The sequence below is a fragment of the Oncorhynchus mykiss genome, chromosome 19, assembly GCF_013265735.2.
Source record: "Oncorhynchus mykiss isolate Arlee chromosome 19, USDA_OmykA_1.1, whole genome shotgun sequence".
NCBI classification, from domain to species: Eukaryota; Metazoa; Chordata; class Actinopteri; order Salmoniformes; family Salmonidae; genus Oncorhynchus; species Oncorhynchus mykiss.
This window is the reverse complement of record NC_048583.1, coordinates 36,638,645-36,710,733: the sequence shown is the minus strand read 5'-3', so window position 1 is coordinate 36,710,733 and position 72,089 is coordinate 36,638,645. Positions and strand designations below refer to the sequence as shown.

General features: G+C 42.4%; 2 protein-coding genes across 4 annotated transcripts in view; one reads left to right on the top strand and one right to left on the bottom strand.

Moving 5' to 3' along the window:
- Window positions 1-27,082, bottom strand: part of ptpn21 (protein tyrosine phosphatase non-receptor type 21) — a 29,082-nt gene extending 2,000 nt beyond the window's left edge. Inside the window, exons 1-19 of one of the 2 annotated variants that reach the window (XM_021574083.2) lie at window positions 26,628-27,082; window positions 25,098-25,401; window positions 20,556-20,725; window positions 20,031-20,128; window positions 18,655-18,722; window positions 18,466-18,536; window positions 13,779-13,866; window positions 13,366-13,454; window positions 12,742-12,829; window positions 12,342-12,421; window positions 12,162-12,257; window positions 11,721-11,781; window positions 11,407-11,488; window positions 9,689-11,199; window positions 8,687-8,821; window positions 5,520-5,738; window positions 1,323-1,451; window positions 913-1,147; window positions 540-700 (exon numbers count right to left, since the gene is read on the bottom strand). In XM_021574083.2, coding sequence (XP_021429758.1) covers window positions 540-700; window positions 913-1,147; window positions 1,323-1,451; window positions 5,520-5,738; window positions 8,687-8,821; window positions 9,689-11,199; window positions 11,407-11,488; window positions 11,721-11,781; window positions 12,162-12,257; window positions 12,342-12,421; window positions 12,742-12,829; window positions 13,366-13,454; window positions 13,779-13,866; window positions 18,466-18,536; window positions 18,655-18,722; window positions 20,031-20,128; window positions 20,556-20,725; window positions 25,098-25,277 — 3,561 coding nt within the window. In that variant the 5' untranslated portion in view covers window positions 25,278-25,401; window positions 26,628-27,082. The remainder of the gene's footprint in view (window positions 1-539; window positions 701-912; window positions 1,148-1,322; window positions 1,452-5,519; window positions 5,739-8,686; window positions 8,822-9,688; window positions 11,200-11,406; window positions 11,489-11,720; window positions 11,782-12,161; window positions 12,258-12,341; window positions 12,422-12,741; window positions 12,830-13,365; window positions 13,455-13,778; window positions 13,867-18,465; window positions 18,537-18,654; window positions 18,723-20,030; window positions 20,129-20,555; window positions 20,726-25,097; window positions 25,402-26,627) is intronic. The other variant, XM_021574084.2, reaches the window with a different exon arrangement.
- Window positions 27,083-36,201: 9,119 nt separating this feature from the next.
- LOC110497749 (potassium channel subfamily K member 10) lies at window positions 36,202-69,147 on the top strand. Of its 2 annotated transcripts, none has more exons than XM_021574082.2 (7): window positions 36,202-36,508; window positions 44,880-45,292; window positions 64,059-64,176; window positions 64,762-64,922; window positions 65,911-66,103; window positions 66,594-66,736; window positions 67,147-69,147. In XM_021574082.2, coding segments are annotated over exons 1-7 (1,623 nt in total). In that variant the 5' UTR covers window positions 36,202-36,507; the 3' UTR covers window positions 67,741-69,147. The 2 variants fall into 2 exon arrangements, with proteins under 2 accessions (XP_021429757.1, XP_021429756.1); XM_021574081.2 differs by lacking the exon at window positions 36,202-36,508 and adding an exon at window positions 36,778-37,126.
- Window positions 69,148-72,089: the final 2,942 nt, after the last annotated feature.

Here is a 72,089-nt window from a genome sequence, read left to right as displayed (position 1 = left end):
AGACTAACAAAATCAATGGGGGCCCCCCGGCCGGTAATTTGACCGTGATAAAACGTTTAGATAGCTGGCCCTAAACTAACTTAGCAATAAAAAATTCTTAGCCGACATGGGCTAATTGACTATCACAGACTGCTGACATGAGAGAAAAACTGCTGATGCACAACCAAATTTTGAAATTGCACTCTGTGTATTTTACTAGTCTAACTTGCAAGTTAATGAAATCAAATTATTATTTTTTTTTGGGGGGGGGAAATTGATCCAAGGGCCTTAAAAAGGGGGTCCCTTGAGCCGGCAGTTGCCCATCCCTGATCTAAACTGACCAATGCCTGCATTACTGATGGAATAGACTAGGGTTCAAGCCTGGCGACATGATTCACACTGTCCTAACATAAAACAAAGAGAAGCATTAACCCTTACAGAATGTTTTTAGAAGTTCTACATAGCTCAGCAATGTAATGGCAATATGCAGATCCCACTATATAGCCCAGTAGACCATTACTGTAATGGTAATATACATAGACGTGAGCTTGTTTTTTTACCTCGTTGTGTTCCAGACAGGCGATCATGATCTCAGTGAGTATGACCACCCCGGTGCGGCCCACTCCAGCACTACAGTGGACCAGCACGGGTAGGTTGGTGTTCTTTGGGTCGCTGGTGCTGTTGGTGTGTCTCCTCACTGACTGGATCTCCTCCAGATACGCTGGGTAAAAAAATAAATAGATACATTTTTATTATATTAACCAAACTCTTAATGAAAAAATAGGATTTTACAACAAAGTGCCAATTAATCACCCCTTCAAATTAGACTGGAACTGCCTTCTTGACCTTTCCCTTGGAATATAGATTGACAATCTTAAAGCGAATTCCTGGTTTGAATACACGTTACATCTAGATTTCAACCGATCCACTCACAGAGGAAGCCTTTGAAGTCCTCGGGGCAGCCGTGGTCGGGCCAGTCTGTGTACTGCAGGTGCCATACGGTGCGCTCATGGCCCGTCAGCAGGTGTTTGATCTTCAGGCCCGTGGTGGCATAGCAGCCAGAGTCCGTCCTGAAGCGCGTAGTGATTTTAAAGCGTCCGTATGTCACCGTGTTGTGGCGAGAGCCCAGCCGTGGCCAGTAGCGGAAACTCTTTTCCCTGCCACCCTCCTGCAAAGGGGGTTAGAGGAAAAGGTTAAAGGTTAGCCAGAAGGATTGAGCTGAGAAACCTGCTACAGAAAGGTCAAAGGGTCATGTTACTGCTAGATCTGAGGACATTCAATAACAACTTACACTTCTGACAGGCACCAAGATCAGTTTAACACACACACACACACACACACACCTCTTCAGCTGTAACCATGGCGATGATGGCCACACCCTGCTCCCACACCATTTGCCAGAAGTCCAGACAGGTGTTCGAAAGAGGGCCCTGGGAGGCGATGTAGCTCCACTCGTCTCCACCCACCGTAATCTAGGAAAAGCCAGAGGAGAGATATGGTTAGTGACCCCATCTAAAGCCACAGCAGGTATGCATGCATGCTGCTCATTATATGAATGTTGTTTTTTAGGATGTGACAGTCAACAGTTGGAGGTAGTAACTTAACATCCAAGTGGGTGGGTCTCTGCCCTCCCAGGCCCACCCAAGACTGCACCCCTGCCCAGACATGTAAAATCCATAGATTAGGGCCTCATTCATTTATTTCAATTGGCTGATTTCCTTATATGAAATATACCTCAGTCTTTGAAGTTGTTGCACATTGCATTTATATTTTGGCACCTGATGTGTCAATCCTACACCACATAACCTTCTTGTTGTTCCCATGCACCATCAGTAAGTTAACATACAAGACCCTGAAAATACCTTACATTCTGACTAAGTATGATTGATTCCATCTGAAAATATTGATTTAAATTACTGGGTGCAGTAATGCTATTCAATGTAATGCACTTTTACACTGTGTTTTGTGCTGCCATAACAGAGTAAAGAAATTAGGGCAAAAGGATAAAATAGACTTTTCTTTAAAGATCAATGTTTTGGCTACAAGGTCCTTTTCAAATGAAGTGCCAATGGTACAATGCACAGTTGAAAACAGTTGATTAAGGTGCTTGATTAAGGGGCTATATCCTTGGGTTGCTCAAGTCAGCATGAAATAAAATAATATCACTTCTGGATTCATTACGTTTTTGTTGTCCAACTTTGTTTCTAAAACTACAGGGTGGGAGATGCAACATGGCCTTGAGAACAGCAGGAACTGTGTTGGTCATCTCCTCTCTTGCAGGTAACCTATGGCCTCATTCTTAACTTTGCAGTAGCCCTTGTTGAATAACAACAATTATAAACTGGGTTGTTTGAGCCCTGTATACTGATCGGCTGACATCCGTGGTATGCCCTGGATTTGACAAAACATGTCTTTTTATTGCTCTAATTACATTGGTAACCAGTTTATAATAGCAATAAGGCACCTAGGGGGTTTGTGGTATATGGCCAATATACCACAGCTAAAGGCTGTATCCAGGCACTCCGCTTTACATCGTTCCTAAGAACAGGCCTTAGCTGTGGTATAGTGGCCATTACACCACACCCCCTCATGTACTATTGCTTTAGTAGCTTGTTATTCAACCTTTTCCTCAGACATTAAAACGGCATAAAAGAAAGATTACTCTGAATCTTCTTCTGGTCTGTTGTATTCAGTGACATTGTCTGTTAAACTGCTTGGTCATTTTAGTAGTCATCTTTCACACCTCACATAGTGATGCTTATCTGTGGTTGTCATTCACACTCAGCAACTACTAATAAATGTGTGGATAAAAAAGCCAAATGTCAGTATGAGCCAATAGGTCTTACAATACTAAATTCAATGTTGTTATAATCTGTGTGAGTGTGTTGCAGTGATATACAAGGTCAGAGCGACTGGAGTGTGATAATCATGAGAGCATACGGTATGCGCCTTGAAGGGCTCAACAGGGGACCTGTCTTGCACGTACACATACAGTGCATTCGTAAAGTATTCAGACCCCTTGACTTTTTCCACTTTGTTACATTACAGCCTTATTCTAAAATGGATCAAATAAAAACGTTTCCTCCACACAACAGGTTTTAGATTTTTTTGCAAATTTATAAAAAATAAAAACAGAAATACCTTTTTACATAAGTAATCAGACCCTTTGCTATGAGACTCGAAATTGAGCTCAGGTAAATCATGTTTCCATTGATCATCCTTGAGATGTTTCTACAACTTGATTGGAGTCCACCTGAGGTAAATGTAATTAATTGGACATGATTTGTAAAAGGCACACACCTGTCTATATAAGGTCCCACAGATGACAGTGCATGTCAGAACAAAAACCAAGCCATGAGATTGAAGGAATTGTCCGTAGAGCTCCGACACAGGATTGTGTCGAGGCACAGATCTGGGGAAGGGTACCAACACATTTCAGCAGCATTGAAGGTCCCCAAGAACACAGTGGCCTCCATCATTCTTAAATGGAATAAGGTTGGAACCACCAAGACTCTTCCTAGAGCTGGCCACCCGGCCAAACTGAACAATCGGGGGAGAAGGGCCTTGGTCAGGGAGGTGACCAAGAACCCGATGGGCACTGACAGAGCTCCAGAGTTCTTCTATGGAGATGGGAGAACCTTCCAGAAGGACAACAATCTCTCCAGCACTCCACCAATCAGGCCTTTATGGTAGAGTGGCCAGACGGAAGCCACTCCTCAGTAAAAAGGCACCTAAAGGACTCTCAGACCATGAGAAAGATTCTCTGTCTGATGAAACCAAGATTGAACTCGTTGGCCTGAATGCCAAGCGTCACGTCTGGAGGAAGCGTGTTGGTGGCAGCATCATGCTGTGGGGATGTTTTTCAGTAACAGTGACTGGGAGAGTGGTCAGGATCAATGGAAAGATGAATGGCACAAAGTAGAGAGATCCTTGATGAAAACCTGCTCACTTTCCAATAGGACAACGACCTTAAGCACACAGCCAAGACAACACAGGAGTGGCTTCGGGGACAATTCTCTGAATGTCCTTGATTGGCCCAGCCAGAGCCCAGACTTGAACCCAATCTAAAATCTCTGGAAAGACCTGTAGCAATGCTCCCCATCCAACCTGAAAAAGAGAGAGAGGATCTGCAGAGAAAAATGGGAGAAACTCCCCAAATACAGGTGTGCCAAGCTTGTACAGTCACACCCAAGAGGACTCGAGGCTGTAATCGCTTCCAAAGGTGCTTCAACAAAGTACTGAGTAAAGGGTCTGAATACTTATGTAAATGTTTATTATTTACATTTGCAAAAATGTCTAACCTAAACGCGTTTTTGTGTCGTCATTAGGGGGTATTATGTGTAGATTGATGAGGGACAAAAACACAATTGAATCCATTTTAGAATAAGGCTGTAAAGTAACAAGATTTTGAAAAAGTCAAGGGGTCTGAATACTTTCCGAATGCACTTTATCCAAATGGTCTTAAGGTCACCAGAGTATTCATTCTGGTTTAATAGATTGGAGGGTTTGCGCAAGGACTCAGCATGTGCAGGTCACGTGGAGAACTGTAGGGATAACAAAAGTGACTGCACCCTGATAATCCCAGAGCTGAGAGAAAAAGTGACACTCATGAGTTCAGACTAATAACAGATCAACCAAGAGAGAAATATTCAGGTGCACCTGGATTCAGTGTGTCCATCACCGACCTGCAGGTGAAGGTGACTCCTGCCACAGAGGGAGGGAAGGTGACACTGACCTGTAGCAGCACTGACTGACATTACCACCTACACCTGGTACAAGAATGAACAACCTCTGGATCAAGCCTTTAGATCAGGCCACACTCTACAGACAGTTACTGCTGTGCTATAAAATGCCACAGAGATCTCCACTCTCCTGAAGTGGCTGCAATGCGTTTTCTTTGTCAGAGCGTTTTTCATTCATTTCTGCTGGGGAGCGGAGCTCCTGCCAAAGTGAACAAGAGTCAGATAGTGACACTGACCTGTAGCACCACCTACACTGACTGACATTACCAACGTCACCTACACCTGGTACAAGAACGGATAATAAGAAGAGAATTACCCCAGAGCCAGGACTGAAGGAGTATGGCACAAAACCAATCGTAGGCCTCACACCTCTACTTTCATATTGACCTATGTGGGATGTTTTCTACATTCAACTTTAGCCTAAGTTCATCTTTTTCTTTCTGGATGTTAATATTTTTTATTTTTTTTAAACTCTATATTGATTAATTTATTACAGTAATGGGATACTGTTTTCAAAGTTCAAGATTATGCTTCTGTTCTTTCTCCATGGGATTCACTATTTCCAGATTTATCACTGGGTAATGTACTCTACATGGAAAATATTGACGACATATTAAAAAGATATTTTTGCTTTTCGACCAAGTTGCTCTTAACTTATATGGTTTAGGTTTGTGCGTTCACATTTGTTTTTATGAGACACAATTTATATTACATTGTGATTAAGGTCAAAATCCTGATTGAAATAAACATTTTAGAAAATATATTTAAGCATATGGTGTATGTAGTCTGTAACATTACCCTGATGTGCGAGGCGTTGATGTAGCCTGTGTTGTTCTCCTTGGTGGGCACCAGCTCCACACGCGTGTCGTCGTAGGGCAGCACATCCTGGAAGCGATTCCTCTCGCCGCTCTCCGGCAGCTGGGCGATGCTGCAGTCGCCTGTCGGACGCCGCTTGGCCACCTGCTCGTACTCTGTGAACACCATGCCCTGCTCCATGCGCTGCTCCAGCACCTTACACTGAAAGAAACAGAGTAAGACACATTGGATTGATCAGCTTCTAGACATGAAACGGGTATGGAGTTGAAAAGCTATAGCTTTGTGTGTGGAAGAAGAAAGTACATTTTTCTGATGGTTAGAAACATGTAGTAGCAGTATATGTTGTGCATGAGAAGGAAACATATCAGCATATTGGTGAAATGTGATTAAGACGTAAAAAGCCCTACAGTACATATTACTTAAGATAGTGTATCAGTCTAACACGTGCAGGAATTTCTACTAAAACAGATAAACATCAGCATTTACTTGGTAGACCTGCTCTCCTATTTATTTACGTCACCAGTATCACTCAACGCCTTTGTTCTGTTTAAACTACGGTACTGTTTGGATCTCCATAAATAAAGTCTTATGTAACGCATGATGTAAAAACACAACCCTTTGTTCTGTTTAAACTACGGTACTGTTTGGATCTCCATAAATAAAGTCTTACATAACGCATGATGTAAAAACACAACCCTTTGAATACAGGTGACATGGATTTACAATAGATGTTAGAAAACTCCCAACAGCAATTCTTTTAGACAACATTTACTCTGCCTGCTTGATCACCTGGTAATCGAAACCACTTACACATCCCAAGTAAACTTATGCAAATGTAGAGCAGTGAGGAGCCATGTCTGTTTCTTTAAGGGCTGGGTTTTATTTCTAATGTTCCCACCTACAAGCATGGCATTGTTATTTAAATCAGAAACACCTGCAAAGTTCAGAGTCGCGACTGAGCCAAACAGCTTTTCGTCTAAGCCTACACTGAGCTATAGGGGGTGAAAACTTGTTATCCATTGGATAATAAGTCAATTTCACTGATTTCTGCATTAGTCTGTATTAAATATATACACACAGAGTACAAAACATTAGGAACACCGGCTCTTTCCACAACAGACTGCCCAGGTGAAAGCTATGATCCCTTATTGATGTCACCTGTTAAATGCACTTCAATCAGTGTAGATGAAAGAGAGGAGACAGGCTAAAGAACGATAAGCCTAAAGAACAATAAGCCTAGAGACAATTGAGATATGGATTGTGTATGCGAGCCATTCAGTGTATGAATGGGCAAGACAAAAGATTTAAGTGCCTTTGAACAGGGTATGGTAGTAGGTGTCAAGAACTGCAATGCTTTCGACACCATGCCCCAACAAATTAAGTCTGTTCTGAGGGCAAATGAAGGTGTTCCTAATGTTTTGTACTCATGACAGTGCGGCTTGGTTGGGTTGGCTTTCGACCTTCGTCTCTCCCGAGCCCGTATGGGAGTTGTAGCGATGAGACAAGATAGTAACTACTAACAATTGGATACCATGAAATTGGGGAGAAAAGCGGGGTAAATTGTATTTAAAAAATAAAATTGCAAGCCAGATCTACCGGTCTGATTTTTTAAAGCCTATGCAAGATTCACCTATTAAAAACAATACCGTAGCAATGAGGTTTTTGCAGTAGGCTATAGGCCCAATACATCATCAATGCATATTGGCTATGCTTGTTGTTCGGACCATTTTCGTTTTTTGTATTACTTGAGGCACAGCTGAGTGAGCATACATTTAAATAATTAGCTTTTTATTTTACTGGGCTGATGGTCTCTGCATCTGATGGTCAGTGTCAGCGGAAGGGGAGAGAGTAGCAGACTGAGGGTCCGCCTCTCACCGTCCGTCCTTTCCTCTACTGACACTGACCAAAAAAGGACACCGTCTTCCAGCTGATCGTGAAACCCGAGTCACACCGCATTATTTCTGCCTCATGCACAAATTCATGTTGCTACTCCTATGAACAGTGAAATATTTCTATATATTAAAAAGATAATAACGCAAACCTATCAATACACTTTCCTACTCATTCATTACAGCTGCAGTGCTGGTTGTAGCACCAATGGAAGTAGGAAGAACACACATTTTATGGCTTATAAAAGTGATGAATAAAGTGTTGAATAAAGTGTGTGCTGAGTAAGAACTTTAACGTGAAATCACTCATAGAAACAACAGCTCTTTTCTTTATTCGTTGACAGTTTCACTCTAGTCAACTATGCCTTAACTTTCTTTTACACCACCTATGTTACTGCAGACATTGAAATCTGAGCCATCCGATTGGCCAGTGGTAGGCCTATTGTGCACTTGATTTGCTCTTCAGGCCCTCTGGGAAGGCAGAGGTTGTACCTTCAGACACATGAAATGGGAACACTTAGCCTACCCGGCGCGTCTGGCAGCTGAATCGGGTGCACCTACCGCCAACACCGCAAAACAAATAATTAAAAACACAAACGCAAGGCTTTATCGTTGGGTGTTTACGGAAATGTTTGGCGATCGACTAGGATTGCCTAAGAGATCGACCTTTCGATCGCGATCGACCGGTTGGTGACCACTGCTGTAGCCTATCATTTCACTTCCCCTGTGAGGACCATAAGCACGGGCTGACTGGCTTTGCTGTACCGCAGCCGAAGGAAGCCTGCCAGCAGCCTACCTACCAAAAGGTTGCACTGTGCCCATTACAATGTAAAAAAAATGCATGGCTTATTGAAGATGCAAAAACTTGAGATAACAATAGACAGCAAAGTCAAAGATACTGATTTCCATCTGTGGAAAAGTTTTCCCGAAATGCTTATGACAAATCCAGCTCCATCAAAAAAACTCAACAGCAACAACAGATAACATTAGCTAGCTAGATAAGGTTAGCATACTAGCTAGCTACACTGACAGCTGTCAGTTCCCCATTTGTTGATCTTTCTCCACTCAATGTGGAATTCACCACAACGTCCTATCCTACTCCCAATTCGTAAATATGTATAAGTAGCCTGTGTCATTCTTCTGAGGTGGAAACGTAACCATTTTGCTCTAGTGCAGGAATTACGCCGAATTAGGGGACGCATTGCTCCCTGGTGGGCACCTTTAAACTAGTCTAGAGCATTGCCCACTGCCAGTGCCTACCCTCTCGTCGTTGGAGGCCTTCTCAGGTTGGTCCTTGCCTCCCTCATGCATGGGCAGCCTGGACAGGGTCAGGCCGTTGAGGGCCGCCACCTTCAGAGGACCCATCTTCTTCAGCTCAGCCCGCTTCTTCATGCCCTGTTGTGACGGAGGACAGAGAGAGAGGTAGAGGGGCGAAAGAGTGAGTATGGCTGAAGTTGACCGAATGTCTAAGGAAGTTAGGGGAGGGGCAGTTATGGCTCAGCCTGGTTTGGTGCCGTGTTTTCCCATGGAATGCGACCGAACCAGCTACTGAGGTCGCCTTGCAACATTCCTTTCAGTTACAGGTGGCCAAGGTGTCATCGTGAATCGGTCTCCCAACCACCATGAAACTACACAGAATACCCCTGCATTGGTGGTTCAGTGAGTTTAGGAGTGATTGTGATGTCACAGGTTTAGTCACCTGACCAACAGATAGAGTTTGTTTTTTAAAAAGTATTTAACTAGGCAAGTCAGTTAAGAACAAATTCTTATTTACAATGACGGTCTACCCCAGCCAAACCCTAATCTGGACGACGCTGGGCCAATTGTGCGCCGCCCTACGACAGTCCCAATCACAGCCGGTTGTCTGGAATCAAACCAAGGTCTGTAGTGACACCTCTAGCACTGAGATACAGTGCCTTAGACCACTGCGCCACTTGGGAGGTTGAAATGAACATGGCCAACTTCTGGCCTTTGGTATATTCCACTATTGTGTTGTGTGACAGTCCGTGATGGGAATGTGAGACATTTTAGCTAAGAGGAAAAATGTATCTTAACTGACAGAAATTAAAAATAGTCTCCAAGACATGAAGATTGGGTAACAGCTGTTCCTTGAACAATGAAAGACACACTGACACCTCTAGTCAAACTTAGTAGTCAAATTTGCTTTTAAAAAACAATTCTAAATACACAGGCATGTTTGGGCAGCAAGTAAGGCAGTGGAGACTGGGGCTACTATGGCAGAGGAGAGGGTGCATGACTCACGGCAGGAGGCAGGCCATCAATGGGTTTCTTCCCAGCAGGAACGTCTGACACAGGCCTCTTCTTGATGAAATCCTTCTTGGTCTTCGGTTTGGTCTGCCCACTGATGTCACTATCCGACATCGAGGGCACCATCCTGCCAGTCTGCACGCCCTCAAACAGGTACAGTGACTCTGCCTCCTGGATCAGTGGGTGCACCTGATAGGCCGGGAGACCAGACAGGACAGGGTCAAGGAAGGAGCCAATGGGATATGCGGGCGGGGGCTCCAGGGGAATCTGTCCTAGATTGGTTAGAAGCTGCTGCGGGTCAGGCCCAGACAATAGTGCATCGTGGGATTGGGGTGTATGGCGTCCGCTCTCATCCTCAAACTCCTCTTCCTCGCTGCTGTGCACCAGCATGGTGGCGTCTGACAGGGACTTCTTGTGGCCGTAGCGAACGTCCTCTTTCCCCTCCCCCCCGTCCTCTGACTTGGTCCGCTCCAGGAACACGTTGAGCTGGGAGCCTGAGGAGCCATGAGGGACCAGATGGGGGGTGTCTGCGGCTGAGGCAGATACAGTCCTTTCCTTGACCCTCATACCCTCCAGGCTGTAAGCCAGGCCGGCAATCTCGATGGAGTTGCGTTTGTGTGCGTTGTGTTGGTGGGGGTGGTGTTGTGGGGGTCCAGCCAGGAACAGGGGCTCGGATACCTCCTGCAGGGAGTGGGCTACAGGCAAACTGTCCTCCTGGAAGGTCTGGACCGAGTGGTGCACGCGCCGCGTAATGATCAGGTCCGGGTTGCTGCTGCTCACATACAGGTGGCGAGACAGGTCCGGCGTGCTGTTGGCGGGCCGTGGGTGGGCGCCGTATGGGTAGGGGGGTGGAGGGCGGTACACTTGGGTCCTCATGATATTGGCTGCAGGATATTCCTGCGCCTGCTGCAGCTGGACGTTTGTCAGCTCGGGCACACTAACCGCCCCCACCACCGGCCTCCTCTCCGTGGGGTAGGGGTACGGCGAGGGGCTGTGGAAGCTGGAGTTGAGGTGGAAAGGGTAGTGGTGGTGCGCTCCTCCGCCACCATGCTCTCCTCTGATCTCCGGCTGGCTGTAGACCAGGGGGTCCGGCCTGCTGTAGGCATACGAGTTCCCAATGTTCAGGTTCCTCATGGAGTGGCTCTGGCGGTGTTCGTGGCCATGCACCATCCCTCCTCCACCTCCCCGATTCTTCTGCCTCATGACCGTCTCGTAGTCCGGGGTGGCACGGTAAGAGGGGGGGATGAGTGCGCTGTGGCGGTGCGAGGGCACGTAGTCGGGCCGGGTGATGTCACTTCCTGTGATGGAGGGGTTGGAGGACATGGGCGAGGGCTGCATGTAGTGCTGGGGGTTAGTGAGGGAGCTGGTGCTGTGGGCGCTGTACACGCTGCCGTTACGCAGCCGCCCGTTCCCACCGCCGCTGTTGCCGTACTCGAGTGGTGAGCGGTCCAGGCTGGTCTGAGAGTGGTAGTAGTAGCCGTGCTGACTGTTCATGTACAGGTTGTCTGAGAGAAAGGACAAAGACAAGGTATTTGAGAACTACAGGCATAGGAAGAACAGACCCTTTAATCTAAGCATTGTTGCATGACTAAGCAGTGAGCAGACATTCACCTTCCTCTCTTTGTTCATTAGGGCTCAGATAGATGCATGGTGCATGATGGTGGTTTAAACACCAGTGATCCTGGTAAGGTCAGGCCTAACTCTATAAGTACCTTGTGAGGATGTGTAAGGCTCAGTGAAGTGACCATTGTAGTGCATCTGTGGCGGGGGCAACATGTAGGGCGGGGGCTTTGGCTGCACAGAGAGAGAGAGACCAACCAACAACATGATTTAGTTACTGCACACTTGATCTTCATGCAGTGCAACAGCATGGAATTCCACACAAATCTAATAGTGTGCTGAAGCACTGGCCAGTGTCTGACGTTTGTCATGTTCTGCCCTCCACCGGCCATAGCTTAGAGGGAAAGTGTGTGTGTTTGTGTGTGTGTGTGTACGTGTACGTGTGTGCAGTTCACTGGCAGCATACCAGAGACATCCTGGTGGAGGACCGGCGTCTCACTGGGTTCACAGCGGTAGGCTGGGTTTGGCTGAGAACAGGAACACAAAAACAAAACACAGGTAGTAAAAACAAAAAGGCTTTCTTTCAAGTTGAAAGGGGGGGGAGGGGGGGGAGTGGTTTTAAGGAGGCTGAATAGCTCAGATCACCTCTTCTCTGTTAAATTAAATATCCCTTTATCGCAGTGAAAGATACAAGCAATATCCAGGAGAGAACTCCTTTCCTTAAGATTGGTTTTATTTGTATACTCCTTTCTTCGCCCAAACATTGAAAACATAAAAAGGTGGTGATGAAAGGATTGGTGTCATTTGAATGTAGCTAGGGTGTTTTGTAGGGCTCTGGTTGGTTTTCAGGGGAGGCTCTCTGAAGAGACCTGTACTGTGGGCGGTGGCTGCGGACAGCGTTGCTCACCCCTTGTTAGAAGGCAGAAAAGGAAAGCGAGGAAAGGAAAGAGTGAGAATGGACTTCTGGGAGCCCTCAGAAGGCGAAGGGGGGTCAGACTCCTCTCTGGAGAGAGGAGGAGAGGGGACAGGAATGAGGAGAGAACACACACACAGGAACAGGGCTAGATTCCTTAAGAGTGACACTTACAGGCTGCTCTTGTTAATCTTATAAAACTTGTGCCTGGCCAGACACATCCGGCACACATATTTGGAGGTTTCCAGGTCTTCCTGTAGAGGGAAAAGAAAACATCCACAGCGTTAGACATTCAGTACACTGGTGGTGGTGTTCTACTCATTCACCTACTCAAATAGAACTGCATGGGGCTATAGCCAGCGGTTGTTGACTCTATACGCATGTGGCATGGTTACCGCGATACAAGCACACATACACAAGATCACATGTTTATCTAGAAAGGTCAATACACATTCACACAGCATGCACTGTGAGAGCATAGAACACCAGTGCATGTGTGGGACAATGTGTATAATGGGAAGAGGATAATTGCGGTGCGTGGTGGTGGTGGTGGTGGTGGTGGTTTGAGACTCACAGTCTGGAACTGCACGCTCTCCTCTTTGTTGGTCAGCTCCAGGGCAAAGAAGGACTTATTGTGAGTCATGTTGTTAATTTCATTCCACCTACACAGTACATTAAAACACGGGAGCATGAGGCAGTGTCAGTGGTCACAAAACCTCAGTTTCTGCTGCCTGCTGTGGGAGGGGAGTGACGTTAACACAAACCATATCTGAGTCAATAGTTAGAGAAGTGTTTACATTCAACACTCTCAGTAGCAATTGGACTGGGATATTCTACACAAAATGAGACTTCCCTCTGGGTAAAATTGAAGTCATGTGACCTGATCAGAGGCCTAGAGTTTCTCCTTGCCAGGTCACATGGTCAGAAAAAAAAATCCCCGACCCCAACTATAGAACATATCATCTGATCCAAAATAGCCAGAGACGACCATGCCATCTAAGAATAGTAGCTAGCTGTGGACTGAACCAGACTCAATATGCTGAGTCATTGGATCTAACACAATTACTGCTTCATGTACACAAATAGCAGACAGGATTTTATTCAGACAGCTCATATTTAGAAGCAGAACATATTGCAGGCCTGGGGAAATACTGTAAAAAATGCATATAAAAATAAACTAAATTCTTTCCTGTCTTACTTGAATACAAGGGGTGGCCTGCCGTTTTTGTGCTTGACAAAAATCCCGTCCAGACAGGCCCCAAGGAGGATATCAGTGCCTTGGCTGTCCTGTGGGGATGGGAAGAGAGAAGATGATTAAATGGAAGAACTATAGCTAATGAAAAATGCGGACCTCACTGGGCTTTTTTGTCCTCTGTGCTGGGGGCGGGGGTCTATATTTATACTTCTATGAATATATTCCAGAAGATCAGCACCTGCAACAGCTGCATTTTGAACTGAAAAACCATCTGTCCCTTGATTCATGTCTCCACACATACATAATGTTGAACAATAGGAGGTATTGACAGAAAGTCAATAGGACTGGATAGCAATGTAGTAGTGCAGTAAGGCTTTGGTGGAGCAGGTACTGTAGGTTGGTGTAGCTGTGTTCACCTTGGCTGGGGTACTCTCCTGGCCATAGCCCTCCATCTTCTCCACCTCCTGCATGTACAACATCTCAGCCTCTGGGGCAGGCAACCCCCTGAGAGAAACACACACAGCAATATAAGTTAACATAAACAATACACATGTCCAAAGCAGACAGACACAAATGGAGACACCAACACCCATTAACCAGCACAGACAGAGTACACAGACAAACCCACACATACTTAGGTCACATCCCGAAACAAGATTAATGACATCACACCCAGGGCTCCAGACTAACATTTTCCCCTGTTGGCACTGGTGCCACTAACTCTTTCAGTTGGTGGCACCAACCCATGATTTCGCTCCGTGACACAATAGAAGAAATAAGGAATCCTATAAGGCATTCAAAGTGCTTTATTAAAAAGGTGTACTAGACTACTGTTTGAGATTTTATTCAAGAAATAAGTTGTTTCATCTAACATGTCTATGCAGGAATAATGCATGACTCCAGCTAATTTTGGGATGATAATTAGGTTATCGTTATATTACTGTTAAAATAGGGCCACGTCATTTTGAGGGTTTCAGCATCGTAGCTGGTGAAACCCTATTGTATTTATTGCAGTTGATTATTTTCCTTCTGCAGATTGGTGATAAAAATGCATATTCTTGTGAGATGGTAAGGCCGAGGTCAGGAGGTTGCAACTTTGATGGTAAAGGAGCAAGGGCCACACTATCATGCAATGCCATATGGCCACATGGTGGCACTAACAAGTGATTGAATATGCAAACTTTTAAAATCGCACACCCCTCATCCTGTTTGAGCTAGAGTCCTGAAATTCCGTAGATAGGTCCCTCTCCACACAAGGAACAAGTGTGCCTCAAGGACCCATAAGGTCCACCATGATGGATTTTCTGCCATTTAGAATTGAGAAAAATAGTTAACTTAAAAACACTACTTATCAGGCACCAAATGACTGATCTGCACAAAACATGGCATCGATGGAGCAAGCAAGCCGTCACAAATTAGTTTTTTTCCAGGATAGCATCTCAAGCATTGGCTACTGACCAATAAAGAAATCACGTGGGCGTGGTCTGGCACAAATGCATTTAACTCCGACACAGATATTCACATTGTAACTAAATTTGGTACACATCACAAACACTGTCAAGACTCAACATATCTAAGCACATTCAGCTCAACCACACAGTAGCGCTATAATGGGCACGTTTATAATCGCTTGATCGGATTGACTCAGAGTGATGCAATTTGGCACACATGCTCAGGAATATGAGCCTGGTTAACGTGTTAATTATGGTTCAGTTTGGCTCCATGGTGGTGCTGTTGGAAAGAGAAAAAAACATTCATGCACACTCATTGGCTAATAGCAAACATATTGCTTGAGCAAAAGTCTTGAAAAATCGATCGGACCAGTGGTGCTGTAGAAGAATACATTTGAAAGTTGTAAACATCCTTCAAAATACATCAAACGGATATTACACTGCATGATCAGTTTGATTTTCAGTTCTGATATTTGGCAAGTGTGGTAAACAGTACAGAAGTAATTAATCTTAGGGCAATGTGCCCATTTACTCCTGATGGTGACACAGTGGGCCCATTGCTGAACCCTGTCTTTTGTTCAATAAAGATACATTTGTCTACATGTACTAACTATGTACTAACTCTTTGGGGGGGCTTATTGACTAACTGAATGTGTAAACTACAAACACATTAGCTAGATCGCTAACTCTAAATATAATAGCCACTGATGTAAGCCACGTATTAATCTAAAAGGTTTTTTTAATGTAAAAAAAACACACACAGAACATTGCTGTGGTAGCCTTCTACTGAATGGAGTCCCATGCGCTTGCAATGGACAATGCACGTCTTGTGCGCCATATCTCAAAGCCATATCAAATATTTTGGTTGTAAAATAGTTTCCATAGAGCTCCATTATCAGAAAAAAAAGATATGCCTACAGAAAGCTGAGAAACTCTTCTCTTCAACAGTGACGACAGTAGTTGCTTCCAAGGCTGTATTTTTCCCGCAATTGAGTTAAATGATATTGCCTACAATCTGAGCACGTGGAGAGGGAGTGAGTTGCTCGCTCTTCACAGCAGCAAGCTCCATCGGAACAGGCACAGATACTTTCATTACAGGAACCACAAAGATTGGGGCCGTCCCCGACAAAACACAATATTATTTGACCAAGAGTTGTCTGTTCTTTCAACCAATCGGTTGGTTGCTGACTTAGTTGCTGAAGTGGTAACATAAATTACTGAAAAGTTTAGGAAAAACATTCCCATTTCCCTCATCCCTTGATCCATGTGTGTGACACATGTACGCATTGCATGCACGTGACCAATACGGCCTGACCTATTGCATATCACAATCACGTCAATAAACAAACTCAACACCGTAACACATGTGACAGCAGAATTTATCCAGAAGACGTGACCAACACAAAACGGGGAAAGTTTACTGGTTAATCAGGAAGTAAAGGGGAAGTCAGATGTGTGGAATAAATTTCACTAGTTGTGGAAAATATTGGCGTTCAAGAACAAAAATGAGGTAAAGCGCAAGCATATTATGTGTGCCAAACAGGTGCTGTTAGATTAGAATATCCCTTTTCTGACCGTTTGGAACAATGTAAACACAAAATACATTGCAAGCCAACCAGAGTCCGTTTTTTTTTGTAAAGCCTTTTGTTACAGCAAAGACTAAAAACAGTCGCATTCATTGGTGAATGCAATTTGCGAAATGGAATAGTTTAGGCCTAATTATTGTTCACGCAAATTATTTAATTGTCGCTTTGTTATTTTAAAACTAAAATGCTTGATTGCATTTCAAAATCCGGAATTTCCCTTCTAGGCAGAGTTAAAGAAAAAGCCATATCTCAGACTGGCCAATAAAAATAAAATATTAAGATGGGCAAGAGAACAGACACTGGACTTTTGAACGGTAGTGTAATATGGACGATTTATAAAGCCAGGCACATTTATCAGTTAGGCTATTGATTATAGACCTAATTAGGTTGGGGTTTCCTCTCTTCTCACTTGTTTAGACAAACAGATGTCTAAAAAAAAAGTTAAGGGCTGTTTTCTTGCCTCCTAACTCCGTTGCTGCCTCTGCCGCATTGTTCAACACCAATATGCTGGTTAACTTTGCTATTATGCACATTGCAACATGGTCTAGGAAAAGGCGCTAATTCAGTGCACTAATGCGTTTCAAAACAGCGGACAATGACTACTATCCGCGGGAGAAAACGCATTGGTTAGAAAATATATTTTTTATTTGTTTTGCACAATTGTTCTTATGTAATATAACCATATACAGTTTCAGTATCACATTTCTAAGACTGATGGACTGTCATCCCCACAGCCTCCACAATGGATCAGTCCACTCAGACAGCCTCCTGTGGAGGGGGGGGGGGGGGGGGGGGGGGGGGGGGGAGCATTGCATGTGACAAATTATTCACTAAACCTCAACTAAATCTTGTAATGAATAATGTGGAAATTGAGCGAGTTAAGGGGACTAAACTACTTGGAGTAACCCTGGATTGTAAACTGTCATGGTCAAAACTTATTGATCAGGAGAGGTCTGTCCATAATAAAGCTAACATTAATATGCATGTCAATCTCTCCTGGCTCAAAGTAAAGGAGAGATCGACTTCATCACTTCTTGTACTTGTGAAAAGTATAGACATGTTGAATCAGATAAAAAGACACCTTATGGAACAGCGTGGTATGTGAAGAGACACCCACACAGACATACACCATAACATACGCACAAGACACATGTACACATGGATTTTGTGCCGGAGGGCACACACTTGTGTTGTGAAATGTATTGTAATTTGTTTTAAATTTCTTTAATTTTGCTAGACCCCAGGAAGAGAAGCTGCTGCCTTGGCAGGAAATACTGGGGACGCATAATAAATACAAATGTAGAATGTGCAGCTCGTACCCATGCAACCAATTAAAACATTTACTCACACAGCCAAGTCAAATGGTAGCAAAATGCATCGAAATGGTCACAGACTTGAGCCCTGACAACCCTTCTCAAACTGAAAGTGTCAGTCTAGTTCAACCACCAGCAAGATCAGCTGCTGCTATGTGCTATCCCCCATCATCTCCATCTTCTGTTCATCTGTGTCACTGCACTTCGTTTGACACACACAAAGCAGTGAAACCATTTCATACATACCAACATTGAGGCAAGCATCAACTCCTCACCTCAACTACAGAACACCCCCCCCCCCCCCAACCTGACACCTCCCTCCCCTGTAGCTGGGGCCCAAAACAGCTTTTTCCATCTATCTATCCAGTTCATATGGGGGGTGAGCAGAAGGCTGGAAACCTGCAGGTTGGGATGGACGGAATGAAAACCAGCTGGCCTTGGAGGTGGCTTGGTGCCAGGCCGGCCCCGGCTCGGGGCTTTTCATCCATCTGCCTGACTGTAAATTAGAGCTGAGGACCCCTGGTCAGATGGGTTTATTTTCGGCCTGCTGAGGCCAGATGAGAAAGAAGCACCATGGACTGTCCCACTGCATGGATCGAACCTGGACTCAATTAAAAGGCCCTGCGAATGCCAGCCTCAGGAGATGTGAAGGGGGGGGTTCCTGTGAAGGGGGGGTTCCTGTGGAGAATATAAGGCATGTCTTCTTTTCCACAGATGGAAAATCTGATGTGGGAACATCTGAAGATTTCTCACCTGTAGTTCTGGTAAAGCACAGCCACTTTCTGAGTGGCCTCTTCCAGTACTCTCTCATCCTGGATCCAGCCCTATGAATAGATGGGGAAATCTAGATTACATTGTGCACATTCATGAACAGATGACTATAGATCGTAAAACAAGAACTTTGAGACGTAAAGCCATAAAGAAAAGAAAGAAACGGCTTACGATAGGAAAGAGCACAAACTTCTGAAGAAACTCCTGCGAATCGTAACGATTGAAGTCTCCGAAGTCAGCTGAACCAGAAAATAATAAAATACAATCGCAATTTTAGTACACTGGGTGAATACATAACACTACAGTAATATTTTTCCTGGCAGTGAATACAAGTGAAAACCTGCCAAACATGTATTTAAATAGGTAAAAGTCTAATGTGTCTATTTCTGCAGTTAGTGCGAGGCGGACAAAGCGTCCATGGATTTTCAGAATGGTGTGATGCTTATTTTAGAAAAGCAGGGGACCCGTGTGTTATGACACGGGATTGCTTTAACGTCTGAAACTGTAGTGGTCCAACGTTAACAGCAATCTCTTTCTGCACGCCAGCTATGTTCACAGCTATGTTCAGTATCCCAGGCATTAGCCATGCTAGCTACGGCTCTACCGGCCAGGCCCCCACAAGCCCTAACCTCAGCAGCTAGGTAAAAATAGACAATGTCCAACATCTTCCAAGCAAAAACCAAAAGCAAACTTAGCAGGGCTTTTTTAAGTCAACAAATAGAGGTTTCTTAAAGCTTTTAGTATTACTGGGATACTATTTTGATCTAGCTTACTATGCAGTTTGGGCAGCAATAGTTTGGACCTGGGTTGCACCAGTAAGTGATCTCAGTTGCTGTGCAATGTTAACACCTAGGCCAGTAACTTGCACTGCCTGATATAACTTTGCCAGTAATGTTTGAGATTCTTCTGGCTGGGCAAAAGTGGGAGTCCAGAAATGTCAAGCTGGAGACTCATGCAAAGGGAGTTTACACTCCCTGAGCCTGGCCAGTTTATAGGTTAGTTTGGGCTTGATGTTGCTTGTTAAGTGTCCTACATTAACAGACTTGTGAAAAGCTCAATAAACCCAAAATAAAGTGCTCGACTCAGCTTTTATACAAACAAGGTTACTTAGGATTGTAGAAAATGGCCTTACGTTTGTACAATGAGACAATGATGTTCTCTTGAATAGCAAATTAAAATATTCAAGTTTAAAATTCAAATTTTCCCTAGGTATGCTTTGAAATCATATGACACATCTGACAAGTCCCGAGCTGAGATTCAGTAATGATCCGCGAAACCATACTCTAACAACTTCACTCCTGTTGCATTGTTGTACTGTCACCAGCTTGAGGTTCAATAAAGCATGAGCAGTGGAATTTACAACAGGTCATGACATCAGTGTGTGAGTGTGGTGCAAAACACCCGCTGTGGCCACCTATGGCAGGACCTGACCTGTCACCACAGTTTGAACAGGTGGCGATCCTCAGTCAACCCATCAGTAGATAAGTGTGTACGGAGTTTAATTTCCCGTTGTTGCATTCAGAGCCCGTGTTCAGTATTCACATTACCTTGCACTGCCAAGCCAGCCAGGCGGATGGCCTGTTCTATAGAGCAAGGGATTCGGCCTTCGAGAACATCCTTCTTCAACTGGAGATAATACTGATATCTGTAGGGAGGTAGAGGAAGTTGGTTAATCTTAAGGTGTGGACAGAAGATAAACATGACTTGGTTTGACACCTCCATTCAAAATCAGTCAGTGAGAGATGTGATGTCATACTGTAGTGGGTGCCAATACAGAAAGAACAGTGGTTACTGGACTTAATCAATGCTTAGTACTGGAGTACTGGAGTTAATCAATGCTCAGTAAGTGTTATGGCATACGGAGTATGGCAAATCCTCTAGCATGAAGGATACACATGCATTACATTCCACTACTTTTGACTGATCCAATAGGAATGGATAGATTAAATAAATTTGGTGGGAACTGTGTGGCTTAGAGTTAACCAAGAAATGCATGAAGGAGACAACAGTTTGGCATGAGAAGCAACCTGAATGAGTGTCTGGTGTCCCTCTGTGTTAAGCGGATATCTGACCTAGTGATCTCCTGCTGCAGTTGGCCTACGGTGGGCACGTAGAAGACCACGCCGAAGTAGACGGTGGGCTCCAGGCCATACTTGTCCAGCTGCTTCTTCAGGGGCTTCTCCAGATCGATCCAACGCTGCTGGTTCTGCTTGTTGAAGTACCATAGGCTGAAGTATGTTATCTGGTGGGGGGAGGAAATGAAAAGTGGGGCTTTAAATCGGGGAAACAGGAAGCAGTCTATTGAAAGATGAGGCGATTGTGAAATCGTTACTTGTTAATGAAATGACAGTAATATGGTATTTTGGTTTACAATGACAATAGCTTAGGTTAAATGACCTACGCTAAATTATAGAATACTTAACATGTTTGTGCTTCCTTCATAAACATGGCGATACTACTACACATAGCTTGTATTTATCTGAAACATGAATGTTGACCCACAAGCCCAAAGTAAAGTTAAAGGTTCCTGTGCTGCTGCCACTCCCTGTCCAGTCTTGTGACTGTCTGCTGGGGTGGAGCAGTGTGCATCACACAATGAACAGTGGTTCTGGAGTTGACCTGTATTGTTTATGATGAAGGGAGTCTGGCCACAAGGCTCACAGCGTGATTGCTCTGACTACAATTATACCATTGCTAACCCATTCACAACATCTGAATGTCTATTTGAAGCGTTGAGATTTATATCAGAAATCATTGCTAGGCAATTTAAACCCTCCCCTATTGCAAACAGTTCACACAAAGTTCATGGTAAAGATCATCAACGTCTGTGAGAGAATCAAGACTTTCCAACAAAGAGCATAGTCTAGAGATTCTCTGATGGCAAAATAGTCAGGCCAAAACATAGGCTACTAGTCTACAGATTTTGAAAGCATTTCTATCTTCCTTTTATATATTGCATGGTAACAGATCCTTCAACCATGTGACCATCAGTGTCCTTTCCTATATAGGGCCCTATAAAATCTGTAATTTTTTGGGCCTGATACCATTAAGTTTTCCCCCAATTTCAGTTCTCTGTTTTGTTTTCCAGGTTTAAGTTAAAAAAATAATAATAATTTAAAACACTTTTTGAATAGAAAAACAAAATTGTATGTTCAAAGTCCACAATATAACTTAAACCATGAGACCACTAAAGAAATGTAGACTTTTTGGTTGTAGTTACCAAGATAAGTTTCTGTAGCGCTCATATGATTGCAGTTGTCTATTTTTTATTTTAAATGTGCATTTATAGACCCACCCTATGTGTTTTAATAAAATCAACTATATGCACTGAGCAATGCTTTAAAACGTATTGTGGCTGCAGGGGCAGTATTGAGTAGCTTGGATGAAAAGGTGTCCAGAGGTGCCCAGAGTAAACTTCCTGCTCCTCAGTCCCAGTTGCTAATATATGCATTTTATTATTAGTATTGGATAGAAAACATTGACGTTTCTAAATCTGTTTGAATGATGGCTGAGTATAACAGAACTCATATGGCAGGCAAAAACCTGAGAAAAAAAATCCAACCAGGAAGTGGGAAATCTGGGGTTGGTCGATTTTCAACTCAGCCCCTATTGAAGTTAGTGTTATATTGGTCATCTTGCACTTCCTAAGGCTTTCACTAGATGTCAATCGTCTTTAGAAACTTGTTTGAGGCTTCTACTGTGAAGTGGGGCCGAATGAGAGTGGATTGAGTCAGAGGTCTGGCAGCAGTCACTCGCTGGTCACGCGCATTTCACATGAGAGGTATCTCCCATTCCTTTGCTTTTCTGAAGACAAAGGAATTATCCGGTTGGAAAATTAACAATGTGTTAAAAACATCCTAAAAATTGTTTCCATACATCGTTTGACAAGTTTCTACGGTCTGTAACGGAACTTTGACATTTCGTCTGCAACTAGTGAACGCGCTTCGTGAGTTTTGATTTGTTTACCAAACGCACTAACAAAAGTAACTATTTGGACATAAATGGACATTATCGAACAAATCAAACATTTATTGTGGACCTGGGATTCCTGGGAGTGCATTCTGATGAAGATCAAAGGTAAGTGAATATTTATAATGTTATTTCTGACTTCTGTTGACTCCAACATGGCGGATATATGCATTTGTTCTCTGAGCGCTGTTCTCAGATTATAGCATGGTTAGCTTTTTCCGTGAAGCTTTTTAAAAATCTGACACAGCGGTTGCATTAAGGAGAAGTATATCTTTAATTCCATGTGTAACACTTGTATTTATCAACATTTATGATTAGTATTTCTGTAAATTGATATGGCTCTGCAAATTCACCGGATGTTTTTGGAACTACTGAACATAACGCACCCAATGTATACTGAGATTTCTTTTATATAAATATGAACTTTACCGAACAAAACATACACAATACATGTAACATGAAGTCCTATGAGTGTCATCTGATGAAGATCATCAAAGGTTAGTGATTAATTTTTATATCTATTTGTTCTTTTTGTGACTCCTCTCTTTGGCTGGAAAAATAGCTGTGTTTTTCTGTGGCTTGGCTCTGACCTAACAATCGTTTGTGGTGCTTTCGCTGTAAAGCCTATTTGAAATGAGACACTGTGGTGGGATTAACAACAAGATTACCTTTAAAATGGTATAAGATACTTGTATGCTTGAGGAATTTTAATTATGAAATTTTTGTTGTTTTGAATTTGGCGCCCTGCACTTTCACTGGCTGTTGTCATATCGATCCCGTTAACGGGATTTCAGCCCTAAGAATTAAGGGCACTGTTTGATGAAATAATTAAGACAAATGACTCAAGGAAGGAGCCAGAGATCAAGACAACCAAAATAACAAAAACCTGTACCCGACCATCCTCCTCCCGCTCCTACTGGCCTTTGCAGATTCTGCCGTTACACTCCTGAAGTTACACTCCTGAAGTTGCCAGTAGGCTACACAAACTTTTCATGTCGAGTGCCAATTTATCTTACCATTTCTACATGCCAGTTCTGGTTTTCATATGCAGTCTCAAACAGTTACATTTAATTTTTAATAATGTCTTCGCATCTCATAACCATTGTCGTGTTGTTAATGAAAATTTGAACTAAATAAAAATGATACAAATCTAAAAGTAACTTATATTGCCAACTATGTAAAAACATCCTATATAAAGCCAACAAATAAAAACATTGCAGACTGCAGGTAGAAAATATCATATGAATCACATTGGCTACACATGGCCTGTCTGCAAGGAACTTGAAACATTGTATCAACATGGTCTGGTGCTAGCAAACTAACACTGTATACATATTCTGGGCCCTCAGTTTCCCGGGTCAGACACAGCTGTAGGCTTTTTGAGCAAGGGATAAGAAATAATCAGGTTGGCCTATTTTATGAAGTTTCCACTGGATCAGAGCATCGTTGTTTTATTTTGCAGAGTAGTTATTGAGCTGTAAAGATTTTTCAAATAGTCTACACTGAGGAACTATTGTCAATGGATGTAAAAACAGACTGTTTATTTGCTGTTTGAGATTAATAAAAAATTACTCCACAGCTCATTAGTTGTGGTGGGTTAAGACAATCAGAAATACCATCAGATACCCAAATGGGCACAGTTATAGCCCTACATTTGCGAGCAGTGCAAGTAGCCTATGCCTACTTCTATGCGTAATCAGGTGCGCGTCCTTACTCAACGTTGACAGGAGGGCTCCAAACAGAGGAGTAATAAATTAGCAAAACTCCTAAGTATAGCATAGGTTTTTGCAAACAACGTGACCACTCTGACAATGAGAACAGTAAAAGACTGTCAAAATAATAATACTATATTGAATACATTAACAGAAATGACAATAACCAAACAAACATTGTAGATTAGAAATTATGAGAATTAACGGTAAATGTACTGGTGATAGTGGTGTGCCATCCCCACGGCCTCCACAATGGATTAGTCCACTGAGCCTATCGACCAAACAATTTACCAGTCGACTAAATGGGATCAGCCATTAAAAAAAAATGGCCACTGGATTTATGTTAAATAATCATGATATAAATTCTGCTAGGTATGCTTAGGCTACTTTATAGCTAACATTTAATTGAGTTTTTTTGGAAAGCCTTTCCATTTTTACCAGAAGATGAGTATCATTAGCATCATCGTTAATGGCTACACAAAGTATAGACATACGCAAGCACCGAATTAAAAACACAATATTTTCTTTATGCGGATTCTGGAATATTCACATGAAACTATTGCCAATTAGAGGGAAACCTAGCTACCGAGTCTGATTCAGATGCATATTGAATCACAGCACAGGTGTGTCCACTGTGTCCACAGCAGAGGTGGGTCCACTTGAGCAGTGCATGCATGGCCTACGTGATTGAAGAATGACTAGGTCAATGTGGAATGCCTTTGGCTGAAACAAATTATTATTTCCATACCCTCAAGACAATAGGATAGGTTCTAGGTTTCTGATTGTTTTATAATGACAGGACTATCAGGTAGGCTGTTGGAGAACAGATCATAGACCATGATAACTTTAGCCTAAATGGCCACTCACTTGAGAAGAGCAATCACAAACAAAAACGACAACCATCAGTGTTTCAGTCATCTTGAGCATACATACCTCTCGTAACTCGAGTCTCTGTGCAACTGCCTCCAAACATTCCTGGCCGGTGCTCTCCACAGAAAGAGTAAACTCAACAAATTCACCATTGAGCAGCTGAATGCGTGTGACCAGACAGCTCTTGCTTGAGACAGTATACCTTCGAGTTCTTTTGAGTTTTAAGCCAAATGGCAAGGGCATGTTTCAAAGTCCTATGGCAAGGAGTACTTCCTTGACCCAGAAATATATGTCCCGTTGTCTCTAAACTTTGCCCATCAAAAATGTAGTGGATAAGAGGCCATCCATGAGTTGGATACATGTATCCCTGTGAAAACAGAAAGAGAAAAATTGTTATGAGACAATATAAAATTATTTCATCATTCCAGATAACATTTTCAAGACAAACATAGCGAGCAGTATTATACTATATGACATGTTATTCGGAATCACCAACTTTGGTTCTGGAGAGCAACAGTGTGTGCTGGCTTTTGTTCCAACCCAGCACTAACACACCTGATTTTAATGTTCAACATTGATAAGTTGATTCAGTTATGTAGTGTGCGTGGCTGGAACAAAAGCCTGCAATCCCTCACCACCGGCAGAGGTAACCAATCTCAGAACATAAAACAGATGCCCTTTATGAAACAACCCATCTTATTGGTAATCCACTTAGCTAACTAGACAGGGAGCATCTAATTTCTTGGTGCAAATCAGACAGTCGAGTGATTATTGAATGAGCTGCAAATAACTCTGTACCAGTAGCTTGCTAATGGTTCTCCATCCCAAAGTTATCTGTAGGACACTTCCATTACACTGGAATAACAGAGATCAATATTGAATGTTGATAGACAGTGCAGTGGGCTCCAGTCCAGATTTAACTAGTAAACTAACGTTGTTTGTTACAAAAGACATCAACGACTTTTACTAGCCAATAGCCAATATACTAGATGACAATGTACAATACATTATATATTGTAGAGACAGACAGTCTCCATCAGATATGAGCATATATTTATTTTTACGTTAGTTAGTCCAGCTAGCAAAGTCAGGTGGCTAACTAGCCGTGTTAATTTAGTTAGCAAACGTTAGCTCATTAACGCCATCAAGTTGAAGCAACAAATTACTTCGGGTTACATGAAAAATAAACAAAACACTACTTTAAACAAAGCTAGCTATACGGTTTTGAAAAAGAGATGCTCCCCAAAAAGCCTAAACATAGAACCAAAGACAGTACAGTACGTTTAAAAACTATCCAGTAAGTTACTTCATGGTTTCCCAAGCTCGGTCCTGCCACCATCCTCAGACTGCACTTTTTGTGTTTTGTCCTTGCACCACACAGTTGATCCAAATAACCAACTCATCATCAAACTTTGATTATTTCAATCAGCTGTGTAGTGGTAGGGCAAAAGTTTGGGAAAGCCTGCAGTACACTAACTTTAGCTAATTAGCTTGCAGGCTAACATAGCTAACGTCGTCAGCGTCAAAATGGGCTCTCCATCACCATAACAAAATCCCTGCAAATAGCCAGATAGTTGACATTAGCATCTTTACCTTATTGATGTCCGCCAAAAGCAAATTAGTCCATTTGTAAATTGTGCATATCCAAAGCTGCCGCCAGTCATTATAGGTGATAGTTATGTCAAATATCGAAAAGGTTTAGTTTGGAATCTGCATACAGAAAACCAACTCAGCTAACGACGTGCTTCACTTCCTGCCGAAAGAGCAACAAGTGTGTATGAAGCTCTACATCCGCGGATCTATATTATCCTCTTTTTTACACAACCGTTTTCCTATTATGCTGATTTACATAGACAAACAAAACTATGAGCATTTACATTAAATATAATATTTTCTTCAGGTCCTGTATGAGTTTCAACGGTTGTATTTCTTTTTAAAAGTTTGAGTAGTTCTTCAACAGCGGCGTGATACACGGCAGATTTAGAGGCAATGACATCAGACAGCTGGAATGCCAGGCAGGGAAAATGACAAGAATGAGACAGCTGCCACCCTGCTTACGACGTACGTTATTCAGCCCCGTACACCGAAAACCTATATTTCTGCTCATGTTATACTCATTTGTGAACTGTCCGTTTACTTTACTAATTTATGAATGTCAGCTGAGGTTGCTGTAAAATAGTGTGATACTGCTGGATGAAAATAGACGCACACACACCCCTCCCACTCGGACAAAGCTGAGACAAGTTGACTTTTGTGCAGAGTGCATGATGAAAGAGGAGGCGGGTTCATAACAACATAACAAAACATTTTATTGTAAACATGAACAACACTGTTAGGCAGTCACAGCAAAGGTCACAGTTAACTAGGCTACATGTTGCAGAGAGCACAGTGCCTCTTATTAAAGGTATTTCCTAGAATATTGACTGATACTCAGTTATTTGAAACCAATAGGCTACAAAGTGAGCAATACATTGATAAATATATAAAAATACATTTCTGGTCTAGTTAATTCTCATTATTGTGTAACAATAATCAAAATACATATTGGTCAATACTTTGTACCGTAAATCATTTACAAAAAGTATGAAATATACAGCTTCCATTTATAAAACACATTCGAGATTCAAAAACCTCAATATCGAGTTGCTCGTAGCGAAAATAGCATCCGTTGACTTCAAAGCTCATTAAACTAATCCTTAAAATACAAATAAAATCAGAACTCATCATCACTGAAAAAGGCTAGAGTGTTTATATTCTCAGTGACTCCTGGCGCTGGGAAATCAGATGCATTGGACACGTGGAAAGACTCTTCCAGCTCTTTGGACAGTCCACCATGATTGTTTTCTAGGTTGATTGTGATCCTCCTCAGGGGGCAGAGGCGTATTTTCACCAAGTGAAAGACAACAGCCTTTTTCCCTGTCATAATCCTGCTCATCAAGGCCCTCTGTACCTTCATCAGCATCAGGTGAACTAATAGACAGACACAGAGTCAGTCCTCTCAGGAGGAGGGCTACCATGTAACGGTGTTGATACTGACAATGGAACGACATTCTCCAGCCCACCACTGTCCTTGTTACTAAACAATGCATAGGGAAAAAGGCAATTGTCCTCTTTGGTTTCTGATGGTGATCCTCTGTCTAGAGATTCCATACCATGCAGATGACTATGAAGAAGGTCAATCTCTGTCTCTTCACCAGCCTCAGGCTCTGCACCACAGGTAGGTGTGTTCGCTGGACTTTACAAGTCATTGCGCAAAGTTTCCAGAAGATGGCGCATTTTGTCCTTAAAAATAACATAACCAAACTTATTGAAAAAATTTCACTGTGTGACACTGAGTAATTCTCTGACAGATCTCTAATTTCACGTACAGAATGTATCAGCTTGTTTGATTTCCTTTTTGCCATTTTGTATGTAAGCATGAGTGTAAAAAAACAACACAATAAGGCTGCCAGTGCAGATGCCCATGTAGAGTTGAGACACTCACCTCATCTAGTCAACGTTTGTTCTTGTCCACATGACGTTCCAACAACTCCTCTAAGACCCGTTGGAAGAAGAAGAAATTAGTATCAATACCTACACGTGGTAACAGCACATTCATATTCACAAGGAGACAGAGACCAGTTAATCAACATCATTAATGCCCCTTTTTAAAGACCTATTACAGGTTTCATGAGGTGGGATTATTACGAGTAACATCACTTGTGATTCATAGCCCAGCATTAATACCATATGAGGTGCTGTCGACAAGGTCTCTCATGTCCTGAGAAAAACAGTTAATATAAAAGTGGCATACACTATACAGTGCATTCGGAAAGTATTCAGACCCCTTCCCCTTTCCCACATGTTGTTACAGCCTTATTCTAAAATTGATTCAAGAAAAAAATTCCTCATCAATCTACACACAATATCCCATAATGACAAAGCGGAAAACAGGTTTTTAGAAATGTTTAAAAAACAGAATTACCTTATTTACATAAGTATTCAGACCCTTTGCTATGAAACTCTGAATTGAGAATGGGTGCATCCTGTTTCCAGATGTTTCTACAACTTCATTTGAGTCCACCTGTGGTAGATTCTATTGATTGGACATGATTTGGAAAGGCACACAACTGTCTATAGTCAGGTCCCACAGTTGGCATTGCATGTCATTGCACAGTGACAGGATGCCACCTTTCCAACAAGTCAGTTTGTAACATTTCTGCTCTGCTAGACTTGCCCCGGTCAACTGTAAGTGCTGTTATTGTGAAGTGGAAACATCTAGGAGCAACAATGGCTCAGCCCCGAAGTGGTAGGCCACACTGTGAAGTGGTAGGCCACACAAGCTCACAGAACGGGCCGCAGAGTGCTGAATTGAGCAGTGCGTAAAAATGCAACAGTTCAAAACTGCTTCTGGAAGTAACGTCAGCACAAAAACTGTTCGTCGGGAGCTTAATGTAATGGGTTTTCATGGCCGAGCAGCCGCACACAAGCGTCACCATGCGCAATGCCAAGCGTCGGCTGGAGTGGTGTAAAGCTCGCCGCTGTTGGACTCTGGAGCAGCGGATGCCAGGAGAACGCTACCTGCCCCAATGCATAGTGCCAACTGTAAAATTTGGTGGAGGAGGAATAATGGTTTGGGGCTGTTTTACATGGTTTGGACTAAGCCCCTTAGTTCCAGTGAAGGGAAATCTTAACGCTACAGCATATAATGACATTAGACTATTCTATGCTTCCAACTTTGTGGCAACAGTTTGGGGAAGGCCCTTTCCTGTTTCAGCATGACAATGCCCCCATGCACAAAGTAAAGTCCATAGAGAAATGGTTTGCAGAGATCGATGTGGAAGAACTTAACTGGCCTGCACAGAGACCTGAACTAAACCCCATCGAACACATTTGGGAAGAATTGGAAAGCTGACTGCATGCCAGGCCTAATCGCCCCACAACATCAGTGCTCAACCTCACTTGTGACTGAATGGAAGCAAGTCACCGCAGCAATGTTCCAACATCTAGGGGAAAGCCCAGAAGAGAGGAGGCTGTTATAGCTGCAAAGGGGGGACCAACTCCATATTAATGCCCATGATTTTGGAATGTGATTACTTTGACGAGCAGCTGTCCACATACTTTTGTTCATGTAGTGTACCTTTTAGAGTACAGATACCTGGACAATATTTCATTTGTTACATTAGCAATACATTCAAGGTACATTAATTATTTCTCCCTGTAGAGAAAATAATGGTAAGCCGGAATGGTTACTTTACAGGGGAACTATGTACTGTAGGTGAGACTGCTAGGAGCTGCTAGGGCTCTGAAGTGATCTTGAATTTATTATATCTAGCAGCCTATTTCACACTTTACCATCTTCTCCTATATTTATGAAAGCTTTTAAAGCAGTAATTAAAAGTTTAGAAAAATCATTCTTACTCTGCAAAAAAAGCCCTCTTCATGATAGGAGATTTCAATATTTCTGGTGAAACCCTAGAAGACAACAATCAAGACAAAATACATACTTTTTCACAGAAAGCACAGCATTAAAAACACAACAAATACAGTCTGAAACCAGTATAAACAGTACCTGTATGAGAAAATGAAGTGATCGCTGCTTCTGCTCCTGTTTCTCTTGCTTCGTTGTCCAAATGCTGACAGATTCATTGAATTTTACTCATCGTCTGTGTCCGAGCGCTCACGCTCTGTACCATGTCCATATAATAACAGAGTGAACAATTCATTCTGCTTTAATTAGTCTCCATGTGTTTAATTAAGCTTTCTAAACATTTACAAGTATAATTTGCTCAAAACTTGTTTGTTGTTAATGAGTTTTGGAGTTTTTTTCTCCTTATTTAGACCAGAGTTGTTTACTCTGCGTCTGAAATATTTGTGACTTCAATAATATTGACCTTGCAGCACAGTTAGTGTAATTCACCTCTCTCAATTTCAAATATTATTTTTATTGGATTCTGTTTCTTGCTACTCTCAGACAAACCAGGCTGTCAATATGATGGATGCTGCCTTAGTCATCTCCCCCTTTACTATTACCTTATGGGAAGACCTTGGCACTGCGTCCAGATCAATCACATTTGTCTCTATTCTAGCCAATCCTACTTCTTGTCTATCATATTCTTAGTTTACCATACACCTCTTCAACCTTCTAATTCTAATGGATGCTGATCTTGCATTGTAGTTGCTCTTAAATTAACAGCAACAAAACTCTATGAATTTTACCACACTTTTTTCCTAACTATATTGTATAATACTGCAATATGTTCCTCCAGGATTGAAGGGTTTAATCCAACCTCTGTGAATGTGAGCGGGCTGACTGAGGACTTCTCTCAGAGCTGGCATCTTTCCTCAACTGTTACCGCCGTAACGAGTCATTGTCTGTGAATGTACACAACGATGATTAACTAAATCAGGTCATATCACCTATGTGTGATTTTCTTCTTCTTGGATTTTGTGATGGATTTCAGGCCACTCTGGTAGGCCTACATTATGATCAAATAGCCACAGTAGCCTACTTGGCCACGGATAAAACTGTAACTTATAGCGGGTACAGCCTCAGCATTCACAGTAAACATGTGCTGGAAGTTGCACAGAATTTTCACAACTTTCAAGTTTGCGCTCAGCAGACCTGAAATTTGCTCAGTGCCAAACAAAATTAGAGGGAACATTGGCCAGTACATCTCTGGAGCTGAGCTCCATGCCATCCAGGACCTCTATACCAGGCGGTGTCAGGGGAAGGGCCTAAAAATTGTTAAATACTCCAGACACGCAAGTCATAGACTGTTCTCTCTGCTACCACACGGCAAGCAGTACCGACGCACCAAGTCTGGAACCAACAGGACACTAAACAGCTTCTACACCCAACCTATAAGACAGCTAAATAGTTAGTTAAATAGTTAACCAAATATAATTTATTGTGGTTGAATTAATTGTTTGTGTGCTCTGATTGGTTGCAGCAGTTATGACTCTGGAGAATGCACCTCCAACGGTTTCCTACAAGATGGTGGTGCTTTACTGCGTTTCCTGCCACAGGACAGAGAGGGAAAGACATGGCAGCGCTGCAATTGTCTCCAGACAGCTAGCAAGGTAATTCGTGAGAAGTGAAAATTGCATGTAAGTGGTAATCACTGAATTATTGTAGCAGCCCTGTCGTACTGAGTATTTTGAGACTAAACCTTTAACCTTTAAACAACCTGCCTGCTGTGGCAGTTCAAGCCCACCAGCATACATCCCTGATTTTAAAGGGTAGGTAGTATAAACGTAATCACTTGTAACATATGGATTTGCATTAGTATACACATCAAAAGTCCCAATACAAAGTTACACCTCACTTTTTGATTTTGGGGGTTATTACATAAAACAGATCTGAATTCTGAAGAATGCCGAAGTCATGTCTGAAAATGTTTTTCCAGGTGTGATGTAATATGGAGGACCCTGCAAGCCAGCTTATTCACTACAATATAAACAGGCTGAGTTAGCTACCAAAGCGAGGGGGAGGCAGGCGCTTCACCGGGCTGAGGGAGAGTCAGGGAAATCCAATAGCTACAGTGCATTCGGAAAGACTTCAGACCCCTTGACTTTTTCCACATTTTTCTACGTTACAGCCTTATTTTAAAATTGATTAAATATTTAAAAAATCCTCATCAAACTACACACAATGTGCCATAATGACAAGGCAAATACAGGTTTAGGAATTTTAGAAAATGTATTAAAAATAAAAAACAGATACCTTATTTCAAAAAAGTATTCAAACCCTTTGCTATGAGGCTCGAAATTGAGCTCAGGTGCATCCTGTTTCCATTGATCATCTTGCTCAGGTATTTCAACATGAAGCCAATGGTGACATTAAACCAGTTACAGAGTTTAATGGCTGTGTAGTTACTCCACAATACAAACCCAATTGACAGAGGGAAAAGAAGGAAGCCTGTACATAATAAAAAAAGATTCCAAAACATGCATCCTGTTTGCAACAAGGCACTAAAGTAATACTGCAAAAAAGTTGGCAAAGCAATTCACTTTTTGTTCTGAATACCGAAGTGTTATGTTTGGGGTAAGTCCAACACAACACATTACTGAGTACCATTCTCCATATTTTCAAGCATAGTGGTGCCTGCATCATGTTTTGGGTATTCTGTAATCGTTACGGACTGGGGACTTTTTCAGGATAAAAAATAAACAGAATGGAGCTACTGTAACAGCTGTCCAGTGAAGACAAGTACGCTGGTCTCGGCACCAGTGTAACAGATGTAATCGTACTTCGTAACTTAATGCGTTGTGTTTTTAAAGAAAGGACTGTCAATCAAGCGATCCCAGTTGATTGTTGTTTTTTCTGACAATAGACACAAGGAAGCACATTAGATGTGCAGGACAACAGTATGTGGATGGCTGTAGATTCGTGATAAATCTGGAAATAACTGTGAATTAGCAGGGAGCTAATGTGTCCATTACAATTGGAGCATGTTAGCTAACTCATCTCTTCCAGCAATAATTGTACAAAGCACATCCCAGAATGCCTCCAATATCTAACAGGTACCGTACACATATATAGACACATCAGGACATGTACATAGTGAACTCGTACACGTTGAAAATATGAAAATAGAATACAATATTTCAGTATGTGACCTACCGCTTGCATGTCAAAATCAGACTGGGAAAAATGTACGCTTGCGATTTCCCCCTGCAAGCATGACCAATGACATAACACCTTATTGACATTTGACTTGAACCAACCAATTAGAATACATAAACATAAAATACATATTTATGCAGTGTCAAGTGGAAAGATAACCAACCCTGTTACACTAAGCACAGTCAAAATCCAAGAGGAAAACCTGGTTCAGTCTGCTCTTCACCAGTCACTGGGAGAGTAATTCACCTTTCAGCAGGCTTACCAAGCAGGCTTACCAAGAAGACAGTGAATGTTCTTGAGTGGCTGAGTTACAGTTGACTTAAATCTACTTGATAATCAATGGCAAGACCTGAAAATGGTTGTCTAGCAATGATCAACAACCAATTTGACAGAGCTTGAAGAATTTAGAAAACATTTATGGGCAAATATTGCACAATCCATGTGTGGAAAGCTCTTAGAGACTTACCTAGAAAGACTCACAGCTGTAATCGCTGCCAGAGGTGCTTCCACAAAGTATTGACTCAGGGGTGTGAATACTTATGTAAATGAGATATTTCTGTATTTAATTTTCAATAAATAAGCAAACATTTCTAAAAGGATGTTTTATTTTGAATTCAGGCTGTAACACAACAACATGTGGAATAGGTCAAGGGGTATGAATACTTTCTGAATGCACTGTAAGTACATGTTGATTTCAGAAAGCAATTATCCCATACCATTAACAGTATAGGCCTATACCAGTAGTCAATAGATGGGGTCATGCCAGACATGACATCACACACTTACAGTAAATGGTCTCGCTCAACAGCAACGGCCAATCAAAGATAAGGTGATAAATACCCCTTCTCCAAACACAAAGAAAAAACAGAAAATCTGATGAACACTATTTTGAGTACTCTTTGGTCAAAGGAACATGCTGTCAACAGCATATTGCTATTGCTGCCATGTTCCTTGTTTTGTTTAAGGGACCTTTTGACCCAGTACCGCCCATTATGAGCAAAGTATTATGATTTATTTTACAGCTGTGTGGTGAAGTACACAAGTGGGACAGATAACTCTCCCTCAAGGCTGGAGTGTTGGCAGTGTTGGGCAGCCCACTTACATCATAAACCAATGTTCTCTACTTTTACCAATTTGCTCGATATTTCCTCTCAGATTCCTGAGTAGTGATCATTTATGAGCCTCAAGCTTGAAATATCTCTCTTGAAGTGTAAAGGCAAAAACTCTTAATTTGTGCAACTCAATATTAGGAAGGTGTTCTTAATGTTTTGTACTCTGTGTAGCTACTTGTGTAAAACATACATATTTAAATGTTAAGTACATGAACCATAGGGACAAGGGTCATGTCAGCCATACATTTGTATTAATGACAACTTTGTGTACAACAATCTATCCTCAATGTGTACATGTAATTGACATAGGTAGGCTGTATGCAGGCAGAAACCCTCTGGTTAACCTCTTAAATGCCGATGTGTTAATTCTGAATAATGTCCTCTGACATGCCCTAGTAGTTGTTCACCTCTAATTTTGCAATGGGGTTTTGTACTGTGTATTTGAATATTGTTTTCTTACACATATTGTATTTCTACTACTGTACGTTGCTTTTTAGTTAGGCTTAGGCCCACAACTGTTTATACACACCACCTTTTATGTATATACTGGATTCTTGACATAGCTCACTGTAATATATATACTGCTGTACATGTCATTCTTCCTTTATCTTGTGTAAATTCATCCTGTCTGTATACGTGTAGATTGCATTTGGATTACTGTTAGTGCTATTTGGGTTGTTAATTGAATTCGTTATAACATTTCTTGATTTATTTTTATGTTTAAAAAAATATATATTTGTGCGCTTGTTTGACGTTTTACTGCTTTGTTTGGGAGCTAGTAACATACGCTTTTCGCTGCACACCGTACAACATCTGCTAAACTGTGTGAGCGACCAACAAACTTTGATTTGATTTATTCACAAATCTATGCCCACAATAGGATGACTACAATAGTATATCACCAACCAATGGCTTGCTTTCCTTGCAGACAGTTTTTACACTTGGTATGCCAATTCTATTTCAGTTTAAAGTCAGACAGCTGTCTATCATAACTGGTTGAAGGTTCTTGGGGAAGCATTGTCTATAGCAACTACAGCCGCTCAGTGTTTCTGGAGGTGCACTTTTCTCATTGTGGAATACCATTGTAATGGTTTCTCTGGATAATTATACATTTGTTAAACAACAGTGAGATGTTCAATGAACTGTATCAAAATGAAACGAAATGATGATATATCCATTTGTTTGTTTAATTTCTTTAAAAAAGTGTCCACTAGTGGTTGAATGATATGCAATTATACTACTCAAATGCATAATTCAACACATATGCAAATCATAGGACATTTTGATGTTATTAACATCACGGCAAGGTGCTTCGTTCAGCAAGGCCGATCCACTGCAAAAATAACAATAATTTGATTTAATTTCAGTTTTTTTTAAACAAATTGTAGCCTACTGACTGAAAGCGCGTGTTGTATCTTAAATGCATTTCAAGCATCCCTATAAAATAAGTGATGTTTATCTAGAACCTCAAAATAACAGCGCAAGATTTTATGGCATCTTTTTAAGGGGCACAGTGACAGTATTGCAGAGATTACTGGTCTCGATGTAGGCTATTGATTTTGATACATTATGTATGATTTTTCCAACATCGGATGATGTAATGTTTTTTTTTTTGTTGTCTATGCTTGAATACATTATTTATGACTTTTACTCCCGCGCCATGTGCCTACACGCCGGTACCCAATCGTGATTGGAGTGGAGTGGGAATTAACTGAAAAAGGAGGATAGACGCTACCCCCCCCTGTCACAAAATAGTAAGTAAACCATTTAGACATTTATTAATTAGCATGTATATAATGAGCCTACAGTATTAGTGGTAATATCATTAGTACTTTTAGAAAATCGTCCATTGATGGAGAGATGGACTACTATCCAAGAAACGTCGTTATTCCTTTGTTGGGGTTACATCCACATCCTTGTGTGAAGTTCGTTGTTCTAAATGCGTTCGTTGTCCACTTCTGTTCGGAGCCTTCTTCAAGTGTTCTGGTGTGCGAAATGTGTTGTAGCCCATAGGGTGGTCCTGAGTGGTGCGACAGGCAGTACACATACATAAACCTCATTACTATCAACCGCTGGGGTGCACCCACCCATGTCAAGCTGAGAAGGATAGGCAACATCTATGGCTTCAGACCCTGTCATTGCTCCAGACACATTTTCGCCTTACTTTTCGGGTATATTTTATCATGCCATTCGAAGCAACAATAATACATATTTGTGACAAGGGCGCTGGCACATTTGTTTTATTTTTCTACATTTTCTCAAGCGCTATTGAGCAGATCTATGGTCTTTGTGTTTATTGAGAAGAACAATAGCTATGAAATTTCCACTGGAAAACCCTAGAAAACAAGTCAATTTGGACCCGGAACAACAAGGTTAGTAAATGTACATTTTACTCTAAAAGTGGAGTTTGTGTAATGATAGCTTTGTGCAAGGATATGTTGACTGAAGAACCTGGGTATACAGTTGTCTCAGCATCTTTACTGTGTGACTTGGACAAAATTAGTTACAATGTGAATAGCTTTTCTTTCAAATAATTTATTTTGTGTTTATTTAATCTAAAATAGGAGCTTTAATGCCATTTACAATCATGCAATGTGCTTTTTATGACGCCAGGCGGTTGGGAGTGGATCTCTTTCTTCTCCATCCCTTATGTGCTCAGCTGTGTGGTAGGCTACAGTGTGCTCTTCGTTAGGGATAGATAGAGGCGGGGATAGGACAGCTGCTGGGGAGATGTCGTTCAGGCCAATTGGGAATTACTGGGCAGAGACAGAGCCTTTCTACTTACATTCCGCATGCTATTATCTGATTCAGTATTTGAATGTGGTCCTCCACTCTTAATCTCCATACTGAACCCACACAGACAGACTCCTTTCATGTGATGTTTCCTCATCTACAGCTGCTAGGCTGGATAAATCAATATTCTGGCCTCCCACTGTGCCACTTGCCTGGCTTCCCAGACTCCTTGTTCCAGCCAAACGCTACGCCACGCCCACGGATGTTAGCTTCTTCTCCACAATGAGTCTGGATCATAGATTTATGATAGACATCGCATCATTGTATCTGTCCAAGTATGGCGTATATGAGAGCATGGGCAGGGCCATTGAGGCCATCTCCATTTTGAAGTAGTACATTTTCTTCTTCTACTACTTCAATGACTTTGCAACGAAACTGAAAGGGTGCACACTGCCACCTGTATATTGTGTTGTTTGAACAGGTATAAAGCCAAGGTTGGTGATTTACTGCCACCTGCAGTTCTGGAATGTTTGCTCACAAGTATAATTAATTGGCCGATCCAAAGACAGTACAGTATGAAGATAGGCATAAACTGCTTCTCCAATAGAACTGCCCAATCATGCTTGTAGGCGATGCCATGGCAACGCTGGCTAGCTAAGCTCATGCGCAGAAAGACAAATTGGGTCTAACAGTCGTCTCATGCTGAACTGCACATGTACAGGCTATCAAGTCAAAGGGAATTCTTCAATATAAAGTTGGTTTTGACAAAAATGAAAACTTGTCAATTTTTCACTTTTCCAAAGGTTGGAGTAATAACACATTCAACTACCATTATCCCAGAAAACCTAGACCCACTCCAATTTGGATACCGCCTCTACAGATCCACAGATGATTTCATCTCTAACGCATTCCACACAGCCCTTTCCCACCTGGACAAAAGGAACACCTATGTGAGAATGCTATTCATTGACTACAGCTGAGCGATCAACACCATAGTGCCCTCAAAGCTCATCACTAAGCTAAGGACCCTGGGACTAAACACCTCCCTCTGCAACTGGATCCTGGAGATCCTGATGGGCCGCCCCCAGGTGGTAAGGGTAGGTAACACATCTGCCACACTGATTCTCAACACAGGGGCCCCTCAGAGGTGCGTGCGCAGTCCCCTCCTATACTCCCTGTTCACCCATGACTGCATGGCCATGCACAACTCCAACACCATCATTACGTTTGCCGACGACACAAAGGTGGTAGGCCTGATCACTGACAATGATGAGACAGCCTGCAGGGAGTAGGGAGGTCAGAGACCTGGTAGTGTGGTGCCAGGATAACAACCTCTACCTCAACGTGATCAAGACAAAGGAGATGATTGTGGACTATAGAAAAAGGAGGACCGAGCACGCCTCCATTCTCATCGATGGGGCTGTAGTGGAGCAGGTTGAGTTCCTTAGTGTCCACATCACTAACAAACTATCATGGTTCAAACACACCAAGACAGTCGTGAAAAGGGCACGACAACACCTATTCCCCCTCAGGAAACGGAAACGATTTGGCATGGGTCCTCAGATCCTCAAAAAGTTATGCAGCTGCACCATCAAGAGCATCCTGACTGGTTGCATCACTGCCTGGTATGGTAACTGCTCTGCCTCAGACCGCAAGGCACTACAGAGGGTAGTGCATACGGCCCAGTACATCACTGGGGCCAAGCTTCCTGCCATCCAGGACCTCTATACCAGGCGGTGTCAGAGGAAGGCCACAAAAATTGTCAAGGACTCCAGCCACCCTAGTCATAGACTGTTCTCTCTGCTACTGCACGGCAAGCGGTACCGTAGCGCCAAGTCTAGGTCAAAAAGGCTTCATAACAGCTTCTATCCCCAAGCCATAAGACTCTTGAAAAGTTAATCAAATGGCTACCCGGACTATTTGGATTGTCCCCACCCCACCCCCCAATTTTACGCTGCTGATACTCTCTGTTTATTATTCATGCATAGTCACTTTACCTCTACCTTATTTGTTATATATATTTTTTTCTTCTTAAAACTGCATTGTTGTTATTAAGGGCGTGTAAGTAATCATTTCACTGTTGTATTCAGCGCATGTGATGAATACAATTTTATTTTAAAGGGATACTTCAGGATTTTGGCAATGAGGCCTTTTATCTACTCCCCCAAAATCAGATGAACTCATTGATACCATTTTTATGTCTCCGTATCCACTATTTAGGAAATTAGAGGTAGGTTTCGTGATCCAATGCTAACTAATGATTGGAAGTCTGTGGGTATCTGCTTGCATGCAACCAGATACCCATAGACTCCCAGTTATTACGCTGACGCAAATTAGCAATTGCGCTAGTGCAACTTCCTTCAAACAGCATGCAGAGACATAAAAATGGTATCCACGAGTTCATCGGACTCTGGGTAGGTAGATAAAAGGTATCATTGCCAAAATCCCGAAGTATCCCTTTAAGACATTGACTCGAACATATGTTGAGCAACTGGATGCATCCGGTTTTCAGGGGAAATGGAAGGAGAACCTGTGACACGACTTCCACTTTTGGGCATTAATAAAGCTACACTCTGTCATAACTCCTCCTCCACATTTACTGGATCGGTTTGTCAAGATCAGAAGTAATTAAATGCCGCTCAGGCGTTTCTTTTACACCTGCTATGTTAGGTTACGGAACGAATGCGTACACATTCGGGGATATCTGATTGGTCCAGAAACCGATGGGTTGGGCCAGAGCAAGAACACGTGGGTAAAGCGCTGGTTTGAAAATTCGTCATTGGCTTTGATTTTCTGATGGTTTAGAGATAATCCAATTGCTGATGACTTTGTTTTGTATAATGCCTCTCGTCACCACAAACAACTTCAATGATGGCAGTCTCAGACTAAAGTATGTAACGTATAGAGAATGATAGAGGCCTCTAGTGGCCAAAAGGCAGATTTAGCATGGGCAACGCCATTGAGGGCTTCCACCATTTTAATGTAGTTAACTGGGTGCAACTTCCAACTTTATTGGCTGATCCCTCTTAATGACCCCGCTGGAGTCATGTCCAACTGGCTCATCAGGAGGGATCAGCCAATCGTGAAGAAAAAAATGTACTACTTCAAAATGGAGTTTGTCTCAATGGAGATGCCCCCTGTACTCACAGACGTCATAATGGGAACTATATAGGGATGCTCTACTATTCTTTGAGCTAATGACAGAGCGGCGGAATAATTGAGTTTGAGTAGTCAGGCTACTGTGCCCCAACAGTATACAAAAAGTTTAGGTGTCAGATTTAACACTTGCACTTTGTGTGGCTTGGCATAAGATATTTCTGTTGTAAACATGGATAGGAGGTATGAAATTATCATATCATGATCTCCAATCATCATCATAATGGCCTGTGGATGGCATCATCATATCCAGGATTTACCAGCCAATACCAGCCAATCAATCAAGAAAAAAAAATCATCTTTATCATCCATGCAGTTTAATTTAGCTTTTCTTTGAAGATCCTCCAGTGCATCACATCACACTTATTTTTGTCCTGTCAGCTTTGTATTCCTCTGGTAACGTCTGGATGAGAGACAGAGAGAGCGGTGGAAGATGGGGAGGAGGAATGTATTGGATAAAAGCATTAGCCTACTCTCCTGCATAATCAAATCTTGTAAAACTATGGAACTAAACAGGAGGTGGGTTCAGTGGTTTGAATACTATTATATATTTTGTGAAAGCTGAACTTGGAGCAAATCAAATCAAATTTGATTTGTCACATACACATGGTTAGCAGATGTTAATGCGAGTGTAGCGAAATGCTTGTGCTTCTAGTTCCGACAATGCAGTAATAACCAACAAGTAATCTAACTAACAATTCCAAAACTACTGTCTTGTACACAGTGTAAGGGGATAAAGAATATGTACATAAGGATATATGAATGAGTGATGATACAGAGCAGCATAGGCAAGATACAGTAGATGGTATCGAGTACAGTATATACATATGAGATGAGTATGTAAACAAAGTGGCATAGTTAAAGTGGCTAGTGATACATGTATTACATAAGGATACAGTCGATGATATAGAGTACAGTATATACGTATGCATATGAGATGAATAATGTAGGGTAAGTAACATTATATAAGGTAGCATTGTTTAAAGTGGCTAGTGATATATTTACATCCTTTCCCATCAATTCCCATTATTAAAGTGGCTGGAGTTGAGTCAGTGTCAGTGTGTTGGCAGCAGCCACTCAATGTTAGTGGTGGCTGTTTAACAGTCTGATGGCCTTGAGATAGAAGCTGTTTTTCAGTCTCTCGGTCCCAGCTTTGATGCACCTGTACTGACCTCGCCTTCTGGATGATAGCGGGGTGAACAGGCAGTGGCTCGGGTGGTTGATGTCCTTGATGATCTTTATGGCCTTCCTGTGACATCGGGTGGTGTAGGTGTCCTGGAGGGCAGGTAGTTTGCCCCCGGTGATGCGTTGTGCAGACCTCACTACCCTCTGGAGAGCCTTACGGTTGAGGGCGGAGAAGTTGCCGTACCAGGCGGTGATACAGCCCGCCAGGATGCTCTCGATTGTGCATCTGTAGAAGTTTGTGAGTGCTTTTGGTGACAAGCCGAATTTCTTCAGCCTCCTGAGGTTGAAGAGGCGCTGCTGCGCCTTCTTCACAATGCTGTCTGTGTGAGTGGACCAATTCAGTTTGTCTGTGATGTGTATGCCGAGGAACAGGGTGTACAGGAGAGGGCTCAGAACGCACCCTTGTGGGGCCCCAGTGTTGAGGATCAGCGGGGAGGAGATGTTGTTGCCTACCCTCACCACCTGGGGGCGGCCCGTCAGGAAGTCCAGTACCCAGTTGCACAGGGCGGGGTCGAGACCCAGGGTCTCGAGCTTGATGACGAGCTTGGAGGGTACTATGGTGTTGAATGCCGAGCTGTAGTCAATGAACAGCATTCTCACATAGGTATTCCTCTTGTCCAGATGGGTTAGGGCGGTGTGCAGTGTGGTTGAGATTGCATCGTCTGTGGACCTATTTGGGCGGTAAGCAAATTGGAGTGGGTCTAGGGTGTCAGGTAGGGTGGAGGTGATATGGTCCTTGACTAGTCTCTCAAAGCACTTCATGATGACGGAAGTGAGTGCTACGGGGCGGTAGTCGTTTAGCTCAGTTACCTTAGCTTTCTTGGGAACAGGAACAATGGTGGCCCTCTTGAAGCATGTGGGAACAGCAGACTGGTATAGGGATTGATTGAATATGTCCGTAAACACACCGGCCAGCTGGTCTGCGCATGCTCTGAGGGCGCGGCTGGGGATGCCGTCTGGGCCTGCAGCCTTGTGAGGGTTAACACGTTTAAATGTCTTACTCACCTCGGCTGCAGTGAAGGAGAGACCGCATGTTTTCGTTGCAGGCCGTGTTCATTTCAAAGCCACAGTAGGTTTCAAATCTAGATCGCCATTACAACCATGAGTTATGCTAATAATGATGGAACCATTTGTGATTGGAATTGAATGGCTATTTTTAGACGGATGCAGATTTAGTGGTAGAGAAATAGCTCAACCCCTTTCATAAAGTACTCGTCCAAGTATGATAAACTGTAGTGCCCATTTATTCCATTCCACTCATTTATCACAAACGATGCAAACCAACTCATGGTTTTGTCAGAGGAGTCAAGAAACTTGAATGGGTGGGCTGTAGAGTTGGATGTTCTATAATATCCATCAGCAGGCCCCTTTCTGTAGCTTGCAGGTCTGAAAATATTACACAAAATGTCTTCCTAAAAATAATCCCACCCACCCTAAGAAGTTAATTGTGAATTCCTTAATTGTGAAGTTACTCTTTTTGGGCCAGTTTCCCAAACTCCTAGTCTTGGACTAAAAAGCAAGCTCAATGGGGAATCTTCATTGAAAGTAGTTTTAAGTCCAGGACCATGCTTCATCTGTGTCTGGCAAACTGCCCTTATTGTCCTAAAAATAGCTTGAAAATGTTTTCCTAGGCACCGGTAATGTGGTAACTCAATGTGGCCACGTTGGTGTTGATGTTGGTGAATCTCCGGCTGTGTGTTCTCATCCTGATGACAGTTTGTTTTGATCAATTTAAACTGTGATCCATGCCAAAGGATGGACTAACATGATTTCAATCCCTGTAAGTGAGTGAAACTTCCTTGATGTCCTTGAGTCTTCATGACAGGTTGTGTTGGTGTTCATACTAAAGGATGCTAGACAGTTGTTCCAGGAACATAGTATGTGGTAGTGTAGTAAATGTATAATACAGTAAAATACACAAAAAGTACAGTTTAAATAGAAAAATACAATTCTTCACAAATTACGCATATTCTCCCAGATATGTATTAAATGAATACATTGCATATAGTATGCAAAGTATGACATATCCTGCAAACTGCAGGCTTCTTGTTGCAATTACACAAACACATCTTTAGTACAATAAGATATTTGCTTCTAGAATACTGACAGGGGCTTTTTAGATTGTGTCACTTTAAAAATAAATAAAAAATGGGCTAGCACGTTACATAGCCATATGGCCAGTCAATCTCTCAAATTAAACAAAGAAGCACCTCCCTATGAACAATGAGCTCTTTTTTTAAAACAGAGTGTTAGGTATTGCATCATGGTGAAACCCAGCCAGGCCCCTCCCACCCTCCCTGGGGCTCAGTCAGAACAATCTCCCATAGGAGGAGATCTAAATATGGATGCCTCCTTGACAAAGTCCCCCACCTTGGGTGACCCCACCCCCCTCCCCATTCACATGCATTTATTGCACACCCCATTCGCAATGCAATGACCCAGTGGCAGTTATCCCCCTCTCTTACTGGCCACGCTTGTCTATTAGAGAGATTGAATCCTGCTTTCGGAGAGGAAAGCGTATACATTTTTTAAGCACACTCTTGTCAATGTTCTTGGTGTCTGTGTGTCAACAACAACTTGTCCTTCCCTTGATATCAAAACACCCACCGCATAATGCCATTTAGATACGGCTGTGGAAATTAGAATCGAGGGTTGAATACAAAACAATTCTCACTGTGGTAACATTATTACATATCGCAATGGCCTGCTGGGATCTCAGAGAGAGAGAGAGATGAAACGCTATTCTACCCTAGGGTGGAATGGGGCATCAGTCCAGGGCTGCAGGCTGAGTACTACACTAATGGCTTCTATCATTAGTCTGCTCCGATAGATGAATACAGTTATCCCATCTGCCTCTCCGTTAATGTCTAGAACTGCAGAGGACAATGCACCATACTTGAACTTTGACTGTTTTGGGGTATTATTCAGGGCAGGTAAGGTCAATGTCAACATTGTCAAAATGCCCTGTAATAACAAACTAAAATGCTATATTCCTAGAGGTTAATTAAAACAATAGTTTGCTAACACTATTACTCTCTCTCCTCCTGTTAGTGGCAGTCCAAACCAACTTGGTCCCTCCCAAGAAGGTCCAGTCAGGGATGGTCCAATCCAGCCCTGTCCAGGCCAGTGGGGCAGCCATGCAGAACCCGATGGGCTGTGATCCCAAGGGGGCCAACGGCCACTGCCCCTTACCCCGGCTCTCCGTCTCCTCCCGTTCCGCCAGCGTGGTGGCCAGCATGGACACCACCGGTGACCTCTTGGCCCTCCACTCTGTGATGAAGTGGAAGACGGTGGTGGCGGTGTTTGTGGTGGTGGTGGCCTACTTGGTGGGTGGCGGCTTGGCCTTCCGGGCCCTGGAGCAGCCTTTCGAGAGCAACCAGAAGGACAGCATCACCCTGGAGAAAGCTTTGTTCCTGCAGAGGCACCGCTGTGTAATGCCTGCTGAACTGGAGGCACTCATCAAGGTGAGTGTTGGTGGTGGTGGTGGCTCACTACATGTGGACACCTTCTTGTCAAACTTCTCATTCCAAAGTCATGGGCATAAATATGGAGTTGGTCCCCCCTTTGCTGCTATAACAGCCTCCACTCTTCTAGGAAGGCTTTCCACTAGATGTTGGTACATTGCTGCGGGGACTTACATACATTCAGCCACAAGAGCATTATTGAGGTTGGACACTGATGTTGCACGATTAGACCTAGCTTGCAGTTTGCGTTCCGATTAAACCAAAGGTGTTTGATGGGTTTGAGGTCAGGGCTCTGTGCAGGCCAGTCAAGGTCTTCCCCACCGATCTCGACAAACCATTTCTGTATGGACCTCGCTTTGTGCACGGGGGCATTGCCATGCTGAAACAGGAAAGGGCCTTCCCCAAACTGTTGCCACAAAGTTAGAAGCACAGAAGTGTCTAGATTGTCATTGTATGCTGTAGGGTTATGATTCCCCTTCACTCGAACTAAGGGGCCTAACCCGAACCATGAAAAACAGCCCCACACCATTATTCCTTCTCCACCCAACTTTACACTTGGCATTATGCATTCGGGCAGGTAGCGTTCCCCTGGCATCTGCCAAACCCAGATTTGTCAGTCAGACTGCTAGATGGTGAAGTGTGATTCATCACTCCAGAGAACGCATTTCCACTGCTCCAGAGTCCAATGGTGGCGAGCTTTACACCACTCCAGCCAACGCTTGGCATTGCGCATTATGATCTTAGGCTTGCGTGCGGCTACTCGTCCATTTCATGAAGCTACCGACGAACAGTTATTGTGCGGATGTTGCTTCCAGAGGCAGTTTGGAACTCTGTAGTGTAGTTGCAACCAAGGACAGACCATTTTTGCGCCCCACGCGTTTCAGCACTCGGCAGTCCCATTCTTTGAGATTTTGTGGCCTAACACTTCGCGGTTGAGCCGTTGTTGCTCCTAGACGTTTCCACTATAATAGCACTTTCATTTGACCGGGGCAGCTCTATCAGGGCAGACATTTGACAACGACTTGTTGGAAATGTGGCATCCTATGACAGTGCCACTTTGAATGTCCCTGAGCTCCTCAGTATGGGCCATTCTTCTGACAATGTGTCTATGGAGATTGCATGGCCGTGTGCTCAATTTTATACACCTATCAGCAACGAGTGAGGTTGAAATAGCCAAATCCACATACTTTTGGCCATGTAGTGTATGTGTGTGCGTGTGTGGCTGACCTTCATAAGGGATCATTGGGGCGTTGAATAGTGATGGTTATAGTGAATTAATAATTTATGTGATCTGGCAGATAATGGGATCTGTTTATGATAGATGATCATGGGATCCTCATAGAATTCTTTGGGTCAACATGTGCTTACAATAAGTATTGGTCTGTTCATATGAACACTAATCTTTTAAAATTATATTCTATGTTCTGGAGCAATTATGTTATAGTGAATGGACTTCGGTATTGTCATATCTACAAAGTTATGGGTGTGCAGCTTTAGTGCAAAAGTACATATATGTATGATGAGTTACGTAGATGCCCAGCTAGAGAAATGTAAAATAGGGTTGTTTGTATCCATATTACATTTGAAATCCTGCTTTAGTAGCTCATTATAATTCCTCCAGCTGTCCATGAGTCATGAGATATGAGTTAGGAACTAGCTAGCTAGTCAGGATTGTTATCGGTAGCTAGCTTAGCCAGCTAACTTTCTTAGCTAACTAGCTTGGAAATGAAACAACTCCCTGAGGAACAATAACGTTTGACACCTGGCTAGCTAACATTAGCTAGCAACAACTCTTACCCCTAAACTCCTGCTTGCTTCACACAAAGTAGCTAGCTAGCTTGATAAAATATGTTTATTAATATCTGGTACTTCATTCAGCTGACTAACATTAGCTAGCTAGTAAATAATTGAAAGGACAGCAAACATTTGATGTTCTGACACTACACTAATGTTAGACCTACTGTGTAAATTGTTCCCTTACCTCAGTTCTTTTGAAGTCTTTCATAATAAACAAAGTTATGTCTTGTTGTTGAAATCACAGCTAATATTGCGGAGAGGCCTGACATTTTTTTTGAAAGACTGTGCTAAAAGAATTATGTTAGGACAGTGAGTGGATCTCTCTAGCTAACTGACACTGAAATTCATATATTCCTGCCCCAACGTGAGTAGTACTAGCCAGTTGGTCGGGTGTGTACTGACGTGATGCTATGACGTCTCCTCTTTCCAAGGGTTATCACTAGTTACCACAGCCACAAATGGCTAAACCCTGCCTTTTTCTACAAGTTTTCTTAAAATATGACTTTAAACAACCTTAATCACACAGCTAACCTTATGTCTAAATCTAACCTTAAATTGAGACTAAAAAGCAGAACATGTTCAAGAAATGTTTACAATATAGTTAATTTTGACTTTGTGGCTGTGGTAACTAGTGACAACCCTTTGCAAGCGCGAGTGTCATGCAGTTTACACACCCGAAAATGTCATTATGTTAATGCCCAATAATGAGTATATTGAGAATGTACGATCCCGGAAATAGTTATTTTCATGCAGTGCATGGGAACACACCCTGCTGACTACCCCCTGGTCGGCTGTGTGTTCTGTCACGAACCGGCTCGTAGCCCTTAACAAAAAGGGAGACAACGCAGAGATCAAGGGATTACAAAAATATATTTTATACCTATATACAATTAATGATGATGTGTGTAGTCAGTAATGTAAGTGAATGGTTTTGTGTATAGATGATGATAATGAGGGGTGCTTAGAGGTGCCAAAACAAAGGTATTTATTCCCGGGGACACACCCGAGCCCAGTTGTGTCCCGTTTAGCTGACGACCCGGCCGGCGCTGCCCACTGACATCCTATTAAGGAAAACAAGATCACAGAGAAAGAATTCGGCAGACTGAGTGCATCCACCCACAAGTTGAATGACAAATCCACGAGAGCAGCAGCCAGCACCCTAGTTGAGGTAAGCAACCTCTTTGCATCCCCAAAAGCCTGTTGACAGAGGAGACCAGACGAGACCACCTTAGCTTTCAGCAAGTCTGTCATCAGAGTGATTACGGTAGAGAAGTTCCTACAGAAACTACAGTAATAACCAATCATTCCCAAGAAACCCATCAGTTCCTTTTTAGTAGTTGGCGGTGGGAAAGCATCAATAGCTACCACTTTAGCCCGAACAGGATGCACTTCACCCTGCCCAACCACCTTACCAAGGTACGTAACAGTCGCCTGAGCCAACAAACATTAATCCAGATTGATAGTGAAGCAACCAGCAGCCAGGCGGTTGAACAAGGCTTGAATAAGGGACAGATGCTCCTCCCAGGTATCTGCATAAACCACTACATCATCCAGATAAACAGCACAACCGACCAGACTGGAGACAACCCTGTTCACAAGGCGCTGAAAAGTGGCAGGTTCATTACACAGGCCGAAGCTCATAACCAAATAAAAGTACAGACCGGAGGGTGTAATAAAGGCAGAGATGTCACATGCCCTACTCGTCTGGGGCACCTGGCAATAGCCCTTTAACAGGTCAACTTGCTCACAAACTTAGATGCTCCGACCTGATCAATGCAGTCCTCCATCCGAGGAAGAGGAAATTAATCTGGTTTAGTGACACGGTTTACCTTACAATAGTCCGTACAACATCTGTTTGCCCAGAAGCCCAGCTGAAGAAAGAAGACTGATTGCTGATCAATCTCAGCATCCAGACAATGCCGTTTCGCTCAAGAAACTACAGAACTGCTGACGGATGGGGTCAGCATCTCCAATGTCAATATCGTGTTCTATTAAGTTTGTACTTGTAGGTGTATCAGAAAACAACTGGAAAACTCAATCAGACCGACCAACTCGTCCCGCCTATCAGCAGGTAGATGAGCGAGAAGGCTATCCAAAACATCCAGTGACTGAATTTTTCAATCTACCCTGCAGTACGCAATCGTCAGGACCAGGGACATCCTCCTCACCATGCACGGATCTAGCATGACAAAAAGAAGAACCCAGCAATCCAACAGTACCGGCCAAAATAACAGGTTTACTGTCCTCTGTGGACTCCCAGTTCGGCCCCAGAGGAATGTGCATCATAGGGCTTTAGCAGATTTACAGTTGGCACAGTTGGTGCGCAGATGGCACAGTTGGTGCGTTTTCCTCCATTCTGGAAAACTAGATAGTTTTGCTCAGTGCACTGGTGCACAACCGTATATGGACCTTGAAACATGACTTGAAAAGGAGAACCAACAATTGGCAGCAGAGCAAGAACCTGGTCACCTGGACTAAAGTGACGAAGCTTAGCTCGCTGATCAAATATACCTTTCATCCTCCCCTGTAAAGATGATAGCTTCTCTTTAGCCATCTCACTAGCGGTGTACAGGCGTCGCCAGAAATCACACACAAGATAACAAGGACTGAGGTGGCTCAGGAGACTTCCAGTCATCCTGGAGGACCGCTCCTCCATCTCCGTACAATAAGCTCTCAACAAAGTGTTTGATGGAAACATTCCAGCGGTCCTTGACTCTGCGCCAAATTGTGTTTAATATGGAGCTGTTGGAGAACCTGACCAAACAGATTAGAGGTGAAATTAGAACCTTGGTCACTCGGAATGACCTTAGGGATTCCAAACAGCGAGAAACTGAGTCAAAGCTTTTAGCACAGGCTTAGTCATGATAGACCAGAGAGGATAGGCAGCAGGAAACCCAGTGGTCTGACACATCACAGTGAACAAGTAACTACTACCATTCTTAGAGTGAGGTAGAGCTCCAACACAGTCAATAATCAGATACTCAAAAGGCTGGCTGAGTACGGGAATAGGAAACAGCAGTACCTGCTTAATAGCTTGATTAGGTTTACCCGTTAATTGACTGGTGTTACAGGTTGATGAAGGCAGAAACATCCCTCTTTAACCTAAGCATGTCTCAGTATGTAATTATAGGTTTTCCTCACACCCAGATGTACAACAACATCATCGTGGGAAGTTAACTCCACCTCAGGAAGCTTAGCTGGAAAAACAACCAGACTAATAACCTCCATCAAAACTACTATAAGGCACCCACGTTCTCATCAGAACATTGTCCTGGAGAAAATAGCCATGCGACATCTCCCAACTGTTCCACAGCCACAGTTTGGTAATGAACTCTTCTCATGTAGAGTCAGCCTGTTGCTCCGTGTTTAGATCAGAGCGGGGCACAGATAACGGAATAACAGGGAAAGTAGTGACAGATTTCTTTGTAATGTCATCATTAGCCGACCCAGTGACCAGGTCGCCACGGCTCATGGAACCCGTCACGCGCACGCAAAGAACACCTCTGCGTGGCTTAGTGGAAACCATCGGAAATGAAGACATGACAGGCCACACACGCTCACTAGCCAAGTTATTCCCATGGATAACGTCGATTCCCTCAACAGGCAACGAAGGACGCATCCCTAAAACAACCTCACCTTTCACCAGTTAAGAATCCAACATCAGTTTATGCAAGGGAATTGACAGCGGGTTCAAACCGATTCCCACAATTAAAACACTATTCCCCGAATTAAAACACTATTCCCCGAATCAGTCTCAGCAGATTGTACTAACCTCCTCGGAACAATGTCCCAACAGCCAAGTACTAGATAGTGCCTTTTTGGATCATACAGCTGTAAGACAGAAAATGTAACAGAAACATAATGGGGATATCGTATGTCAGATCATGTCAGGTTATTCGTCTTAGACAGCTCTTTTTCACTTTCAACTGATGAAACTGCAAATCTCACACTGTTTTGGTGAGTGTCTGCTGAGATCTTTGTTATTATCCTGGAAACAGATGGTCGTTACGGTAATTTGAGACAGAGTCAAGGGTCTATGTGTGTTGACCCTACCCTCAACACAAGCTATGGCTGCGTGTTTATGTGAATCCAACCGAACCCCAACATACAGTTGAAATCTGAAGTTTACATACACTTAGGTTGGAGTCATTAAAACTCATTTTCAAGCACTCCACAAATATATTGTTAACAAACTATAGTTTTGACAAGTAGGTTAGGACATCTACTTGTGCATGACACAGGTAGTTTTCCAACAGTTGTTATTTCACTTATCACAATTCCACTATCACAATTCCAGCAGGTCAGAAGTTTACATACACTAAGTTGACTGTGCCTTTAAACAGCTTGGAAAATTCCAGAAAATGTCATGGCTTTAGAAGCATCTGATAGGCTAATTACATCATTTGAGTCAATTTGGAAGTGTACCTGTGGATGTATTTCAAGGCCTAACTTCAAACTCAGTGTCTCTTTGCTTGACATTATGGGGAAATCAAAAGAAATCAGCCAAGACCTCCAATTTTTTTTTGTAGTTATCCACAAGTCTGGTTCATCCTTGGGAGCAATTTCCAAATGCCTGACGTTACCACGTTCATCTGTACAAACAATAGTACGCAAGTATAAACACCATGGGACCACGCAGCCGTCATACCGCTCATGAAGGAGACGTGTTCTGTCTCCTAGAGATGAACGTACTTTGGTGCGAAAAGTGCAAATCAATCCCAGAACAGCAGCAAAGGACCTTGTGAAGATTCTGGTGTAAACAGGTACAAAAGTATCTGTATCCACAGTATAACGAGTCCTATATCGACATAACCTGAAAGGCCGCTCAGCAAGGAAGAAGACACTGCTCCAAAACCGCTGTAAAAAAGCCAGACTACGGTTTGTAACTGCACATGGGGACTAAGATCATACTTTTTGGAGAAATGTCCTCTAGTCTGATGAAATAAAAATAGAACTGTTTGGCCATAATGACCATCATTATGTTTGGAGGAAAAAGGGGGAGGCTTGCAAGCCGAAGAACACCATCCCAACCATGAAGCACAGGGGTGGCAGCATCATGTTGTGGGGGTGCTTTGATGCAGGAGGGACTGGTGCACTTCCCAAAATAGATTGCATCATGAGGTAGGAAAATTCTGTAAATATATTGAAGCAACATCTCACGACATCAGTCAGGAAGTTAAAGCTTGGTCGCAAATCTGTCTTCCAAATGGACAATGACCCCAAGCATACTTCCAAAGTTGTGGCAAAATGGCTTAAGGACAACAAAGTCAAGGTATTGGAGTGGCCATCACAAAGTCAATCCTATAGAAAATTTGTGGGCAGAACTGAAAAGGCGTGTGCGAGCAAGGAGGCCTAGAAACCTGACTCAGTTACACCAGCTCTGTCAGGAGGAATGGGCCAAAATTCACCCAACTTGTTGTGGGAATGTTGTGGAAAGCTACCCGAAATGTTCGACCCAAGTTAAACAACTGAAAGGCAATGCTACCAAATACTAATTGAATGTATGAAAACTTCTGACCCACTGGGAATGTAATGAAAGAAATCAAAGCTGAAATAAATAATTCTCTCTACTATTATTCTGACATTTCACATTCTTACAATAAAGTGATGATCCTAAATGACCTAAGACAGGGAATTATTACTTGGATTAAATGTGAGGAATTGTGAAAAACTGAGTTTAAATGTAAGGTGTATATAAACTTCCAACTTCAACTGTACATATGACATACCCACCAAGCAAGCCCAGGAGCCACGCTCTGTAATTCACGTGATGAATGAGAATAGCAGAGGCAAGCTTCCCTTTTCTCTTCCTGAATAGGTTCTTCATTAGTCTCAGCTTTTAGGTAGTAAATGACCCCAAAGACAGAATCAACGCTGCTCCAGTGAGTATCGAGGTGCCCGTCTTTCTTTTGCCCGCTTTATGTATATTATTTCCACACCCAGTTACATTCAGATTAGTGGAGTATCATCTTTTTCATTATCTCTGCAGTGGCTGATTTGAAAACAGGCAAACTAACCAACTGCTGTGTTTGTAGAAATCAATGGCAGTATTTCCTGAAGAAGGTGTTGACATAAAAAACATTTAGCATGGTGTGCCTAGAGGCTCCATTGGGAATCTATTATTCATTGCATGGGCTGCCAGTCACAGACCTTCCCCATAAGCAGCAGCAGCAGCATCAGCCAGCTGCATCCACATCTGACCCAGCGGAGAGCATTGGGAATCTATTATTCATTGCATGGGCTGCCAATCACATACCTTCCCAATAAGCAGCAGCAGCATCAGCCAGCAGCATCCACAGCTGACCCAGCAGAGAGCATTTCTTCAGCATTACCTGTGGTTTATAATGGTATTGAGCAACTATAGAGATTATTTGTGAATGCCATAGTATCCAAATGATATCAAGGATTTGGAAGAAGTGCTATTAGCTTTTTTTGCTTCAGTATAAAGGAATACATTGGAAATATGAGGTTGAGTCAGGGCTGTTGCGGTGACCGTATTTTTAAAACATTTTTATTTCACCTTTATTTAACCAGGTAGGCCAGTTGAGAACAAGTTCTCATTTACAACTGCGACCTGGCCAAGATAAAGCAAAGCAGTGCAACAAAAACAACAAAGAGTTGCACATGGGATAAACAAATGTACAGTCAATAACACAATTGAAAATCTGTATACAATGTGTGCAAATTAAGCAAGGCAATAAATAGGCCATAGTGGCGAAGGAAATACAGTTTAGCAATTAACACTGGAGTGATAGATGTGCAGATGAGGATGTGCAAGTAGAAATACTGGTGTGCAAAAGAGCAGAAAAAACGAAAAACAAATATGTGGATGAGGTAGGTAGTAGGTTGGATGGGCTAATTTACAGATGGGCTGTGTACAGCTGCAGCGATCGGTAAGCTGCTCTGACAGCCGATGCTTGAAGTTAATGAGGGAGATATAAGTCTCCAACTTCAGTGATTTTTGCAATTCATTCCAGTCATTGGCAGCAGAGAACTGGAAGGAAAGACGGCCAAAGGGGTGTTGGCTTTGGGGATGGCCAGTGAAATATACCTGCTGGAGCGCCTGCTGCTGGTGGGTGTTGCTATGGGGACCAGTGAGCTGAGATAAGACGGAGCTTTACCTAGCAAAGACTTATAGATGACCTGGAGCCAGTGGGTTTGGTGGCGAATATGTAGTGAGGACCAGCCAATGAGAGCATACAGGTTGCAATGGTGGGTAGTATATGGGAATTTGGTGACAAAACGGATGGCACTGTGATAGACTGTATCCAATTTGCTGAGTAGAGTGTTGGAGGCCATTTTGTATTACCACCACACCAGCAGGTGTCGTATTACCACCACACCAGCAGTCATGAGTCATGACCGCAGTCTAATTCCAAGTGACCGTTGGGGTCATGGTAATCTCCTCCTCCTATGCGATTTGTACATTAATGGTGCTGATGCATTTGTAGTACCCAACTCGCTAATGATCGGCAGGACTCTAATGGCCTGGTACTCAGCGCTCTATTGTCCCTCTAATCCCTCTGACGTCAATGCAAATGATATGTGGATCTTGTATCAAAGTTAAACACAACATAATGGCCAATTATTTCTAAGGTGATGATTAATTCAAAGCATTTAAGACCTCGCATGTAGAACACGCATACGCATTTTGGAACTTATGCATACTGTATGCATAGGCCAATGAGCCCAAGCCTGAAAAAAAGCTAGCTACAGAATATCTCACCGCCGTGCGTTTCCCTCTCCTCCTCTCTCTCCTTCATTCCTTTATCGAGTGCACAGTTAGAGGGGCTGTAAAGAGTTTCATGAAAAATGTTTTGTTCTAAAACATTTTTTTATACTATCGATGTTCCTGAACTGATTACACTTAGTTTACCAAATTAAGCGCTGGGTAGGTTGGCGAGCCCATGGCATATAGAGTTTGGGTGAAATATCACCTGTCACGTAGCAAAGGCTACTACTCAAACAGTGGTTGATGCATGGTGTGAAATAAGGGTTCTTATAAGCCCAGACATTTCTATATGCAATCTGGTGTGAACGTTTTAATGGTAGCCACTAAAAAGAGGAGGATCCCAGCTGCTACTATATTTATTTCTCAGCTGCTAATATTAAGCACATTGTCTACCCGGCATGAGTGAAAAAGGAAGCATGGGAAAGTGCAGCCTCCATTCGCTATTCGAGTGCATACTGATGACATGTCTTTTCCCCCTGCCCATTGCCCTGTCCATTTGATAATGGCCCATTCTAAATCCAAACTAATTTCACATATTAGTAAAGATAAGATTCAATTCAGAATAGTCTCATGGGTGAGAGTATTATTACTTGATGAGAGAACAGCCTGACTGACGCAAGGAACAGAGCGCAAGCTTTTTTTGTGACTTTTTAAATGAATCAATATAGGCACATCATGCAACCCATATGTGTTTTGATTTTTAAGACATTATAAGGTTTGTCATTCACACCTAAAGTTGCCAAATAGACTAATTGTAAATCTAGCATATCGGACCTGTTTCAAATAATCACCTTTCTGCTCAACATAGCTACCTCACTAAGGAATGTGAAGAATATCCTTTCTGTTTTAGTCATCAAAGTTTAATTATATTCTTCTCACTATAAAATTATATAATATAAAATAATGGCTTGGGATTTATAAGCATATCTTGTCTTCTAAATGAACTAGCCTACAGCCTAGGCTGCCAATGGCAAGGCAAATAGCCAGATAACATACATGTACTCACTGACTCAAAATATGCTATTTTGTTCTTCTGAAATACATTTTCTTCATATCATAATGTTTCTTTATACCTGCCTAAAATAAATAATGGATTTATTGTGATGGTGTATAAAAAATACCTTTAAAAAAAAAATCTAAATGCGCACATCAGTGGCTTGTATGTGTGGAGGCCTGGAGATGCTAAACGTGTTTATGTGAATTAACGGTCAATTAATGGACCGGCAGTCATTTGCATGACAGTTACCGGCTGACAAAATTTCAAGACCGCCACAGCCCTAGGTTGAGTCACTCCTTAATTGATGACTGAGCAAACTAAATGCATTGATTTCCAGTACATGTTGTCATGACGTGCCCCTTTTGGGTGAGGATCCTAGCCCCCCCCCCCCCCTCCCCTCCCTCCCCTCTCTCCCACCACAGGTTTATGATGGTTGTAAATACCGAAACTCCTTTCCCCACTCTGCCGAAATGAAAGTTGAGAATCCCTTTGTTAACAAAGAGAGACACTTGGACATCAAAAGGTTGAATAATTGAACAGTATTTCTGTAGTCCAAGCAGTTGGAGTGGTTCGTGGACACTTAAGGAACAGTCATGTCGAGTTTGTTTCATTTGGTGACCTCATGAAGGACAGGAAACACACATTACTGTTTCTTTTTTTGTATACACTTCTCAATTATCAAGTTTGCATCTGAATGTTGTATAAAATAAATGATTCTGTATAGGAATACATTTGGAAAGATGTAATGTGATGTTAGTCTTCTAAATGAGAATTGTTTTTCATAGTAACTTATGATCAGTCAGTGGCCACGCCCCCACATTTACATCGGTGTCATGGAACACCCCCTTTTCTACTCCAGTATAAAAAACACTTATGACAAAATTTACATTAGACAAGAAAACATGGAGCTGTCGCTACATGTTGAAATGGTTGGCAACTCTACCAAAGGACAAGACCAGAGAACGTGGAGATCATTCCCACTTTGAAATGGCTAAGAAATCGACAAACTACAGAGCAATTATTCAGGCTGCAGCTGTTTAAGTACTTTAGTCTGGTAAACGCAACCAGTCGAACTGCTTAATGGTACTTTGATGTATCCATTATAACAAGCTACAACTCCGAAAGACTTTGATCTCTAGTGGACAAACCAGATATTTCTGTCAACAGTCTATCCAGCAGACGGACCGGCAATCGCAGAGAGGGATAACAAAGGCATACACTCGTAAATATGTCAATTGCAATTTATTTTCGAATGAGCGGTTGTTCATGTTCAAAGTATAAGCATTTCTATGACTGCAGTGTATATACGGGGTTCCACTCTGAGTTTTCCACTCCTGAGCTGGCCCCAACCCTTTCCTTTGTCTACCAAGCTGTCATAATGGCTTAGCCCACTAGGGACTTTTCAATGTATTATGTCAGTAACCAATGTATAATTATTGTGTGTATGTTTATGTAATTCTGTGATTGATTAGTTAGTTAGTAAATAAATAATTAAGCCAATTTGTATATCGCTGATTCATGATTTGATGCTAGGGTTCGTGCAGATATCCAAGGGTTTACAACATTCAGGAATGAGATTGATGAGGTAATAATACATTGATAGAAGACTGTAATTGATAAGATATGAAAATATCCGAAGAGTTAATTCAGGAAATAGAGACTCTATAAACATTTTCCTGTGGTGCCGTGACATCCTAGTTAATTAAAGTTACATGATTAGTTTAACCACACAAGGAATAATTACACATAGAGAATTGATTTGATAATATAACAGTCTTGACATTTAATGATAGTCAACGCTACGACAATGTCCATCTTCTATAACAAGTCACATCTAGACATTAGCCTTCATTTGACAGATACATCCATGTCTGAAGCTCAGCAAAAGGAGGCTACAGTAAAAGCAGTAACTCTTCCCACTTGAGAGATGTCCTTTGGGGGCGTGCACTCTTAAAACAAGCACTCCATCAATATGACTGGGATTTATCTGTTCCCCTAACAGGTTCTATAGCCCGGCCATTAGTGCTGTGTCAAGCATGTCATTCAGCCATCATTCATCCTGATGGCCATGGGCAGTAGCCCAGCTTTCGGTGTCTCACTGTTGTCATGCTGTTTGACAGGGGCGTCGGTTGCGAGATGGCAATTTCGAGAAGAGTGTGTGTGCATGCGTGCATGCATCAAATCAAATTGTATTTATCACATACACGTGATTTGGAGATGTTATTGTGGGTGTAGCGAAATGCTTGTGCTTCTAGCTCCGACAGTGCAGTAATATCTAACAAGTAATATCTAAGAAATTACACAACATATACCCAATACACACAAATCTAGGTAGGAATGAATTAAGACTATATACATATGGACGAGCGATGTCAGAGCGGAACGGACTAAGTTACAGTAGAATAGTATAGAAAACAGTATATACATATGAGGTGAGTAATGCCAGCCAGATATGTTAACATGAAGGGACCAAGATACCGTAGAATAGTATTGAATACAGTATATCCATATGAGATGAGTAATGCAAGATATGTAAACATTATTAAGTGAATGAGATACTGTAGAATAGTATAGAAAATAGTATATACATATGAGGTGAGTAATGCCAGATATGTAAACATTAAGTGACTAAGATACTGTAGAATAGTATAGAATACAGTACATACATATGAGATGAGTAATGCAAGATATGTAAACATTAAGTGACTAAGATATCGTAGAACAGTATAGAATATGTGTGTGCGTGTGTTTGTATGTGTGTCTCTGAAGTGTGTCTGCTGCCCACCCACTGTGTGCCCACCGGGACGTTAGGCCTAATTGGCAGTGCCTGGCAGGGTTGGTATGACTCAGTGTGTGTGGCACAATGGGACTTCATGGTGTCATCCACTCCAATCAAGACTTGTTGTTTTTCTTATCTAAGAGCTTTAGCTCTGAAATAGAGCTTTTGAATGTTATACTGTCCACAGGCAGTTGTTTTTTATAGTAAATATATTATTTGTCCTAAACTGTCTTTACCGGGTGGAAAAGCTGTAATTTACAGCACAGCTATAATGGGTTGTATTACCATATAATATAATGGGTTGTATTATATAATGTGTTGTTATAATGGGTTGTATTACCAGTTACTCAAGCGTTTCCTCCTGCAGGCATGCACAAACACACTCCTGCAACATTACAATGCCCTTGGTAAAGTTGCAGTCACTACCTGTTTGTGGCACTAGTCACTGATTAATTTGATTAGCAAAATAAGCAATTGATTAAACCCATGTTCAAGGTTAAATCCAGGTGGAATGATTGGTTACCTTATCTCTAATGATATGTAGGTTTAATGTAGGGTTAAAACCAGTGCTAACTAAGCATGCAGAGAATCACGTCTTAACAGTAAGGATATTATTTTGTCACACGAATGTATTCCTTTCATCATACAGACATCAAACCATACAGCTTGAATGATGTAGCTAGCGGGTTGATTAATCCAGGTGAGGTTTTTTGAGAACTAAAATTAATCAGGAAGACAGAGAGGAAAAGTGAATCATTTATATACGGATTGTATGTATCACTGTGTTAACTAACCTCCAGACGAGCTTCATTGCCATACAACTCTCCTTCCGTGGCCTCCAACTGCTCTTAAATGCAAGTAAAACTAAATGCATGCTCTTCAACCGATCACTGCCCACACCTGCCCGCACGTCCAGCATCACTACTCTGGACGGTTCTGACTTAGAATATGTGGACAACTACAAATACCTAGGTGTCTGGTTAGACGGTAAACTCTCCTTCCAGATTGACATTAAGCTTCTCCAATCCAAAATTAAATCTAGAACCTGTTTCCTATTTTACAACAAAGCATCTTTTACTCATGCTGCCAAACATACCCTCGTAAAACTGACTATCCTACCGATCCTAGACTTCAGTGATGTAATTTACAAAATAGCCTCCAACACCCTACTCAGCAAATTGGATGCAGTCTATCACAGTGCCATCCGTTTTGTCACCAAATCACCATATACTACACACCACTGCGACCTGTATGCTCTCGTTGACTGGCCCTTGCTTCACATGTTGACAAAACCACTGGCTCCAGGTCATCTATAAGTCTTTGCTAGGTAAAGCCCCGCCGTATCTCAGCTCACTGGTCACCATAGCAGCACGTGTAGCACGTGCTCCAGCAGATATATTTCACTGGTCACCCCCAAAGCCAATTCCTCATTTGGCCGCCTTTCCTTCCAGTTCTCTGCTGCCAATGACTAGAACGAACTGCAAAAATCACTGAAAAAATCAATCTTCCTCACTAACTTTAAGCACCAGCTGTCAGAGCAGCTCACAGCACCTGCACATAGCCCATCTGTAAATAGCCCATCCAACTACATCATCCCCATACTGTTATTTATTTTATTTATTTATCTCCTTTGCACCCCAGTATCTCCACCTGCACACTCATCTATCACTCCAGTGTTTAATTGCTATATTGTTTCCTAGCACCAGCTGTCAGAGCAGCTCACAGCACCTGCACATAGCCCATCTGTAAATAGCCCATCCAACTACGTCATCCCCATACTGTTATTTATTTGATTTATTTATCTCCTTTGCACCCCAGTATCTCTACTTGCACACTCATCTATCACTCCAGTGTTTAATTGCTATATTGTATTTATTTTGCCACCAAGGCCTATTTATTGCCTTACCTCCCTTATACTACCTCATTTGCACACACTGTATATAGACCTTTTCTATTGTATTATTGACTATGTTTGTTTATTCCATGTGTAACTCTGTGTTGTTTGTGTCGCACTGCTTTGCTTTATCTTGGCCAGGTTGCAGTTGTAAATGAGAACTTGTTCTCAACTAGCCTATCTGGTTAGATAAAGGTGAAATTATTTTATTTATTTAAAAATACATAAAATGTTGTCCTGAGGTACTCAGGCTGTGCTGACAGAGCTAAAACCAGACATTTCATGTCTAACCTTTTGAGCCTCTATAATATAGAGTGCCTCTCACTGATGCACTACCCTAAATTTAATGATGTGGAGATTGTAATGCACATTTAAGGAGAGAGGGAACTCATCCTTTCAGTCTGTGGTTCCACCTATAACAATAATATCTGTTAGTAAAACCTGGACAGAGATTATATTCCAGACTGTGCTGCTAACAACAAGGGATATGCTTTTAAGGAATCTATTTCCTCTATTCTTCCTCTGTGTCACGGGTGTTGGAAGGAGCGGACCAAGGTGCAGCGTGGTGAGCGTACATTTCCTTTATTAATCCAAATGACGCCAAACAAAACAATAAGCACTACAAAAACAAACCGTGAATCTCACAAGCAAAGTGCTCTAAACAAAGTCAACCTCCCACAAACACAGGTGGGAAAAAGGGTACCTAAGTATGGTTCCCAATCAGAGACAACGATAGACGGCTGTCCCTGATTGAGAACCATACCCGGCCAACCACAAAGAAATAGAAAACATAGAACAGAAAACATAGAATGCCCACCCCAACTCATGCCCTGACCAAACCAAAATAGAGACATTAAAAGGATCTCTAAAGTCAGGGTGTGACACTCTGTCTATTATCAGTTCTTTTGTTGCTCATATTTTAGATGTTTTTCTTCATACCTCTATTTATCGATGATAGGTGATTGAGAATACATTCTCCTTTCCAATAACCTAGTGTATATATTCAACTGCTCAAGTGTGAAGTTGATCTTGGCTTAGTCAAGAGAAGTAGGGAAATAGACAACTAAACTTACCTGGGCAGTGGAGCCTACTGCTGTTTTAGCCTGGACAGCACCGGTATCATTGGTCACACTGAGAGTCTAAAACTCAGCGTCAGCGTTGCCTTGTGCTTTATCCCTAATAAGGCTGCATTGCGTAAATCTGAACATGACATATTTAGACATACTGGGAGAAAATGTAGTTGTCGCGTTTGGTCTTGAAACATATGCATTTCTATCCTATATTGTGATGTATGGGTGATGTCCAGATTCATTGGAGTACAGTACAAGTTATCTTAAAAACTGCATGTTCAATCATATGCTATCAAGGGAGGTTTTTCAGTCCCAGGGTCCCGAGCTTGGTGAAGAGCTTGAAGGGCACTTTGGTGTTGAACGCTGAGTTGTAGTCGATGAACAGCATTCTCACATAGGTATTCCTCTTGTCCAGGTGGGAGAAGGCAGTGTGGAGTGCAATTGAGATTGCGTTGTCTGTAGATCTGTTTGGGCGGTATGTCAGTTGGAGAGGGTTTAGGGTGTCTGGCATGATGGAGGTGATGTGTGCCATGACCAGCCTTTTAAAGCACTTCATGATTACAGATGTTAGTGCTAAAGGGCGGTAGTAGCAATCCAGGTAATCAGGTTTATAGAATACACTGGGTATTTATGTTTTCAATACTGAAAGCAGCTCAATTAGATTCACACCATACTTAATGTTCTGCGTCTTACTTCCGACACATGCATATATATTAGAGGGCATGTGCAATGATATGTATAAAGTAGTGCTCCTCTGCTGAAGATGTGCTGTTGACTCCGTCTCTCTCTGTATATGTGACAGCAGTGTAGATAGATCCATATTCACAAGGGAGTACTCATCACTACCACCTGACAGCATGGAGGAGAAGTGAGGAGGTGTTTACTAGGCAGGCATGGGTTGGTCTTGTATTTGTATATTCCCATCAAGAAGGCTACACGTGCCTTCTTTATTTTAGATGAAACCCCCCCCCCCCAAAAAAAAGATCAATGAATGTAATGTTCTGCAGGGCTAGACAGCTACAAAAACAAGATCCCACAAACTCAGGTGGAAAACAGGCTGCCTAAGTATGATTCCCAATCAGAGACAACGATAGACAGCTGCCTCTGATTGGGAACCATACCCGGCCAACAAAGAAATAGAAAACTAGAATGCCCACCCAAATCACACCCTGACCTAACCAAATAGAGAAATAAACAGGCTCTCTAAGGTCAGGGCGTGACATCCTTATATAAAAATATTTTAAAATTTCTACCTTATTGTATAACGCACATAAACATTCTGATTATATAATGGAGAAAATGGATATAATATACTACTTTGTTTGGATACTTGCTACAGTACAGAATAAGGAGACAATGAGAGGTAGCAGGAGACTGTAGTTCTCTAACGTTAATGCTCTGCCTCTGACAGAGCAGGAGAAATAAGTCAGGGACTAAATAAGACCTGAGATCGGAGAGAAAACGAAACATAAAAGGCTTCCTGTAGGTGACTGTTTCCGCGGACTTTCGCTGGGTGTAAGAGGAAATGCCAAAACACTAGTATTTTAAGCTTGGCCACACACACACAACAAACCACCAGACACTTTGAACAGTCTTTGTAGTAGAGGAAGTTATGCATTCCTGTAAGAATGTGCTAAGTATGGGGTTGTATGGTGTGAGCATTGACTGTGATACATTAATGTTGTTGATATTATGGGCTAATCCAACATTTGCTATGCAGCCATCTTTCATCCACCACTCAGTAAATAAAAAAACATGCCCTGATAGTAATAATTACAAAGCAAGTGTTCCTTATGGATGTGCCCTGTGCCCGGACAGTGGGTACCCAACCCTTCAGATATACTGACTCTGACTCTCACACACCTGGCCAGTTCAGCAGTGCAGAAGTGCTGGGGCGGACCACGACTGCTGCCTGCCTTGCACGCCACAAGCACACAGCTAGCCATCTGGACAGTGGAAAACACTGAACACCACCCCACCTTGTCCTGCCTATCTCCTCAGTGCCCCCCCCCCCCCATCCGTCTATCCGGCCCTCCCTCCCTCCCCACCATACATCCTCCTACCACTGGTGACCTTTAAGTTTCATCTGAAGAGGTCGGCACAATCATCAGTCATTCGCTCTCAAGTACATTGCATAACCCATGCTGTGTACGGCACACACAGGGGGCGGCCGTTTATAGTGGCAATTAAATGCAGTCAAGACACATGTTAGGCCTATGGTTTTGTCTTTCCACCAGCCGAGGGCTTAGTGTGGCATGGTACTGTCCTCTTTACTGTATGTAGCATGTGTTGAAAGACCAAAGACAACACAGGTTATTCCATTGGCCTGTGCCCTGTGTGATATCAAAGGGCTTGACTGTGGTTGGTTCTGGGTTCATTTTGTTCACCATTTGTCTGTTTAAGCAGATGAACTACACATTGAACTGTGTGGAATCGCTATGTAGCCTACCAGTTAAAATAACCAACCCTATACCCTGCCTGTTTCTCTCTTTGTTAGCATTCCATCGACGCTGTCAGTGCAGGAGTCAGTCCGATCGGAGACACGTCTTACAACTCCAGTCACTGGGATCTGGGCAGTGCTTTCTTCTTTGCTGGAACCGTGATCACAACGATAGGTACTTTCCATCACCAACCTACGAACTCATTACTTGCTCCTCTTAACTGAGTAGAATAAAGCAATATCACTTTAACGTGAAAGTTTATGAGGTAACCTACGGGTGCCGTGACTCGCTAATTCAAGTGCAGTTCTGTCAGCATTACACTACTGTAATGTAATGTGTGCTATTTATCATGAGCTTGCTGGGAAATGGGTAAAACAAACGTCATTCACAGGATGTACTTTATGCTAATGTCTGTGTGTGTGTGTCTTCACAGTACATGATTTACTGATGATAATAGCATCCTATCGGGAGGTGGGAATGAACAGTGCACCAGGGTGTCTTTTTAGCATAACATATGAATACCATTTCATCTGTTTACACAATTTGGAGAGGGACACACATCCCACCGTGCTGGTTTAGATGAAGCCGTGCCTTAGTCATCCCTGCCCTGTTTTGTCTCTCCATTCACTGCAAGTTGTAATTCATGTCATGTTCTCTGAGCCCAACCTGATTATTTCCTCTCTTAGTGCTTATTTACCTCCGACCTCCAACTGCAGGAATATAACACAGGCTTTACATAACAAAACACCACTGTGACAGGTTACGGGAACATAGCACCCAGCACGGAGGGAGGGAAGATCTTCTGCATCCTGTACGCCATATTTGGCATCCCGCTGTTTGGGTTCCTCCTGGCTGGCATCGGAGACCAGCTAGGAACCATATTTGTCAAGAGCGTCTTGAGGGTGGAGAAGATATACAGGGTAAATTGGATTACTTGAGAACTTTGGGTTTTGTTATGTGCATGGGATTTACTGGAACTGCATAAGCACATGATGCTTTCAGAGATAAGTTGGTTATAGTTAACTTTCAATACGTTTATTCAAATTAATTTAGACACACCATGTTTGATTACTTATTTTGTGAAGAAAGGGGTCTTTGAAAATGAGTATTTGGGGCATGTTATGTACAGATGTAGGATCTTAATTTGAAGATTAGTTTGTTACAACAGGAAAATAATCCTGGAGCAACAGGACATTTGAAAATATTATATTATAATAGACAGTTTTGTAGGGCTTGATACATTTTTCATACACCAATATGCTACCCACAGTGAAAACTAGGCATATTACCTCCAACCTATAAATCACCCCTTTCACTGTGAACAGCACAGCAAATAGGGTGATTACAGCATGATACAGTCATCCCTGTAAAAGCTATGTCTGTTATCCAGGTATTATACCAGGCTCAGTGAATGGTTTTGGACTCTTGTAGTGAGGGCAGAGGTGTTTGATGTAGTGTGGGAGCAGTGGAGGTAGAGGGCCAGGACCTGATTGAGATTCTGTGAGCAAGCTGTATGTATCAAGCATATCAGAGTAGGAGTGCTGATCCCTGTCCATGTAATCTTGTTTATTGGGATCTAAAAGCCAAAATGTAGAGCTAAGCCCCTCTTCAGACTACTGAAAGCCCCAGGGGACTTGAGTTTCTGTGACATAGGGGGGAGTTTGGGAATTAGGATTTTCCTGCTGGATGAATGGAAGGGTGGTTTTGTATGGTTTTCTTTCTTGGTGCCTGGGGTGCTCTGGAGTGTTTTGGCTAATGGGTATTGATACATGAAGTAATTGATGAAACTGCATCTCTTCAAGCTGGAAATGTACTGTGTATAGCTAACTTTTTTCCAATAATTTTTTTGACAACTTTGTTTTTGTTGACTTACTGTCGTCCTCTGACCATGTCTTGTTTGTACTGCAGCAAAAACACAAACAGATCAGCCAGACCAAAATCAGAGTCACCTCCACCATACTCTTCATCATAGCTGGGTGCATAGTCTTCGTTGGCATCCCGGCAGTCATTTTCAAACACATCGAGGGATGGACGACTCTGGATGCTATCTACTTTGTCATCATCACGCTATCAACCATTGGCATAGGGGACTATGTGGCAGGTATGATAGTGTTACGGTATAACAGGTTGATGTACTGTGACTCTAGTTATCTGAAATTATCCATTGGATTCTCAATCAACTCAATGTTTTATTTGCGTGTGTTTTGTTGTGTCTGCATTACATTGATAATCCCTTGAATAATGATGCTAAAAGTGACTGCCGGTAATTATATCTCAGGAGGATTTATCTAGGGGAATATTATGGCAAAAATAATCCAAAATAATGCTGATATAACATAAAGTCTCTTCAAAACCCAATTACAAATGTTGTGTTTGTCAAACTGAACCTTTCCACCTCCCTTGTCATACTAATCTGTCTGTAATGAAAATATTTTTGGGGTGGCAAATGTTTTATTGTTGACAATAACTTGGTGGTAACTGGCACATACATACACACACACACACACACACACACACACACACACACACACACACACACACACACACACACACATACATGAAATGTAACAACTCTTCCTCTGTTGTTCCAGGTGGGGATCGGAAGATCGAGTACATGAAGTGGTACAAGCCTCTGGTCTGGTTCTGGATCCTGGTGGGCCTGGCCTACTTCGCTGCTGTCCTGAGCATGATTGGAGACTGGCTCAGAGTGCTGTCCAAAAAGACCAAAGAGGAGGTGGGTGCTGCTCATTAAATTACACTGCCTGTCATTACATTATCTAAAGCAGTGGAAACTAATAGGTCAGTCCTTACTAGACTCATCTCTTACCCTACCCACCTTCTGTGTCTGTTTTGCTATTATGCCTGGTTGATGCCCCTGTCTGGAGCCCTTGAGACACTCCCGACAGACCGCTGTGTGTGAGAAGTGGTTAGAGATGCAGTCATTAGTGTTCAGGCTGACGTGTTAATAGTGAGCTTACTAAGCTATTTATCTGTACATACAGTATGGATGGATCCTGTGGTATTGGCTTTCCATGGAAGGAGCTAGGCTTTTGTCTGAAGGGGAATTTGTAGAAGATCCTTTGATGTAGTGCACCCCTTCCACCCTCCTGTCTCTAATGACTCTCCATCTTTGTGTAATTGCAGGTGGGGGAGTTCAAGGTCCATGCGGCTGAGTGGAAGGCCAACGTGCGGGCCGAGTTCCGAGAGACGCGGAGGCGGCTGAGTGTGGAGATCCACGACAAGTTGCAGCGGGCCGCCACCATCCGCAGCATGGAGCGCAGGCAGCTGGGCCTGGAGCAGAGGGCCCACTCCCTGGACATGCTCTCCCTAGAGAGGAGGGCTGTGTTTGCCAGCCTGGACCAGGGCCGCTTCAAAACCTCCTCCCAGGAGAGCATTGACACCAAGCTGAATAACTTGAGGGCGAAAGGGGCAGGGGATCTTTGTTATGACCAGCGGAGAGGCAGTGAGCAGACACAGCAGGCCTCGTCAGAGGATAATCTCTTCAACCTCCGCTTCCGCTCCCTCACCAAGCTGGCCAAGAGACACAAGAACCGCGACCTGAAGAGGAACATTCCTGAGGACGTGCGGAGGGCCTGTGAGGCGATGGAGAGGAGGAAGGAGGAGGAGGGAGCGGAGAAGGAGGAAGAGGTGGAAGAGATGGAGGTGGAGGAGGAAGGGGGAGAGAGGAAAGAGGGCAATACCAGCTCAACAAATTTAGAGTATGCAGACGAATGCTGAGGACAAAGAAAGAGAGAACGATAGAATATTGAAAGAAAGAGAGCTTGAGCCCCAGAAAAGTCCCTATTTTGATGTCTCAAATTGTGCCTGGTTGTTTTTTCTTTTCAGAGCACCCTACTTCCTATCCAACCCCACCCCACCCCCAACCGACAAAAAAGCAGACGCAATGTGGGATAGCTTCTCTTTTTTACCCAAGGCTTATGTGAGCAAGTAACCCAGTGAACTAGTGCAGAGCTTCCTAAACCCGGTCCTGGACCGAATCTACTTTTACTGATGAGGTTTTGATGGCCATTGGACCCAGTTCATTCTGCACATCATAGGAACGATTTGTTAGTGTGACATTTTGTTACTTTATTCTGTCATTTAAGATTGATTATGAATTTCATGTATTTTATTAATTGTATTTTACACAGCATGTCTGTGTACAGTATCTATGTAATATCAATTTCTGCAATTCTTTTTTTTCACAGTAAAAGAGAATACAATTATATTTGTCCACCATACGCTACATATATGTGTTAGTGTTTTTCTCTCACACAATCCGATCAAGTATTGCATTTACCTATACTGAGGCAGGAACTTAACCATATGGGTTGTAGCCACTTTACAGTTGACTAATGTTTTTGGTCCTTTGCTATGTTTTTGTCATTGATGTGCTTCCTAAAGCTTTACCTACTGGGCAAAAACTAGTTGAATTAATGATGTTTCCATGTAATTTCAACCCAAGAAATCTACGTGATGTCATTGAATGAACGAGAAAAACTGATTGGATTTGCAAAAGTCATCAACGAAAGGGAATGACATATTTTTTCACTCAACTTTGAACCTAAATCCAATGAAATGGTGACACTTGTTGTTGATTTCGAAACTAAACGTTGAACTGACGTCTGTGCCCAGTGGGTACTCAGTAATCAAAAACACTAATTATGTGAATAGTGGTAACAACCTTTACTCTATCAAATACAATTACATAATGGATTTTGGTGTGAATGAGCTAGCCTCTCCATTATTTAATAAGGGAACACATGATTATTGTATTTTTGGTAGTCTAGTTATGTTCCTCTACGGTGGAACATTGAATTCTGTATTTGGTCCCTCTGGTCTTCTGCATAGTCAAAGAAGGAACAGATGCTGTCGGGACTTAGGCTCACTCATCATATCAACAACAATACATATTAGATAGACTGAAAAGCTTGTAGTCCTGATAATGAATAATGTAAGTACTGGTTATAACCTCTATTTCTTGAATTCTATCATAAAAATGGCTTACCATGATAATGACCTTTCTAAGAACCAGAATGGATTTTCCTTGCTCAGTCTTTTTTGTGCAAACATTATATCAAATGAAGTGAGTGGCTTTCTGGGAATAAATATCACTAAGGAAAATTAAGCTGATGTTGTGAAATGGCTTCTTATCACTCGTGTCATGTGAGACTCCGAGAAGTCTCTTAAAGTCCCCAACCGCCATTATTTCCAAACTTGTAATTAACAGACTTAAAGAGACCATAATTCGATTTTCTGCTGAAGGAAATGATCAGATTTGACCATAGCCTATGCCTATGCTGTGTGTGAGGACTTTTTAAAGACACACAGACATTCTGTGTTTAGGGGGTGTTCCTGAAACACATTATTAATTGCAGTCTATTATCACTCACCTGCTGTACTGCATGTGAAAGATGCTGCAGAACAACATCTGCAAACCGAAAGGAGGGCCAAGTGAGGAACCAGAGAGAAAAAGTAGAGAAGATGGTTGGAAATGAATTAGCTCAATAGCTTACGTTATACAAGTTCAGCCTTTACAAAACAAATGATAAATAAATGATCTTTAACAAGATACCAGTTAAAAGAAACAGCTTAATGCTAAAGAAATGACAACATAATAATGTATAATATGTGACATAGGTAACGACAGAAAGAATATATCCTGATATTGTGCAGAACATTGCTAACGGCTGATAATACTCTGGACCCCAGGGCTCTGACGGTGTCTCTTACAAGCAGCTTGGGTCACGCGTGGCGTCTCATGCTGGATCCAGTAAAACCGGTTGACTGCAACAGAAAGGGAATAGATTCGGGAGAGAAAGCCATACCTGGGGCAGCAGGTAGCCTAGTGGTTCGAGCGTTGGATTAGGTTACAAGATCGAATCCCCGAGCTGACAAGGTAAAAATCAGTCGTTCTGCCCCTGAACAAGGCAATTAACCCACTGTTCCTAGGCCGTCATTGAAAATAAGAATTTGTTCTTAACGGACTTGCCTAGTTAAATAAAAAACATTCTATAGAAGGGGTTGGGTTGTCAGAGAGGTGGGGGCTGCTGCTGCCTTCAAGGTTGAAGCGTCCTCCACTTGCCTGCCTTCCCTTGTCTCTGTCCCTCCACTGATAAACCAAGATGAATTGGCTGGTGCTCTTACAACATTTATTTTGTGTATTTATTTACGTCTTGAAACCGGTAATCAATGGTTACAATGAAGCAGTAGCAGGTACCCGGGGAAAAGTCAATGTGCTGACAGAACACAATCACCTTGTGGAGATTGGGGAGGCACCTTGGGGAGGCATTTGCTGATGTTATTGGCTGGATAAATAATCTATGGGTGTTAGATCCATTGTAATTATCTGATCATTACTGGTAGTAGTTGGCATATAGATCAATTTGATTATCAATGTCTGTTTTTTTGTCTGCCAATCTAACATTATCTTCTGGTCAGTTCCCTTTCCCTATCAGTTCCTTTGCTTTATCTAGGCTGTAGGCTTAGCTGCTGAGCATAAAGAAACCCCAGTGGTTCATGGTGGTATATTTAAGCAATAAGGCCCCAAGGGGTGTGGTATATGGCCAATATACCACGGCTAAGGGCTGTTCTTAAGCATGACACAACATGGAGTGCCTGGATACAGCCCTTAGTCATGGTTTATTGGCTATATACAACAAACCCCCGGATGTGCCTTATTGGTATTATAAACTGGTTACCAATGCAATTAAAGCAGTACAAATAAATGTTTTTAAAATAAAAGGCCAAAGCCTCTGCATGTGATAAGCATACTGTGGCAGACTGGAAACAATGACAAATTAATTCAACTATTTCTTGAGACACAGAAAGTGCTTCAGACACAAAAAGCATAGCAACAAAGTATTTTGGGGGTGGAATTATGATTTTACAGTCCTCTTAGATATTGGTTCAGTCTGATGGGACCACATTTGAAAACATGCCCCCTAGCTGAATATGAAGCTATGATCTCTTTATGCATTCCACTGCTTATTGTAAAGAAATGACTCAATTTTAAAAAGGGTCCCATCAGGGTCAAACAGAAGTGAATGATATTCATCATGCTAAGTCACTGCAGTGCGGGTGGCTCACGGTTGCTCCTCCATTAAAGGGATGTAAATGACACTGAGGGGATGGGACCATGCATCGGACCAGGGGCTGCAGAGAGAGAGAGAGACAGTCCTTGGGCGTCTCGGACACATTACCAGCAAATATGGTGGTGCGTGGCTTTGTCCAGTGGTGTTTCCATGCAAGCCCTCATGAGCACATCCCACCCAGTATTCACCCTATCCTGTTGACTATGTGTTCAGGTTTACTAGTGGAGTGATGGACTGAAAATCCATTCCAACTTTCTGATGGAAATATCCATTAGAAATTTAGAAAGAGGGAAGAGCTAAAGATGCACGACAAATTGTGATAATATAGGTATCTTTACTTTTACTCAAGTATGACAATTGGGTACTTTTTCCACCACTGAAAACGTCATCACATGTGCTACAGAAACTCTGCCAACCAAACAATTTCTTTGATTTTCTTCCAGACCTAAAACGTGATCTCCTGATGTGGTTTAAACATTGTTATGGGTTTAGAACATCCAATTTGATAGTTTTTCTATTACAAAAGTGTGACTTTGACAGCGAAATCCGGAAAGAAATGAGAAGAATCAGAAACCTGTGAATTTCTGACTCAGTTGACAGCCTCATTCATCTGTTTCAAAAGTAGGCCTACTATTAGCATATTTGCACAGTGCAGCTTAGGTTGGCCTGACTGAATTATCAACATGGGCATTATAATTTTAGGTAATTCAGAATTGCATATCACTGTTCCTCATATATCATTTCCTTTGCCAGGCAGGCCATTTGGGAGATTTTAGACACCCAAAATTTAACCAAACAAAAGTCACACTTTTGTTTGTTTACCCACTTCAGAGGCACCATTACAACACAGCATTAAGGTGTCTATAATAAAATAAATGTGCAAAAACAAATGTAAACATCAATAAATGCATCTCTATAGCTTCTAAAATATTTTTTTTTGCCACAGTAGGGAAGTGCCAAGGAGCCAATGGCTTCAAAACAGCAGCCCGTTAC

Coding starts and splice junctions, on each gene's coding strand:
- LOC110497749 (XM_021574081.2), top strand. CDS start 37,069: ATGAAATTTCCACTGGAAAACCCTAGAAAACAAGTCAATTTGGACCCG. Junction 45,293..64,058: donor AACTGGAGGCACTCATCAAG/GTGAGTGTTGGT, acceptor TCTCTTTGTTAG/CATTCCATCGACGCTGTCAG. Junction 64,923..65,910: donor GGGTGGAGAAGATATACAGG/GTAAATTGGATT, acceptor TTTGTACTGCAG/CAAAAACACAAACAGATCAG.